The sequence below is a fragment of the Hyperolius riggenbachi genome, chromosome 10 (assembly GCF_040937935.1).
Source record: "Hyperolius riggenbachi isolate aHypRig1 chromosome 10, aHypRig1.pri, whole genome shotgun sequence".
Taxonomy (NCBI): Eukaryota; Metazoa; Chordata; class Amphibia; order Anura; family Hyperoliidae; genus Hyperolius; species Hyperolius riggenbachi.
Window position 1 is genome coordinate 30573052 of NC_090655.1, and position 72089 is coordinate 30645140.

General features: G+C 45.4%; 1 protein-coding gene across 1 annotated transcript; it reads left to right on the plus strand.

Moving 5' to 3' along the window:
* The first annotated feature begins 1292 nt into the window (after positions 1-1292).
* PRLHR (prolactin releasing hormone receptor) lies at positions 1293-4992 on the plus strand. The gene is made up of 2 exons (XM_068256862.1): positions 1293-1538; positions 3917-4992. Exon 2 carries the CDS (start codon positions 3931-3933, stop codon positions 4990-4992), a length of 1062 nt encoding a protein of 353 aa, XP_068112963.1. The 5' UTR covers positions 1293-1538; positions 3917-3930.
* Positions 4993-72089: the final 67097 nt, after the last annotated feature.

Here is a 72089-nt window from a genome sequence, read left to right on the forward strand (position 1 = left end):
TCACAGGATAACAAATATAATGAGCATAGGTGTTAAGAATTCTTTTCACAGATCTGAATAAGTCTCACAACTACGCTCCTTTGCTTGCGCCTCCTTTTTTCCTGTTCACTTTGCTATACCTACTGTCTCCTTTTCTCTCATCTCCCTATTCTTTATCCTCCCCCCCCCCCCCCTTCCCCAATTTAATTTCCTATATTCTCGCCTTTTCTATTTTCTCTGATGTTTCTCCTATTCTTCCTCACCCCTCTTTTCCCTTCTTCTGCTCCTTCCCTTTTCTCTTCTCTTATCTCCTCTCTTTACACTCTGTCTCTCTTTTCTATGCTTTTTACTACTTTTTCTGATCAGATCTCTCCTCTTTTCTTGCTTTTATTCATCTCTCTTTCTCTCTCCTTCCCCACTTCCTTTTTCTCTCCCCCCCCCCCCCCCCCCTCTTCTTTCCCCTATCCAGCCCTTCACTTCTCTATCCATTCTTCACGCTTTAACCTCTCTCTTTTTTACCACCACCTCTTCTTCTACTTGCTGTTTTGGTTTTGTCTATATGTTCTGTCATTTCCCCTCTCCTTTTTTTCCATCTCCCGCATCTCCTCTCTTCTCAAGCCTAACCCCCCCCCCCTTTCATTCGCTCTTCTTTTACTATTTATATCTCTACTCTACTCTAACCCTCCCCTTCTTTTTTTTTATCACTTGTTCTTCTGCTTTCTGTTTTGTCTGTTTGCTCTGTCATCTCTTCCCACCTTACCTTCACTCTTTTGTCTCCTCTCTTTCCTCTCTCCCTCCACTCTCTATTTTCTCGCTTTCTTTCTCCTTTTTTTACACTACTGCATTCAGTTTCATCTCCGTAGTTGCTTTGACTCATCTCCCACCACTACAGCTTTTTTCATTCTCTCTTCTTTTTCCTTTTTACCTTCTGCATATTCTTGCTCTCCAAGCTTTCCCTCATCTCTCTGTTCTCTTTTTACCCACTTTTCTTTTTTCCCTTTATTTCTCCTCTGGCTTCTGTTTTCTCCACTTGCTCAGTCTTCTCTCTTCACCCCCCCCCCTCCTTTTTTCTTGCTTCAAGTGTTTAGCTTGTTGATGGAAGTAGCACTCACTGACTGTCTGTGTGATATCCTGGTCTACAGGAGCAGTCTCCCTGAACTGTCTGACATCCACCATCTCATCCTCTCACTATACATGACTCTGACAGCTCATCCAACACCTACAGTGTACTCTACAACCAGAGGCTGTACACTGCTGCAGACACAGACTTGCTCATGACTGCCTGCACATGTACACAAACTCCTACACGCGTCATTTACCCAATGTATGCATACATAAAGCACGCATTGTACAGCTGTTCATCCACCTGTACACCCCTCATCACCATGTGCCCTTATATATATATCCAGAGGTCCTTGTGACTCCCACACATTACATATTATAGGCAGCCAGCACTAACAGTTCCTGCCTCCTCTAAAGATCAATATAATCCATACGTCAAATGTACCGACAGATCAATGGAAACTATTATCCAAGCAGCACCGCGAAGACTCTGCACCGTAAGTAAATACTTTGGATTTTTCATAAAAATCTGGGGATATCTCACTGGAGAGTGAAGTCCATGGGGATTAGGAGGTCTCTTTTTGTAGAGAGCAGACACTAGGGGTGATGAGGATGAGGATGATGATTTAGTATCTGTAGAAGCAGTCAGTGGGGATAATGATTATGTCTATAGAGAGCAGTCACTGCAAATAATGATTATGTCTCTGTAGAGTGTAGTCAGAGGGGGTGACGATAAGGTCTCTCTCTGTAGAGTGCAGTCACTGCGAATGAGGATAATGTCTCTCTGTAGAGTGCAGTCACTGGGGATGATAATGTCTCTCTGTAGAGTGCAGTCACTGGGGATGATAATGTCTCTCTGTAGAGTGCAGTCACTGGGGATGATAATGTCTCTCCGTAGATTGCAGTCACTGGGGATGATGATAATGATGATCTCTCTCTAGCTCTCTATCTGTAGAGTGCAGTCACTATGGATGATGATCATGTCCCTGTAGAGTGCAGTCACTGGGGATAATGATTATGTCTATAGAGTGCAGTTGCTGGAGATGATGATAATGTCTCTCTGTAGAGTGCAGTCACTGGGGATGATAATGTCTCTCTGTAGAGTGCAGTCACTGGGGATGATAATGTCTCTCTGTAGAGTGCAGTCACTGGGGATGATAATGTCTCTCTGTAGAGTGCAGTCACTGGGGATGATAATGTCTCTCTGTAGAGTGCAGCCACTATGGAAGATGATCATGTCTCTGTAGAGTGCAGTCACTGGGGATGATAATGTCTCTCTGTAGAGTGCAGTCACTGGGGATGATAATGTCTCTCTGTAGAGTGCAGTCACTATGGAAGATGATCATGTCTCTGTAGAGTGCAGTCACTGGGGATGATAATGTCTCTCTGTAGAGTGCAGTCACTGGGGATGATAATGTCTCTCTGTAGAGTGCAGTCACTATGGAAGATGATCATGTCTCTGTAGAGTGCAGTCACTGGGGATGATAATGTCTCTCTGTAGAGTGCAGTCACTATGGAAGATGATCATGTCTCTGTAGAGTGCAGTCACTGGGGATGATAATGTCTCTCTGTAGAGTGCAGTCACTGGGATAACGATGATGTCTCTCTCTGTAGAGTGCAGTCATTGTGGTGATGATAATGATGTCTCTCTCTATAGAGTACAGTCACTGAGGGGGTGATGATCATATATCTGTAGAGTGTATTCATTGGGGTGATGATGATATATCTCTCTGTAGAGTGCAGTCACTATAGATGATGATCATGTCTCTGTAGAGTGCAGTCACTGGGGATAATGATTATGTCTGTAGAGTGCAGTCACTGAAAATAATGATTATGTCTCTGTAGAGTGCAGTCAGAGGGGAAAATGATGATGCCTCGCTCTGTAGCGTGCAGTCACTGCGAATGATGATAACATCTCTCTGTAGAGTGCAGTCTCTGTGGTGATGATGATGTCTGTTTGGAGAGTGCAGTCATTAGGGTAATAATGATGTCTCTCTCTCTATGGAGTGCAGTCACTGGGGATAACAATGATGTCTCTCTCTATAGAGTGCAGTCTCTGGGGATGATGATGATGTCTTTATAGAGTGAGGTCACTTGGGGTGATGCTGCCTGCTGATGTCTCTGTCTATAGAGTGTAGTCACTGGGATGATGAGGATGTCTCTCTCTCTATAGAGTGCAGTCACTGGGATGATGAGAATGTCTCTCTCTCTATAGAGTGCAGTCACTGGGCATGATGATTACGTCTGTGTAAAAAGCAATCTCTGGGAATGATGACGATATCTCTCTGTAGAGTGCAGTCCTGGGTTGGATAATCATGTCTCTGTAGACTGTAGTCACTGGGTCTCTCTCTCTCTGTAGAGTGCAGTTATGGGTAATGATGTCTCTCTTTATAGAGTGTAGCCACTGGGATGATGAGGATGTCTCTCTCTGTAGAGAGCAGTCACTGAGCATGATAATCATGTCTCTGTAGATAATCCCCATAGTCACTATGGATGATGATGTCTCTCTCTATAGCGTGCAGTCACTGGGGATGAGGATGTCTCTCTCTCTATAGAGTCCAGTTGCTGGGCATAATGATTATGTCTCTGTAGAGAGAAGTCTCTGGGATTTATGATAGTGTCTCTCTGTAGAGCGCAGTCCTGGGCTGGACAATCATGTCTCTAGTGTGCAGTCACTGGCAGTGAATGCCTCTTTGTGGTTTGCAGTTCTTGAGAATGATGATGACGCTGCGCCTCTGTAGCATTATTGAAGTGAGAATATATACGGTAGATGTCTTTCATCAGTTAGGTTCTTCTAAGTCACTGTAAATGGTGAGGATGCTATCTCTTAAAAAAAAACGGCCAACATACAGTAATGACTTTGTTCTACTTGTAGAAACCTTGATTTAGATGGTGGCTGGAGCTCTGCTGTCTGGAGAAAAGATGGCCCAAAGGAACCGGAGCAGCACAAGCCTATTTTCAGGAATGGCCAGTAACAGCAGCATCCAGTTTAAGGGCCTCCAGCTTCTTCAATCGTACAAGCCATTAATCATCCCCTGCTACTCACTGGTGGTCTTCATCGGCATAATCGGAAATTATCTCCTAATCTACGTCATCTGCAAAACCAGAAAAATGCACAACGTCACCAACTTCCTGGTGGGCAACCTGGCATTTTCGGACATGCTGATGTGTGCCACTTGTGTGCCCCTCACACTGGCGTATGCATTTGAGCCCCAGGGGTGGGTCTTTGGACACTTCTTGTGCTATTTTGTCTACTTGATGCAGCCAGTGACTGTGTATGTGTCGGTTTTCACTTTGACAGTAATAGCAGTGGACCGGTACCATGCCACCGTCTATCCACTAAAGAGAAGGCTCACCATCCCAACTTGTGCCTATATTCTGGCTGCTATTTGGCTGGCAAGTAGTCTGATGGCCACGCCGGCTTTGGTTCACACGTACCACGTTGAGTTCCCTGACTTGGATTTCTCAATCTGTGAAGAGTTTTGGTTTGGTATGGAGAAGAAGCGTCTTGCCTATGCATACAGCACATTGATCCTCACCTATGCCCTTCCTTTGCTCATCATCTCCATCTCGTACCTTAGGATCTCCGTCAAGCTGAAGAACAGGGTGGTCCCCGGAAACATCACCTGCGTGCAGGCAGAGTGGGATCGGGCTCGGAGGAGAAAGACTTTTCGTCTCTTAGTTCTGGTGGTTGGAGCCTTTGGGGTTTGCTGGCTTCCTTTGCACATATTCAACATCATGAAAGATATTGACATTGACCTGATTGACAAACAGTACTTTAACTTGGTGCAGCTTCTGTGCCACTGGTTCGCAATGATGTCTGCATGCACCAACTCCTTCCTGTACGCATGGTTACATGACAGCTTCAGAGGAGCACTAAAAAAGATGTTCCTCTGGAGAAAGAGAAGAATCAGGCCCTCCGCCCCATGTGTCCTGAGCGTAGTTCTGTAACCGCGTCTGTTGGAGTGATTGGTGGCTGTTCGGTCTACATCCTCATGTGTAAGATCTGACTTTCTGTTGAGAACACATTCAATTATTAGGTCGCATTGTCTGCTAACCATGGACGGTTGGTGATATTCATGTACACTTACAACCAAATCATATACATGCCAGAACGTGCCTTTTCCTCAGAATGCTGCATTTGCCAAACTAAAAAAAGTATGAACAATCTACCCAGACTCATCCTGCATCCATACCATGAGCACTTATTAGCAATCACTCATCTGCTCCAGGAATAACTCCCACTAGCCAATAGCAGCATGAAAGCAGAGCAATGACTTCCTAGAAGAAGGATGGGATGCAGACTATACTATTATATCTAAATAAATGCTGCACTCTATGCAGGGCAGTTTCTAGGCTAAATTGCACACAGGGCGAGGGTGTAAAAATTGTGCACCTTCCCCCACCCCAGGGGGCTCACGAACCCTTACTCTTTAGGGACAGTCACACAGGCAGAGGTCACAAGTAGATCTGCCTACTTACTAGTGACCACCCGCTCATCCAGGAGTAAGCAGGGACCAGGAAAACACACAGGTGAAGAGAGCCCGGAAAGCCGACTCCTCCATGGGTGCCGCGCACTGACAGCCTGCAGTACCGCTACAGGACATCAGGTGTCATCATGTTGAGGCGACGTGATGATGATTTGACGTCAGACGCAGGCAGCCCTGGAGGAGTCAAGGAAGGTGATCTCGTTAGTAATCTACTTTCTTCTTCCATTTGGCTGCACCGCGTCACCAGCCCCATAGCGGTTATGTCCTTCTGCCTGCGCCCCCCTTCTACTAATTGCCGGTCTGCACCCAGGGCGGCCGCCCTGACCGCACTGCCCAAGAAACGGCCCTGACTCTATACTATCCACCAAAGATTATGCTTAGTAATGTCCATTGACTATCGGTGTGTAAAGTAAATTAGCCAGTAGAAAGTGTGGACCATTATGTAGCCTAGCGTAAGGTACACTGGTTGTCAGTCCTGTATGACCGTTATTATGTAATAGCCAATAGGAAGTGTGAGCTTTAGGGCCCTTTCACTCCGGGGTGGTGCGGTGCAGTATTTTTACCGCACCATGGCTGCGTGGGTTTCCTCCTGCATCCAAAAACATACAGATAGGTTAATTGGTCTCCCCCTAAACTAGCCCTAGACTACAATACAAACACTACACAATATAGACATATGACTATGGTAGGGATTAGATTGTGAGCCCCTCAGAGGAACAGTCAAGTGACAAGACAATGTATTATGTACAGTGCTGCAGAAGATGTTGGTGCTCTATAAATCCAAATAATAATTATACATCAGGACCCAAAGCCTACGGCCTGCATTGTATGATAGTCAAGATTGGAAGGGAATGTTTTATCATCTCTATGACCTCATGCTATAAAAAGTGTAAAATAAGCAGTCTGCAGTAAATGTGTGTTATTCTAGCTTTTCCATTTGTTTTCCCTCTTGTCTTGTGTGATGTACAGATGAAGAGTAAACAACCTAAAGTCTTCACTGAGGCAGTAGAAAAGGCAGAGTATAAAAACTCACCGTAATCCATGCCAAGTTTTTCACTAGACCACATGTGTCAAACTCCATGCCTGGAGGGCCAGATCCATGCCAGTGTTTAGGATGGACTGAGAAAGAGAGGAATGTCTTCTACCTGATGGCCACACCTTTCCTGATTCAGTCCCATCAATTAATTTGAGCTGTGTCAAAAATGTGTGAGGACCTTGTAGGATCGGTTTGACATCCCTGCACTAACTGCAGCCAATCTGATTACTCTGGGTAAGAGGCAGCAGTCCTTGCACTGCCTTCTTAAATAATTCTGGTGACATCATCACCTTCTCCATCCAATGAAGGCCCTCTCTAGAATGACATCAGTTGAACAATGTGAGGTTTAGACAGAGATCTGATACAAATCCTGCAATGCAAATTTTGCTGCTGTCTGATACAAATTCTGCAATAAGTCTGCCGTGTGTCTACTTCCTGTTTTCAGGGAAAGGGTTAACAACCAGAGTTTACATATTAGCTGTGTCTGCCGAGACTGCCAAATTTCTGTGCTGACACAGCTTATAAATGAGGGGTAATTAGACAGGCTCTTCTCTCTTAAAACACACAGAGTGCATTTCTTGATGTTTTCCTTCTGTCTAGTACCCGATTAAAAATAAAAAAAGCCAGATATTTACCTGAGGAGAGGGAAGGCTCTGTGTCCTAATGAGCCTTCCCTTCCCTCTCCCGGTGCCCTCCTCGCAGCGGCAGCTCTCCTGTTCAAATCCTCCGCTGCTGGGGACTTCGGAAGTCTTCGGGAGCCGAGTCCTCCTGGAGACAGGTGGCTCCATACTGCACACGCGCGATTACGCAATAGAGGGCGCTCACGCATGCGCGGTCTGGAGCAGCCTGTCTTCGGGAGCTTGTGGAGTAAAATCTGGAGTAGGTGCACCACTTCTTCCCTCTGATTTAGAGGCAGCTCTGGGTGTGACCGATAATCTTATAGCCAGGGGTGTAGCTACAATCTACAGGGCCCACAACAAACCTTTCCCACCCACATCCACAAAGCCTTCTCACCCACATCCCCTTCTACCTTCCATGACCCCATGGCCAAAGGGCCAATCTGCGAGGAGTCATATGACACTGTGGACACCGTAACTCCTCAACCCACAAGTGTGGCCCTTCCAACACCGGATCTGAAGGGTTTGCCCCAGTATTGAGGAAGGGAGAGTAAGTAGCTGAGATCCCCCAAAGCCACTCCCTGTGCCGACAGGGGCTACACCCCCAGTACTTTCCACTTCATAACATGAATTGCTTAACTCAGTGGTTCTCAACCTTTTTAGCATGTGTACCCCTTTGTGAGTGATCTCTAGGCAAATGTACCCCCTAGCGGAAAAAAGAAGCCCGCCGTGGTGAAAAAGTGGGCGTGGCAATTACATGATGTGGGTGGAGCCAAATACTAGCGATACTAGCCCCAGTATAGATAGCCAGGTAGTGCCCCAGTATAGATAGCCAGGCAGTGCCCCAGTGTAGATAGCCAGGCAGTGCCCCAGTGTAGATAGCCAGGTAGTGCCCCAGTGTAGATAGCTTGGTAGTGCCCCAGTGTAGATAGCCAGGTGGTGCCCCAGTATGGATAGCCAGGTAGTGCCCCAGTATAGATAGCCAGGTGGTGCCCCAGTATAGATAGCCAGGTAGTGCCCCAGTGTAGATAGCCAGGTGGTGCCCCAGTATAGATAGCCAGGTAGTGCCCCAGTGTAGATAGCCAGGTGGTGCCCCAGTATAGATAGCCAGGTGGTGCCCCAGTATGGATAGCCAGGTGGTGCCCCAGTATGGATAGCCAGGTAGTGCCCCAGTATAGATAGCCAGGTAGCGCCCCAGTACAGATAGCCAGGTAGTGTCCCAGTACAGATAGCCAGGTAGTGCCCCAGTGTAGACAGCCAGGTAGTGCCCCAGTACAGATAGCCAGGTAGTGCCCCAGTATAATCTTACGGAGTCCTGTTCCCGCACAGACTCCTCTCGCCGGACTCTCCTCCTTTCGCTGCGTCTTCCCACTATGGTTACTTCCGGCAGCAACTCTGACGTCATGAGCGGCTGCCGGGTAACCATGGCGACAGGACGCTAGGCGGCGATAGGAAGAGAGCCCGGACAGGAGGAGAGCCCGGCGACAGGAGTCCACGCAGGAATGGGGATAAATAAGTTGCTGCGCCTCACCGACATTGCCTGCCATGCCCGACAGTTCTCTCCCGGGGGTGAGATCCACCATTTTTTCTGCAGCCCCTGGGGGACCCCCTGACAGCTGCCGATGTACCCCCAGGGGTCCACGGACCCCAGGTTGAGAACCACTGGCTTAACTGATTATTCAGAGCGACAGACAAAATCTTTAAATCCAGCCTCATACCCCACTTTCCCTGTCACACCTTATAACTGTGTGTGACAGCTTCTCGGGCTGAAGGAGGGCGGAATCCAGTGCTGGCATAAAACTCGGAAAACTTGTATCATGGCACTTGTGAGTTATTTTACTCAATAACCTCATAACATACATAAAATTGTATGAGGACTGGTGATAATACAGTGCGACAGCCATGATGGTTTCTCCGAGGAGGATGAAACTGTGTGTTTGAGGCCGCTTTCAAACGGAGGACTGAACTGCACACTTGCCGAGCAGCTCAGCATCCGGACTCTGGGCCCTCTTTCCTGCTGCTACCCCGCAATTACAACAGTACATGGATACTATTCTATGGGATGAATGGCAATGTGTCCTCTGTCTAAAAATATCATGCAAGTCAGGTTTGTGCATTGCTGAAATGCTTTGGACAATCCCAGACAAAAAGGGAGAAATTGGCAGCGCTCCTAATTAGGCTGCACCTGAAATGACTACCAACAGAGGTGTGCAGAGCCCCCTAGAAGCTAAATACACCCCTTGTATTCAAAACAGATGCAAACTATGCACTAAACCCTAAACTCAGATTAAAACGGAATGAAAACTGAAATAGCACATGGATGCAGCTAGCCCAGACAGACGTGTGTGAACAGGCTCATACTTTCTTATAGGATAGCACGCTTGCGTTTTGCAGGTCTGTGGGTTTGCCGTCATCTTCTCTGGGAAGCAGTCCAGCAGCAGACCTAGTGACGGTGGTCAGGAAACATAGAACAGCCTTATTTATGGAATTTTTGGTGCTCTCATGGGGCTTGATTCACAAAGCGGTGCTAACCCAGTTAGAGACTTTAGGCGTGATAACCATTGCACCACGCTGGTGAAAGGCCAGTTTAGGCATGATAAGTTTAGGCGTGATAAGTTTAGGCGTGATAAGTTTAGGCATGATAAGTTTAGATAAGTTTAGATCGCACGGAAAGTCCCGTACGCAAAGCAGCGCCATTAAACTCTATGTGAAGTGCACCAGACTTTGCTAGCGCAAAACTTTTAATCAGCTGTGCACTGCGGTGCTAACCCAGGTGGTAAACTTATCACGCCTAAACTTATCACACCTAAACTTATCATGCCTAAACTGAGTTTAGGCGTGATAAAGGGCTTTTCACCAGCGTGCTAACTGTTAGCACCGCTTTGTGAATCAGGCCCATGGTCTTTTGTACTCACTCTATGTGCTGAGCTGTCAGTCAAGACGCAATGCAGTATCACAGAAGTCTGCACTCCTTGCATTGATGTAAAAATGAACTCTTTATTGCATTTGCATTAAAAGCATAGCAAAGTTACAAGTGCTGGGTCCGAAACGCGTCAGTGCGTTGTGGTGTAATGCATGTTTTTTCCTGTTGGGTTCTACTGCGTTGTAGCTGCCGTCTGCGCATTAACGCAATGTGACACGCATGCCTTGCGTCAGGAACGCATGCATGAAATAACGTTTGTTTGCTTTGTGAATGAGCCCTAATGCAGATGCAGCAGGCACAGCGTTTGTGTTTGGGGAGAACTGATTGAAATAGAACTATTGAAGTAGAGGAAACTGCGTAATGCTTTGAAAATGGATCAAAGAGCATGAAGCAGTAAAGATTACTAAATACCTCTGAACATGCATGCTATATGCACAAGAAAACATGCAAAGAACAAGTGCAGGGCCGGATTTACTATAAGGCAGTGTAGGCACTTGCCTACAGGTAACTGATGATGGAAAGGCGACTCACTCCACTCCCCTAGTGCCTTCCTCCCTCCCTCCTCCCCTATGCAGAGTCCCGAGCAGCGATTACTCACCCGGGTGTCAGCATTCCAGTGATGAGAACTACCTCCAGTCGGGGAGTAGACACCTGTAGCTACTTAATACTGAGGGTAATTCTGGCTACCTAATACTAAGGGACACCTGTAGCTACCTATGACGGGTAAGGGAAGTGAGGAAGAAGTGACAGCTGGTACAGCCAGCACACTTGTGGTGAGGTTCAGTAGGTGTATGTAGGTTCATGGAGGGTGAAGTCTGGGGTGCCAGGATATCTGTGCCTATAGGCTCCTGTGAGGTAAATCCAGGCCTGCACAGGCGTCTGACCTTTGTGAAAAACCCACTAAAAAATGATCTCAGCATTATAGAAGACAAAGTGTTACGTGTGTCCGTGGGTCTCAAAACCTGTGTTGTGTGAACAAACAATCCACCTATACATGCATCAATAAAGCATAAATAAGTACAATCTGCCCTGCAGGTGGGTGCAGTGTGGAATAACAAACTAAATTTATAAATTAAATAAATGTATTTAACATTTCATATCCTTGAGGCAGGTGTGAATGATAGCCAGAAAAAGGCAAATCTGTGGTATATCCAACCTAAAATTACACACAGTGGCCTCAATTCACGGAGCATTATCAAACGTTTATCAAACACTTTATGAAACGTTTGATAATTTACCTCATGGGTAAAATCTCATTTTAAATTCACTAAGGTGTTATATATTTATCGAATGTTTTACCGATAAAACGTTCAACAAATATATAACAACTTAGTGAGATTTTACCCATGAGGTAAATTATCAAACGTTTGATAAAGTGTTTGATAAACGTTTGATAATGCTCCGTGAATTGAGGCCAGTGGCAGTCAGTTTTGTAGAGCTGAGAATCACTAATTCAGCAACTGAAGGGAAATCTATACATTGCCACCACTATAATATCAACATACACGTCATTATAGATGAGATGTCACTCATCCAAAAAATGTCTTGGGTGCAATCAGCAACAACAAATCAGCAAAAAATACTTGGAAGGGCCCATTCACACTTGCATTTTCAGTTTTGCAGCAGTGATTTTTCCGCAATTTCACGAGGAAAAATCACTGAACACTGCGGCGATTTTACCGCGATCGCGTTTTTGGGCGATTTGTGGCGATTAGCGCAAATCACCCAAGTAAGAACGGGCCCATAGGGTTTCATTACACTAGCAGTTTTAAAAAGCGCTAGCGTTTGAGCATTTTGCTGAAATCACTGCAAAACGCTCTAGTGTGAATGGGGCTGAGTTGTCAAATTGCTTCAAGGAAAGAAAAATAAATGTCTCCACAATCTCTGATGTATGTAAGGCCTCTTTTCCATGGACAGTTGAACTGTGTGCTCAGCAAGCAGTTACCAAGCAGCAGTGAGCAGTTACCAGGCAGCAGTGAGCAGTTACCAGACAGCAGTCAGCAGTTACCAGGCAGCAGCGAGCAGTTACCAGGCAGCGGTGAGCAGTTGTGAGAGTTTGAGAGGCATTTCACTGCCTATCAACTGTCCGTGGAAAAGAGGCCTAAGATTCAGTAGCTAATTACAGCAGAGTCTCTGTTATCCAGAATTCAGGCAACTGGATTTTTGCCGCTAATGGCAGTCTATGAGCCGCATGAAAAAAATGCATATAAAAAACGCATATGCGTTTTGTATGCATTTTTAAAAATGCTGGTTTTGTTGCATGATATTCAAAAAGCCTCAAAAGTGCACATAATGAAAGTCAATGGGAACGCAATGTATTGCATTTTTATATGCTTTTTTAATTTGTTTTGTGATGTATTTTCGCTTCCTGATGTCTTCCTAGTGATTTGCATAAAACACAATGTAAAAACACATTGAAAATGCATACAAAACGCATATGCGATTTATATATGCAAATCGCAAATGCATAAAAACGCAAGCAAACTGCTTGAAAAACGCACATGCGGGAAAAAACGCTAATGCAAACGCACTACAAAAAAAACTGCACAAGATCTAAAACTCAACCTTTTAATCACAGCCATATGTGCACCCAGCCTCAACTAACCGGCATGCCTGATAGATAACAGAGACCTCTGCTTTGGGGTGTTCTGGGGGGGGGGGGGGTTGCGAGGCTACAAAATACTCACCGAGCCTCCACCGATCCTCCAGTGATGTCCTGCATCACCTTCCGGGGCTCCAAGAGGCTTCCGGCGTCTGTGCACGGAAGTCGGTGTCACATGACCACCAGATGCGGGTCAGCTGACAACCTGCGGGTCAGCTGAAAAGCTGTTAGGAGCATGCGAGGTGATGCAGGACTTCGCTGGAGGATTGGTGGTTGCTTGGTGAGTATTCTGCCTGCACCAGGGGGGAGATTAGTGCTTTTTTGTCCGGTTGGTCAAGCAACCGGCAAGCACATGTATCAGGCATCAGGTAATCCCCGCTGGTGGTGGATACCAGGGACAATGCTGTATTGTAAATGACATAACGCATGCAGTGTGCAATTGTACGCACACAGATTTTATGCAAATTCACATGCAGGGAAAGCAAACACAAAGTGCTGAAGTGTGATCCCTGCCTAAAGGAATCCAAGACTCTCCTGCTTTGTTGTAAGGTGGCCACTAACGATTCGTTACCGAACGATCGTTTACAACGATTATTTGTATGAAGGATCGGAAATGATTGTTTGGGACCACTAACGGAAAAAAATCCCCTAACCAATCCAATCAGATTAATGAAATTAGATAGGTTAGGAGATTTTTGCCCATTAGGGTGGCCACTAACAATCCAATCTTTTTCATCCAATCTTACCAAATCTATGTAGTAGACCAGTGCTGTCCAACTTCATGGGCATGGAGGGCCATTTTTTTTCCAGACCCCATGGTGGAGGGCCGAAGGTTCTTGCTAGAGCCGCAGACCCCCCCCCCCCCGACACACACACCCCCCCCCCCCCCCCCCCGGAAAAAAATGCGATTAAAGGACAGTTAGATTGGCAGCACTTTTCACAAAATGCAATTTAAAATAACGGTGAAGTTGTGTGGCGCCAGAAATCACGAGGGTTCCGTTGAGCGGCGCGCTACGCGCGCCTCGCCGAAAAGTGGGTGTGGCCATGGACCAGAATGCGGGTGTGGCCACAGGTGGAGGCAAATTTACATGAACTTAGCAATAGATTAGGACAGTGGTGGTAAACCTTTTGGTGGCCGAGTGTCCAAACTGCAACCCAAAAGTCACTTATCTATCGCAAAGTGGCAACAGCAATTTAAACTACATACAAACGTTTTAACTCATACATGAACATTATGGAAAATCCAAGTTGAAAATAAACTCTGAAGATAAACAATTTCATCCATCCTACTCCTGAAAAATGTATTTTTTTTTTAGAACCTCCCAGTTTTATTTTCCGTTTTAAAAAGCTAAAAAAGGTTTAATGCTATTGTCTCATGATGATGATTCAGCTTTTCCATAGTCTCGCAGTTCGCAATCATGTGACCCCCAACAAGACAAATTCAGCAATCATGAGGCCCCCAACAAGACAAATTCAGCAATCATGAGGCCCCCAACAAGGCACATTCAGCAATCATGAGGCCCCCAACAAGACAAATTCAGCAATCATGAGGCCCCCAACAAATCATGAGGCTCCCAACAAGACAAAATCAGCAATCTTGAGGCCCCCAACAAGGCAAATTCAGCAATCGTGATGCCCCCAACAAATGAGGCCCCCAACAAGACAAATTCAGCAGTCATGAGGCACATAAATAGAGAGCATTTCACATAAATAGGCAGAATTCCCCTTTAATATGGTAGACACCTCTTACCTGGCTTCTGTATTCTCCTCTACTGGCTGCTGTGCCTGGCTGGCCTGGCAATAGTGTTTTCGGCCAGATTGGTGATGATGTGTGGGCTGAAAGGCCTTGCGGTGCTGCTGTGGCCGGGCTGGCGGTGATGCTGTGGTGTGGCCGGATGAGGTAGTAACAGGTGTCCCCCCAGTTAGATAGTGACAGGTGTCCCCCCAGCTAGATAGTGACAGGTGTCCCCCCAGTTAGATAGTGACAGGTGTCCCCCCAGTTAGTGACAGGTGTCCCCCCAGTTAGATAGTGACAGGTGCCCCCCCCAGTTAGTGACAGGTGCCCCCCCAGTTAGATAGTGACAGGTGCCCCCCCAGTTAGTGACAGGTGCCCCCCCAGATAGTGACAGGTGCCCCCCCAGTCACATAGTGTCAGGTGTCCCCCCCAGTTAGATAGTGACAGGTGCCCCCCCCCCCAGTTATAGTGACAGGTTCCCCCCAGTTAGAGTGACAGATGCCCCCCCCCCCCCAGTTATAGTGACAGGTTCCCCCCAGTTAGAGTGACAGGTGCCCCCCACCCCCAGTTAGATAGTGACAGGTGCCCCCCAGTAAGTGACGGTTGCCCCCCCAGTCAGCGTCCATTACCTCGCTCCTGTGCCCCGCTGCCTCACAGCTCAGACCTCACAGATCGCGGCGACTGAAACAAGCAGAGCGCACGCATAACACGCGCGGCAGAACGTCACATGGGGAAGTGATTGATTTCACTTCCGCATGTGACGTACTCCGTGCGGGTGTTATGCACGCGCAGCGCGCTCTGTCTGCCTCCTGTCGCCGCGATCTGTGAGGTCTGAGCTGAGCTGTGAGGCAGCGGGGACACAGGAGAGGCCACACAAGAGAGAGCAGGCATGGCGCCCATAGCGCACGCCATGCCTGCATCTCGGGGAGAGGAGCGGGCCGCAACAGGAGGCCTAGCGGGCCGGATGCGGCCCGCGGGCCGCCAGTTGGACAGCACTGTAGTAGACGATTAAAACTGAGTGAATATATTGAATGGATACTATAGGCAGTTCTCTTATATTACATAGAAATGGTAAGATTGGATGAAAAAGATTGGATCATTAGTGACCACCCTTAGTGGTACCAAACGATCATCGAAAAAAAAAATTTCATGTACAAATAAAATGCAGCTACAATGGTTATGTCATTCCTCCACATGACGTACAATAATTCTCCAGTAGCCAAAAAGTAGGTGTGACTTGTGACAAGAAACTAGGTGTGGTGCTATGCAGAGTGTTAGTGAGATCTGGTGCACTGCAGAGTCACTGAGACTTGGTGCTCTGCATTGAGTCACTGAGACTTGGTGCTCTGCAGAGAGTCACTGAGATTTGGTGCTCTGGAGAGTCACTGAGATTTGGTGCTCTGCAGAGAGTCACTGAGATTTGGTGCTCTGCAGAGAGTCACTGAGATTTGGTGCTCTGCAGAGAGTCACTGAGATATGGTGCTCTGCAGAGAGTCACTGAGATTTGGTGCTCTGCAGAGAGTCACTGAGAGTTGGTGCTCTGGAGAGTCACTGAGATTTGGTGCACTGCAGAGAGACACTGAGATGTGGTGCTCTGCAGAGAGTCACTGAGATTTGGTGCTCTGCAGAGAGTCACTGAGATTTGGTGCTCTGCAGAGAGTCACTGAGATTTGGTGCTCTGCAGAGAGTCACTGAGATTTGGTGCTCTGCAGAGAGTCACTGAGAGTTGGTGCTCTGGAGAGTCACTGAGACTTGGTGCTCTGCAGAGAGTAACTGAGATTTTATGCTCTGCAGAGTCACTGAGATTTGGTGCTCTGCAGAGTCACTGAAATTTGGTGTATTGCAGAGAGTCACTGAGATTTGGTGCACTGCAGAGAGTCGCTGATATTTGGTGCACTGCAGAGAGTCACTGAGATTTGGTGCTCTGCAAAGAGTCACTGAGATCTGGTGCACTGCAGAGAGTCACTGCAGTGTTCTTTCCAGGCTGTTTTAGCCGGGTGCTCCACCCGGCTAGTTTTGGTGAGCACCCGGCTGTTATTAGCTCACCTCCTCCTATGCTGTAAGCAGAGTTGTGCGCAGAAGCACATGCCCTGCATTCTCTCATCTTGCCCCACCCCGCTACTTTTTCATGCCACCCGGCTACATTTTCATACCACCCGGCTAGAAAAAAATTCTGGGGAGAACACTGCACTGAGATTTTGTGCTCTGCAGAGTCACTGAGATTTTGTGCTCTGCAGAGTCACTGAGATTTGGTTCTCTACAGAAATCAATAAAATATGTTGAGAAGTAGATATTCCCTAAGAATGGATACTTTCCTCAAAGATCTACCTAAATACACTACAGATGTTTTATAAGATTTGCCACTCTACTAAGGTTCACTGAGGCTGTACAGCAGGGATGGTCAATGAATTGCTCATGATTCAGAGGTTTTGCAAATTTCATGCAGATTTTGTACATATTTATAAAGCTTGGAAGTGGATCAATCAAATAAAGGGGTTGGCCTTTCACAAGGCTAAACCTGCTTCCTCAGGCGGAGTATCTAGGAGGCATAAAATCGGTATGCTACAAAAGAGTCTCCATACCCACGGCGCTGAGCGCATGGACACTCTGCAGCGTACTGATTTTATGCCTCCCTGTGAAAAACGTAGCAAGGGGAGTTCATCCTTATAAAGCCAGGTTTTTTTTTTTGCCTGAAATTGACCTCTGTCCTCTGTGCGGGAAGTGAGTTCACTGCTACCTCCTTTTGAAGCTTCTGATTTGCGATTTTTACTGGATGCTACCAGCAGCAACACAAGAAGAAAAATGCAGAAAAAAAAAATCAGCATGCAGGACTTTTTTAAATTGCATCAAAAATCAGAGTTGCATGTGAAATCGCATCATCAATTGTAGTGTAAAAGAACTCTTAAACTTTTTTTTTCTTTCAAATCAGCCTTTATTAAACAAGCTGAAGTATTACAAACAACATAATAAATTTTCTTAGCCAGTACAGCACTATGATGTAACTTAAAGCGGTATAAAACCCTGACATAATGTTCAATAAAAACAGGTTATAGTAGTTATGACCTTTGCAAACCTATTTGCCAAGACCTTCGACAGTATCTTAACATCAGCAGTCAAGAGTGAAATGGGCCTATACGAATCTGCCTTGAGTGGATCTTTCCCTGGTTTTGGGATCAATATGATAACCGCTTCGGTCATAGATTTAGGTAATATACCAGTTTTGAGTGTTTCATTAAAAACTTCCAACATTTCTAACTCATCCAGAGTAATTGGTGCGTCCAACATGACTGCGTTCTCCTCACTAATCTCAAGTAGTGGTATAGAACTCAAATAGCCTATTAGTTCTTCTGCAGAGTAACTTATTTTAGATGTGTATAAGTCTGCATAGAAACTTTGCAATTCCCCAGCAATACCCTTATTATCAGTTACAATTCCCCCCCCCAGGAGTAGACAGGGCACTAATATGATTCAGAGGAGTTTGTGCTTTTGTGATAACAGAGAGCAAATGGCCTGTCTGGTCTCCTTGTTCAAAGAAGGCCTGCTTAAAGAGAATCTGAAGCGAGAATAAATCTCGCTTCAGAGCTCATACTTAGCAGGGGCATGTGTGCCCCTGCTAAAACCCCGCTATCCCGCGGCTTAACGGGGGTCCCTTCACCCCCAAACCCACCCCCGCAATAGTTGGTCGCAAGTTGGTTGTGAAATTTCTTCTTCCTGGAGGCAGAGCTAACGGCTGCAGCCCTGCCTCCAGTCGCGTCTATCAGACGCGCATCGCCGCCTCTCCCCCGCCCCTCTCAGTGAAGGAAGACTGAGAGGGGCGGGGGAGAGGCGGAGATACACGTCTGACAGACGCGCATGGGGCAGGGCTGCGGCGGTTAGCCCTGCCCCAACCAGGAAGCGCTCCGCCGCTGCACTGAGGGGATTTGGGGGATCAGGGACCCCCGTTAAGCCGCGGGATAGCGGCGTTTTAGCAGGGGCACACATGCCCCTGCTAACTATGAGGTCTGAAGCGAGATTTATTCTCGCTTCAGACTCTCTTTAAGAAAAAATCTTTTATGATTGGCTTTAGCAATTAAATATTCGTTTACTAAATCCTGTGCTTGTATCCAGGCAGCTTTATTAGCATCTGTAGGATCAGTAACAAAGGTGACCTCCGTGTCCATCAACCTCTTGGTTAGATGTTCATGTCTCTCTCTGGTCTTAGACCTAATTTTATTAATTTCCCTCATAAAGATACCTCTAAGGCTTTAAAGGCCTCCCAAGAGATACCATGTTTAGATGTATCATTATTATATGCAAAATACAAAGTAATTTCTCGAATAATTTCTGAATGTGTCTCTATTAGGGTGAGCCAAAATGGGTTTAATTTCCACGGCATTCTAGGCTTAACCATTCTTGAAGGATTAGAAAAGGTAACCTTAAGAGGAGAGTGGTCAGAAAGTGACCTTGATAGGTAGCTTACTTTATCAAAGGTAGCAGGGCCTGATTGCCAATTGCCAGGTCTATCCTGAAGAGAGACATGTGGGCCCTGCTGAAACAGGAATATGTAAGTTCTTTAGGATGCATATTACGCCAAACATCAAACAAGGCTAATTCCTCTAGAAGTCTAGCCAGAGAGGAGTATTGGCTACTCTGCATTCTGGATCTGAATCTGTCTAATTTCTGATCTAGATACATATTATAATCCCCAATCCAAAGTAGAGGAATGTGCATCTTATCTTGCATAAGCTCAATAATTGGTTGCAAGCTGGAAGGTGAGAAAGGAGGAGGGATATATATGGCCACAATAATACATTCGACTGCATTAAAATGGCCGTGTACTATTACAAATCGACCTTCAGTGTCAACATGGGATTTTACCAACTGAAATTGCAACTTGGCATGAATGAGGATAGAAACTCCTCTGGAATAGGAGGCGTGGGTAGAGTGAAATACAGAGGAAATCCATTTCTTTGAGAGCCATCCAAGATTATTCTTCAAGTGCGTCTCTTGTAAACAATAAATAGCTGGGCGTTGTTTCTGTAAGAAAGATAGTATAGCTTGAGGCTTGGTCTGATCAACTAGCCCTCTCACATTCCAGCTAACCACAGAGAAATGTGTCATGTGCTAACTAATGTACTGTAAATGGAAACTTAAAATAATCACACTGTGTTTTGTCATTGTATTGTCTGCTGTACTGTACCCATAAAAACATAAAAAGTAACGTAAAACAAAACCAGAAATTCAGAATAAAACCCCCCTCGTCATCAAGACGCATGGTAAACAAATATTTAAGTTTAATACTCTGGTAATAATAAACTTTGTAGTCCTCAGGGGAGAGGTTTAACTAAATCCTCTAGTTATATCTATGCACAGATGAAGAAATTGAGCTCTTTCACAGTATTCTACTGCTCAGTGAAAGAAAATACCACACGGGAACCGAAGCACTATATTGCTTCTGCTCCCTCCTTTGGTATATAACCGGTAACTATTACTAACAATATGGAGTAATCCCATGTAGACGCCTAACTCCAATTGTAAAGTGATGAGTGAACAAGGTATAATAAGAACTGTTGACTAAGAATATCCATATAACCACTTAGTGTTCCTTGTGGCTTGAGATAACAGAGGTCTAGGTCCAGAAGGTTGCACACAATAGCATTAAAACTAACTAGAACTTGAAGGTAGTAAGACCTATAGAAGGTATATAAGATCAGTAATGCAGCAAATCAGCGTATGCCTTTGGAAGCTGGTCATTTTCGGCTGGAGACTTCTGTCGAAGATGTTGCTCATTTTCATCCAGCCACTGCGTAGCGTCCTCAGAAGATAGAAAGAAGTGAGTCTCATTTTGTGCGATAATTTTCAGCTTGGAAGGATAGAGCATGGCATATTGAAGATTTAACTTCTGCAAGCGTTTTTTAACATTATAGAACTTTGCGTTTGCACTTCTGTTGAAAAATCGTGATAAACCAATATTTTATGCTCTCCATACATAATATTGCCTTTCAGCCTTGCTTGTTTCAGGATAGCTTCACGATCTTGATAGTGGAGTAGCTTGGCTAGTATTGGCCTGGGGTCAGCTCACAGTTTAGGGAGACGCGCAGGAACGCGGTGTGCCCGCTCAATGGCGTAAAGCTTGGAAAAAGCATTTGAACCAAACACCTCTAGCAGCCAACTTTCAATAAAAGCTGTAGGGTCCAATTTCTCTGTCTTCTCTGGGAGTCCTATTATGTGGACATTGCGGAGTCTGTTTTCGATGTCGTCAGACTTATCTGTATTAGCGATGGAATGCTTGATCACCCTTTTTAAATCCCTGACCACTGGGGCAACAGTATCCTCAATATCACTGACTCTTTTCTAAATCAGTAGTTCTCTCTCTGATTTTAGACATATCTTGTCTCAGTAGCATTAACTCCTTCTTTATCCTTCCAGTCTGCTGAGACACAGAAACTATTGCAGCATTGCATGTTTGTATAGCAGCCAGTATTTCGCCTAATGAGGGTTATTTCTGCTCGTCATTAGTACAAGGTACATCTGCCTGCATGTCCTCATCCACCGCAGCAGGTACTTCTGCTCCAACCACAGTTTCCCACTCACCATCTGCAGTGTCCGTATTCGGGCCTTCCCGCTCTGACTGTCCTTCCTTCACCACTCCCCAGTCTGCCTTTTGCTGCTCAGATTCAGCCTGATCTTTCCTCTTCACCTGTTTGCCATCCTCGAGGGCATAATTCTCCAGCCGGGCAGCAACATCATCCGGGTGAGGTCCCAGTTTGCGCGATTGTGTCAGGCGGTAGTCAGCTCCATCTTGCTTCCTTGCCGCCTCCATTAGGCCTCTCTCTTCTTTGCTCTCCCATTTCGCCATCACTGCTTCCAAGGTCTCCAGACTTCGTCCACAGGAGCACAAAGACTTCTACTCCACAGCGGTGGTTGTTAGGCGGAACACAGGTACGGATAGCCGGTACACAGGATTATTTATGCAGGATCACAGCGGAAGCTTTGTGAGACGCGTGTGCTCACATCGCCGGCTGGCCACGCCCCCCGCCCTAAACTGTTTTTAATATATTTTACTCTTTTTGGCGACCCTGTTTTACCAATTGCTACATTACATAATGTCCACAGCGACTTCCTATCCAAAGTGAGGTCAGTTTTGTTCCTCCCACCAGCCTATAAAGTGGTTGCTTTTGAGGCGATCTATGTTTATGTACATAATGTCCACAGCGACTTCCTATCCAAAGTGAGGTCAGTTTTGTTCCTCCCACCAGCCTATAAAGTGGTTGCTTTTGAGGCAATCTATGTTTATGTACCAAGCGAAGGTGGTCTTACAATGCATGCTATTGGGCTAGCATTTTATCTTCTTTGTGTTTTCTTTGGGTTTCTGGAATGCATTCCCTAAGTAAATTTACATATGTCACAGGGATACCTGAGCAAATGTTATTTACACCAAGGGGTACTTGGTAAACCTGAGCCCTTATTAAAAGGAACCAAGCGCTACTTTTTTTGCTGCAATTTGTCCTGGTTTCTAATAGCTGTATGAGCCATCATGTCCCCCCCCCCCCCCCCCCCTTCTAGCTGCCCATTATTTATCCAGGGGCAGGTGTGAAGATAGAATCTGTGACTTCTCTAAACTCTTTGAAGCATAGTGTCCTACCTCTCCACCACCCTTCTCCCACTGATGAAAGCTTTTGTTTGCTCTCTGCTAATGTGTGCAATAAAATAATTACATCAGTCGTTATCTGCCTGAATTTTCTGAGGTCGGACAGGCCTCAGAAGTAAGATAATAAAGGCCTCTGCTAAACTTTTAAAAATGTTTACCTCTTCTATTTACAATTAAGTTTTTTTAAATAATGATCCACATGGTTGCCATGCATTTTTAATGTGCTACTGATATGCCCTAGGTGCTAAAAATGTTTGGTTCACTTTAAAGTGGATCCAAGATGAAAAACTAACTATAAGTAACTTGTCTATATATCTTATCTAGTTTAGATAGTTTACACAGCAAATCTAGCTGCAAACAGCTTCAACAGTCTATGATTATTTCTTACTGTGATACAATGAGAGCAGCCATATTCTGCTTGTCATCACACAGGTAAGCTGCTTTCTATCTCCAACCCTCAGCCTGTGAAAACTCTACTCCTCTCTCCTCCCCTCTCCGCCCCCTTGCCTCTTAAATCTCTGGCAACGCCTCCTCCTTCGGGAAAAGCCTCCTCCTCCCCAAACTGAGCTCCCATGAGCACTTTCTACATGGGACTTCGAATGCCTAGGCACTGGAGAAGCTGTGGGCGAGGCTTGTTTAGTTTAAAGGGAATTAGGGTATAAAAAAAAGGCGTGAGGAATGCCCTATAAACTGTATATAAGGGTTACAATTATGCAATGAGTAAAAGTTTATCTCGGATCCACTTTAAAGGCACACCATTCCATAAGGCTGAACCCCGGCTACGGCAACGTTGTGCTCTGACATTTCTTGGAGTCACTGCGGCACTGTACATGAGCAGAAATGAATCAGGCTGCGGTGAATTGGTCAGTGTCCGGCTGTCGCATCTTTGTCCAGTGTCAGGGGAAATACTGACACCTCGTAATTCTGTTTTATCGCCGCCGACTATTTTGTGTCATTTCTGCATTAATAACGGAAAACAATATGATCTCCCCGCATTGTAATCATTAAATCATCGTAAAGAATGACATTGACACGCCGGAGATGCCGTGTGCAAATTATACTAATGGATCAGCTCATTAAGCTCTGAATTAATGGTGATGATTCCTCCCGGAAAATGCGGACGAGATCCTCGAGACACCTTTGCACGGCAAGTTCTGATATATAGTCTCATCTGGAAAATGTAATGAGAGGTCCTGCCCTGATACATCTATACTTTCTATTGTAGATATGATTTACAGTCAGCTGTGGGCGGAACAATAGCCCTCATAACCTGGGAAAGAGGGGCCCTGGGGGGCTGTCACCCTACTTTATGCAGAGCAGTAATCCAGTATGCACATACGTCTACGCAGCTCCTTTTCACTCTGCAGCGTGCACCAGCGTTCCTCCATAAGGCCCCAATGCATGTCACATGACATCGGGCCCTTAACCTCCTTAGCAGTAATCACGAGTACAGCTCAGCGTGGAAAAAACAAGCTAAGAGCGATTATCCCAAGCTGAACTGGTGGTAGCCGCCGGGAGGTCTATGCAGAGCAATGTGCGCAGCAGGCAGTCTAACTCACCTCCAGGAGGGTCCCGACGTCGGCTGCCATTCTTCTTCCTCTCCTCCAAGGCTCTGCTTACCCCTGGTGAGATTGCTGTCTGTCGTAATCTCACTACAGAGTTACAGCGCCACTGGGAGGACGGAGGGAAAACTGCAGCGCTGGATCCCAGGGAAGTGAGTGAGTGCTGGGCTGCTGCAGATCTCCCTAGCAGCATGATCAGGGGCGGCGCCAGGGGGGTGCTCGAGCACCCCCTACAATTGTCCAAGCGCCCCCAAAGCACCCCCTGGAGTGAACTGACTTCAGGCGTCTAAAAGACGCCAAGTCAGTTCACACAGCGGCAGCCCGGAGCAGCAGGCAGGGCTACGGTAAGATGGCCGCCCGAAGCCCTGTTCTGCAGACTCGAAAAGTCTGCAGTGCATGGCTTCGGGCGGCCATTTTCCCGTAGCCCTGCTCTCAGCATGCAGGCAGGAAGTCTCGTGACGTCGGGAAGGAAGAGGATCGTGGGCGCACGGGCGCTGCGCGCCACAAGGAGGTCGGGAAAGAAGGTCTTCTGGCTGTAGGTGAGTGAATGGGTTTTTCTTTTCTTTTTCAGGTGGTGCTGATTGTGCATATTGGGGTCATTTCTGCTACCGATTGTGCATATTGGGGTCATTTCTGCTACGGATTGTGCATATTGGGGTCATATCTGCTACGGATTGTGCATATTGGGGTCATATCTGCTCTGAATTGTGCATATTGGGGTCATATCTGCTCTGGATTGTGCATATTGGGGTCATATCTGCTCTGGATTGTGCATATTGGGGTCATATCTGCTCTGGATTGTGCATATTGGGGTCATATCTGCTACGGATTGTGCATATTGGGGTCATATCTGCTACGGATTGTGCATATTGGGGTCATATCTGCTACGGATTGTGCATATTGGGGTCATTTCTGCTACGGATTGTGCATATTGGGGTAATATCTGCTACGGATTGTGCATATTGGGGTCATTTCTGCTACGGATTGTGCATATTGGGGTCATTTCTGCTACGGATTGTGCATATTGGGGTCATATCTGCTACGGATTGTGCATATTGGGGTCATTTCTGCTACGGATTGTGCATATTGGGGTCATTTCTGCTACGGATTGTGCATATTGGGGTCATATCTGCTACCGATTGTGCATATTGGGGTCATATCTGCTACCGATTGTGCATATTGGGGTCAAATCTGCTAACGATTGTGCATATTGGGGTCATATCTGCTAACGATTGTGCATATTGGGGTCATATCTGCTAACGATTGTGCATATTGGGGTCATATCTGCTACCGATTGTGCATATTGGGGTCATATCTGCTACCGATTGTGCATATTGGGGTCATATCTGCTACCGATTGTGCATATTGGGGCCATATCTGCTACCGATTGTGCATATTGGGGCCATATCTGCTACCGATTGTGCATATTGGGGCCATATCTGCTACCGATTGTGCATATTGGGGCCATATCTGCTACCGATTGTGCATATTGGGGCCATATCTGCTACCGATTGTGCATATTGGGGCCATATCTGCTACCGATTGTGCATATTGGGGCCATATCTGCTACCGATTGTGCATATTGGGGCCATATCTGCTACCGATTGTGCATATTGGGGCCATATCTGCTACCGATTGTGCATATTGGGGTTATTGAACATGTTTTTTGTTCAAATCTGCTCACATTACGTGTACTTTCTTGAGAAAACCTGCACAATTATGTGAATTTTCTGGGGAAAGGGTCACCAAAACTTGGGCCCTCTGTCTTTGCGTTGCACTTTTAAAGGGAACCCGAGGTGAGAATAATATTGAGGCTGCCATATTTATCTCCTTTTAAGTAATACCAGCTGCCTGGCTGCCGTGTTGGTCCTCTGCCTCTAATTCTTTCAACCATAGACCCTGAACAAGCATGCAGCAGGTCAGGGGTTTCTGACAATATTGTCAGAACTGACAAGATTAGCTGCATGCTTGTTTCTGGTGTAATTCAGTTCACTACTACAGCCAAATAGATCAGCAGGGCTGCCAGGCAACTAGAATTGTTTAAAAGGAAATAAATATGGCAGCCACCATATCACTCTCACCCTGGGTTCACGTTAAATTACAGTTAGCCCTGCCCTCATCCGGTCATGACCACGCCCATTTTTCCGCCGCGGCGCGCTTCGCGCGCCGCAGGTGGTAGCCACACCCATTCACGCGCCGCAGGTGGTCAGCTCCCCCAGAAATTAGTCCAGCACCTGCATAGCACCCCCTAAAAAAATTTCCTGGAGCCGCCACTGAGCATGATACTTACCTTGAGAGGGGGAAGCCTCTGGATCCTAATGAGGCTTCCTGTGTCCTCTTCACCCTCCAGGATCAAGTGCTGGAAGCTCCTGAAAAGTCAGCCGACAAGGATGTTGCCTGTGGCGCAGGTACAGTAGGAAGTCGTCTACATAGTAAAGTGAACCTGATCGGTCTCGACTATTTCTGCCGAAGTCCATCAAATAGCCGCTGACGCACCTGCACAGGAAGGTGAATATTTACATCGCTGTTGTTGGGGGGCTACCAGCGCTGGATCCCGGAGGGTGAAGAGAAAGGGGGAAGCCTCATTAGGATTCAGAGGCTTCCCCCTCCCGAGGTAAGTGCCCTCCAGGAGCTGTTTTTTTTTTTTTTTTTTACAGATTTACTAATGTGAAATGTAAGTGAAGATAAACTGATGAGATAAACAATTGTATCTATCCTCCTACTTCTAAAAATTACTTTTAGATATCCCACAGTTTTATGTTATGTTTAAAAACTTAAAAAAGAAGATTTCTTTTTTTTGTCTCAGAGCTCTCACAAGCCCAGTTCTCAGCCAGGAAAGTATTGGCTGTAGTTCTGTAGACTATAGTCCAACTGGATCCCGACTGGAGAAAAACTGTCAATTGCATAGTTCAATATTAACTCTTTCAGGAAGAAAAACAGCACAGCATATTTATTTGTGTGCTAGGTATTGTACATACACACGCTTATCTCATCATGTCACATGTCCCTTAAGGGATACTTAAAGCGGTATTGTCACCATAAAAATCAAATTTCAACAGCAACTGGTCTGAGTGTATTAAGTGATAAAGATGCTAATCCTGAATTCAAAACTTGCAAAACTTTTTTCTGCTGTTATGGTTTGTAGTTATCACATACTTTAGGAGCACTTGCCGTAGTGCCAAAGAGTTGAATGCTGGGAGTTCTTTTTATCTATAATATATTCCTCCTCTTCCATTTATTTCCCTATCTAGCTGTTTATCAGAAACACCCTTTGATTACTTGTGTTTACAAGCAAGGCTGAGGTGACTCAGTGATTAGATGTGTAAATAAACAAAATAGACAGTGCAGTTGTTATTATACACCTCAGTGGGAGTGTCTGAAGGCTCTGGGAGGAAGGTAGCTAATGAATACAAAATGAGCAAAAGAAGGGAGGGGGGAAAACAAGAGTCAGGGAGGATATGATGTCAGCATTAGCTTGACAAGATGGCCACTGCCTAGAATAGGATTTTCTCTTTTTCCTTTATAAAATTCACAGGAATCATTACGTGGATAGCACAATACATCTGTTATATAAGTAGAAGTAGTATTTATCTACTTATATATGTGTTTTTTATTTCTAGGTTAGCATGGGTGTCGCTTGTTCTTTAAGCCTTACATAAAAAAATCAGTTTCTCACCTGGGTCTTCTACTAGTCCCCCTGCAGCCGTCCCATGCCCTCGCAGTCACTTGCGGATCCTTGCGGCTGCTCGCATTATGGGAGGCTCTGGGTACACATCCAAAGGGGCAGGGGGGTTCAGGCAGGGTTTGTTTTTAGCATGCTCCCATAAAGTTTTGTCAGGGAAGCCCTGCGCAACCTAGCTGCAGTGGAGGAAGACAGAAAGGACCTGGAGCTGTAGGATGTAAGATTCTAAACCACTGCTTTTATCTGCAAATGTTGAGTAGAGGATGGGAGGCCCTGGAGGAAGGAGGCCTGGATCCTCTCCCTGCCAGAGATCACATAGTGGGGGGTTAGCTCTACATTAGAGAAGCTGCGGGGATAGAGGGGTCAGAGAAGGTGGCTGGTAGGTCCATTGACACCCGCTAGGCCCCAGGCAATTGCCTAGGTTGCCTTGTGCATGATCTTGCTCTGCTTCAAGTCACTTTTTTTGTTTCTGTGAATGGTGTTCTGGATAGAGGGGTTAGAAACTGTGTCCACACAAAGATTCACCTGTACAGGTGACTGGTGTGACCTGAACAGGAAGTGAGAGTAAATCCTTCCAATGGAGACGCAGACAGCAGTAAGAACACACTGCCAATTCAGAGGTGTGAAGAATGACAGAAGAAGTACACAGCAGCTGACATAACAGAGCCTGGCTGGCGTGTCATTTATTGTGTGCATACAGCTTTAAAAAAAAAAATGGCCAGAAAATGTTTACACAGCACATTCGTTGGCTGCTGGTGATTCCAGTGGCAGATAACTACAGAACTTAGGAGCACAAGGAATGAATTACAAGTCTCAGACATCTCAGTAAAGTTACACCTCTCCAATTCACCGAACCTTAAAGTGATTATTTACAGCATAAAATCTACTACCACAAAGTGGACAGCTTCTGGCTGCATCCAAAGAGATGATAACATTATATTTTGTTTACATTCCTTTGTCAGATACATTTAGTAAACATCAGGAAACTGCCGAAACTGAACTGCACTGAGCTGAGTAGCCGAAAGAGCTGAGAAATGATCACTGGATAGATTTTAATATATAAACACATCGGCTATGCACGAAAATGCAATGACAGCTTTCAGAGCAGATGAACTGTACTTTGGGAATTTGTAATTTGCAGAAAGACAATATTACTGATGCACAAAAGCAAATTTGGCAACTGTATGGGTAATAAAAAGGAGGAAAACACATTTTTATTGAATGTCATGTCAGAGTTTTTTCCCACTTTAACTACAAGTCCCTGTATGATTACAGTTTGCAGCAGCATAGTTGCAGAAGTCCTAGTAGGGTTATCTGGACATGTTTGTGAAAACCTTGTCTGGACAATGTTGTACCTCTACTGAAGTTCCCTCAGCAAGGTGCCTCTTGATCATCCTCCCTGCTCCCCTTTCTCTGTAGCAGAACAGGCTGCTCAACAGAGAGCAAAGCAGCACATTTGTAAGATGTATGGGAGCATGTCATCTGAAAGTATCAGGAACGATCTTTTTGGGTGCCACCATCTAAAAAAATATGTACCTGGCCTTAGATCTACCATGGGCTGTGGACTCCCCAAGACAGAAAGCCTAATCATCCATATTAGCGGCACTGCCTCTGCCTTCCAGGAGTCCAGGTCTCCCATGTATAGTGTACCTCCTTGTAATGTAATGTACCCCCCCCCCCCCAGGGTCTATCGCTGAAAAGGGCACCTGTCCCCCATGACCAGGTGCACGTGCGTGATCTTGTACATGCCATCAGGTCACGTGGTACAGGAGCCTGGGACACACATTATCTTACCAGGGGTGCACACATTACACATGGGGGAGGGAGACCCGCCGGGGATACGTCGGTCATTGGGAAATGGAACACCGCTACTGACGTTCACCCAACCGGGATGACTGTTTGGATTGATTTCACCCAGAAAGCCATTGAAATTATTGAAAACATGTATCCAGGAGCACCCACTTGATGCTCAGCAGTAGATGAGTGTGTGCCCAGATCCTCACCCTTGTACCACAGGGTCAAAGCAATCCACAGTCCACAAAGGATCGGCACCACACAGTATTTGTATCAAATAGCTCTTAAACTTTTATTGCATATTGAAAGTTGACAGGCAGCGACAGCCCGCTGTTTCGGCCTGGGAGGCCTTTATCAAGTTGCCAAGAAATGTCAAATACATACAAATGTCACAAATCACCACTTATATATCAATAACTCCGCCCCTAAGGCGGATCACCCTAGTGCGTGCAGATGGGGTAACAGAACAAACTGCGGACCTGATGGGAGACTAAATGAGCATAGACATAACCACCCACTGGGAGTATACAAGATATAAATTTAAAATTTCAAACTCACCAATCAGGAGTCGGATCCACGGCAGAAACCGCCAGCTCCATCCACCCAGGACGGCTTGTATGTGCGCATCACGGACAGCGCGCCGCCGCTATGCAATCAGCGGCGGCGCCTGCTGTAAGCATTGCCGGTCATGTGACTAAACACATGGCCGGCTGCAACCAATCACCTGCGCCCAAGTCTTAGCCAATGGGGGACAGCCGGCCTCGGACCAATAGAGGCAGGGGGCGTGTCAGTGAGACGGAGACCCGGCCAGCACAGCTCAGTGACAGCCGGAGTGTCTCCTAGCAACTGAGAAACATAAACACATCACTCACCCAGCCAGCCTCACCGAGTTAAAGGTATTCTGCAGAGGATTACGAACTTTTAATGCAGGTCTCCCCAAATGCACCTAAAAAGTATATAAAATATAAAAACACATATCAATAAAAGATAGATGTATCAATACATATATAGAGCAATATTGGCAAGCGGTTACCTAACAAAATATAATATAATAGCCTAGATAAATGTTAAATACAAAAGCTTAAAGCACACTCCCTATTGAGTCCTGCTGGACCCATGGCCCCCAATCTCTTAATCCAGCCAGCCTCCTTCCTTAATAATTCCTTCTGGCGGTTGCCCCCTCGCCAATCATGGGGGACCCCGTCAATGGCCATAACCCTTAATTGTGAGACATTATGTTTACATACTGTAAAGTGTTCTGCAACCGACTGCTCAGTACTCTTACCCCTAATTGCTGTTTTGTGAGATGAAATGCGGTCCTTAAAGGGAAGGTTCAGGGACGCTGTGAAAAAAACAAAAATCCAAATCCACTTACCTGGGGCTTCCTCCAGCCCGTGGCAGGCAGGAGGTGCCCTCGTCGCGGCTCCGCAGGCTCCCGGTCTCCTCCGGTGGCGCGCCCGACCTGGCCAGGCTGGCTGCCAGGTCGGGCTCTTCTGCGCTCCAATGTGCGGCTCACTGGTGCGCGCTGACGTCATCGGACGTCCTCCGGGCTGTTCTGCGCAGGCTCAGTAGTTCTGAGCCTGCGCAGTACAGCCCGGAGGACGTCCAATGACGTCAGCGCGCACCAGTGAGCCGCACATTGGAGCGCAGAAGAGCCCGACCTGGCAGCCGGCCTGGCCAGGTCGGGCGCGCCACCGGAGGAGACCGGGAGCCTGCGGAGCCGCGACGAGGGCACCTCCTGCCTGCCACGGGCTGGAGGAAGCCCCAGGTAAGTGCATTTGGATTTTTGTTTTTTTCACAGCGTCCCTGAACCTTCCCTTTAAGGCGCTGAGTTGTCATCCCTACATAAATGTATCCACAGGGACACTTTAAGAGATAAATAACATATCGAGAGTCGCATGTATAGCGTCTCCTGATCTCATATTTGTTTCCTGTGGTGGGATGACAAAAATCTTTGCCACGGATCACGCTGTTACACATGTGGCATGTAAGACACGGATACATGCCCCTATTAGCCGGAAGGTCACCAGACACATCTTTCTTTTTCACTCGCAATTTGTCCCGCAGGGTTGGTGCCCTGCGGAACGACATAAGGGGTGGGTATCTAAATTCTGGTACCCTGGGGAAACCATCCCTCAGAATGTACCAGTGACGACGTATGATGCGACTCACGCTGTCACTACATGTATTGTAAGTAGAAATAAATGGCAATCTAGGTACAATGTTTCTCCTTTGAGTGCGTCGCTGTCTATACTCCTGAAAATCAGTGTATCCCCGTGCTTTAAATTTATCGCTCAGCTCACGTTTACGTAAAGTAGATGTGTCTGGATCACTCACGATTCTATCAACCCTTGAGAATTGACTCTGCGGTATACTCTTTTTCGTGTTTAGGGGGTGAAAGCTCTGAAAATGTAATACAGAATTACGATCCGTGGGTTTAACATATAAATCAGTAACAAACCTTTCCCCTTCACGGATCACCTTAACATCAAGGAACGGAACACTACATGAATCTACATGAGCTGTCAGACGTATAAAGGGGCATTGCTCATGGACACCAGAAATAAAAGCATCTAGGCTCTCACGCGGCCCCCTCCACACGCAAAACACATCGTCTATAAAACGCCACCAGCATAAGGAATGCTGGCGAAATATGGGATTTAAATATACAAAAGTTTCCTCAAATAGACCCATATATAGATTTGCGTAGGAGGGGGCCACGTTCGAGCCCATAGCTGTGCCCTGTTGCTGTCCATAGAATCTGTTCTCAAAGGAGAAATAATTAAATTTCAAAACGATTTCCAGAAGTCTCACTATAAACCGTCGTTGATCAACCGAGCAGTCAGTTTGCATCATCAAGTACCAGTCCACGGCCTCTATACCTCCATCATGAGGGATGGAGGTATAGAGGCTCTCAACGTCCAAAGTAACTAGGAGAACATCATCACCCACAGATGGCATAGACCTAAGTTTACACAAAAAGGCATCAGTATCTTTAATATACGAATCCAAAGACTGCACTATAGGTTGTAGAATTTTATCAAGAAAGATTGCAATTGGAACGAAGACAGAGCCCACTCCTGCCACAATTGGACGCCCAGGCGGGCGTACAAGAGTTTTGTGGATTTTCGGCAATATATACAAATGTGGAGTCGTGGGGCTGTCCTGTTGCAAAAATTTGAACAAACCTTCATCAATCAAACCTTTTACTAAAGCCTTCTGTAATACATTCAAGATTAATCGCTGTATCTCAGGTAGAGGATCACTATCTAAAGGGACTGCAGTTCGTAATCCTCTGCAGAATACCTTTAACTCGGTGAGGCTGGCTGGGTGAGTGATGTGTTTATGTTTCTCAGTTGCTAGGAGACACTCCGGCTGTCACTGAGCTGTGCTGGCCGGGTCTCCGTCTCACTGACACGCCCCCTGCCTCTATTGGTCCGAGGCCGGCTGTCCCCCATTGGCTAAGACTTGGGCGCAGGTGATTGGTTGCAGCCGGCCATGTGTTTAGTCACATGACCGGCAATGCTTACAGCAGGCGCCGCCGCTGATTGCATAGCGGCGGCGCGCTGTCCGTGATGCGCACATATAAGCCGTCTGTAAGGCTTGGTGGTGTATTCTCCACAGTCAGCATGCAACGCATGAGCTGGCGTGGAGGAGGTACACACACTAGCACCAGGAAACAGGCTATCCCTAGTATAGTGGAGGGGAGGACTGACTCCAATAGGAGATTGTGGCGCACAGAGCCGGTGCAGATCTGACAGCCACAAACAATGCTTTCGTTATAACGTCTCAGCGCAAAGTAGCGCTGAGCGCATAAACCAGAACTGAGGAGATCAGGACAGGTAGACAGAATGAACGCTTGCTAGCTAGCGGCTACTTAGCGACAGCAAGCGTCCAAAACCAGACAGACTGGAATGAGGCAGCCAATGCGATGCGGCGATGGCGTGCCTCACAAAGACAGGACAGGATAGTCAGAAAATAGCAGGATTAAGATAGATGAACGTAACACAGATAAATATACAATAAGTATGTTTTCCTAGCGCATTACAATTACAGCTATCAATGAAACTATTTGTAACGTCTGACTAACATATGTATATATCGGCAATGAACCGATATATGACATAAGCTGGAACACTGACTTAGACTGGAGCAATACAGGGAACAGGACTCAGAAGGATTCGCTATCTCTTCGCAGAGATGAACGCAATCCACAAACGGTAACAGAACAGGATTCAGAAGGATTCGTTATCTCTTCGCAGAGATGAACGCAATCCACAAGCAGAACCAGGAGCAGGGTAACTACCTCAGCACGGGTGGTCACGGTACGCGCAACCTACCAAAACGTGCTGGAAAGCTGACTAACTGCACACAGGATATAAACAGTTCGTGTACGTATACATCAGCGACACTGATGTATTAACGTAACACAAATACAAGGAAAATAATAAACGTGCTGGTATGCATATATATTGGCAATGAACCAATATATGATGCAAAGACCAGCAAAGTATCTTTATAACAAGAAACACGATCGGGGGCTAAAGCGACAGCAAGGCAGGCTTAAGCTGAAGCTATGAAAACCCAAGGAAACCCTGCAGGAAGCAGATCTTTATACTGAGGTCATCCAATGGGAGCAGACATGCAGATTCCCACACAGGTGAATGATAATCAGTCACAAGCTGACAGCAGGGAAAGACAGACAAAGCCATGCAACCTGCATGGAAATAGATCAGAACTGCCTGAGCTGCAGCACTACTACTTCCAGTAATAGCTGCTGCAGCAGCGATCATTACAGTACCCCCGCCTTTAAAAGCGGATTCCAGACGCTTTTCAAAACCGAAATTCCCAACGAAACAGTCTGACTGATAATTCACGATGACCGGGACAGCCCGGCAAGACCGAATTCCAGAATCAGTCCCCACAAGACTGGACCCATCAGAACCAGAACCTACAGAACCACGCCCATCAGTACCACAAGCCCCAGTGTGACACCCATCAGAACCATGATTTCCAGAAGAAAGCCCTCCGAAATTCCCTGAGCGATACCCACCGCCTTCCAGGAACCGTTCAGAAACGCCAAAACCTTTGCAATGCCCACCGGTACTGTCTTTACCAACACAAAACCCACTGTTGAACCAGTCCAAGGTACCAGGACAGGTTTTCTCAGAGACCTCCCAGAACACCTTGAAGCTCCAAAGAGATCCCCATAGGTCAGAACGCCCCTTAGGCTCACATGGAGAACTATCAAGAACCCCTATGGAACCTAGGGCAATTCCCGAGTCAGGGCCACAAGGACAAACATCAATATCAGGGCTTTCAGGGACCAGAACCATCTCTGGGCATGCAGGCAGACTGGCAACATCAGAACGTGTTCCCACTAAGGAAGCATCAGAGCACGCTAACACCTTAGACACACTTGGGCATTCTGGCACACAAAGAACATCTGGGCACACCGGCACAAGAGAAACCTCTGGGCATGTCAAGGAACTGTGAGCCTCAGGGTCAGCCAAGACAGGACCAAAACCAGGACTGGCCAAAAAAAAATCATCATGGCTAAACTTCACAACCACTGGACTTTTACACGAGAATGCTGGATCAGACTTAGATGTCGCTGATTCCAGCAAAGTCAGTAACAAATCAGATTCAGGGGCACCAACAAAACAGGACAAATCTTCTGATGTATGCACTGAACCAGATAGGGACTCCACAACTACCTCTGGACTGGACAGAGACTCATTTAATACACTGGATTGGAGCTCATGAGGCGCTGCAGAACAAGTCAGTATTGCAGCAGCCCCCACTGGACTAGGCAAAACTGAGGAATTCCCTGGACAGGAAGGGGACTCTGGAACCTCTGCCACAGCGGCCAGAGAACTAGAATCTTTCAGGATACAGGGCTGGGTTTCAGGAACACTCATCAGACCGGACTGAAATTCTGAGATTTCTATTATTTTGACCAGAGAATCAGAATTATCCATGTTACAGGGCAAGACTTCTGAAACATTCAGAGGACAGGGCTGGAGTTCCTCGGCTGTTACAACACTGGAGAGGGACTCAACAACATTGGTTAAATCAGACTGTGTACAGGGCAAGGTATCTGACACACTTGCTGACGAGGACAATATTTCAATGGCTTCTGCTTTGCTGGGCAGAAATTCATCAAGTTTTATTAGAGCAGACTGTAATTCCAAAACAGCTGCTAGACAAGTGAATATTACTGCAACACCAACTGAGGTAAGCAGTGCCTCAGCCTCCTCTGCTAGAGGGTTTAAAGTATCCAAAATACTGGGTGAAGCATAAGACTCTGCGACCACAGCTTCACTGGACAGGATCACTGAACAGTCCATATTGCAGGGCAAAACCATGGAAGCACCTGCTGGACAGCATAATGATTCTGTGACCTGAGTTTCATTGGAGAGATCTACTGCACAATTCATGGTACAGGGCAAATTTATTGGAAAATTTTCTGAACAAGGTAATAATTCTGCGATTTCAGGTTCACATAGCAGATGCTCTGAGCTATTCACGAAACTAGAGCGAGGTGTAGAAACAGGAAGATCAAGACACAATGTTTGCGCATCTGCTGGATCAGACAGGAGTTGAACTTTATTAACACAGGTAATTTCTGCAGAAGTGTTTGCAGAGACAGGCAAAATTTTTCTGGTGTCTGTTTCACTAAACAAAGAGTCATGAGTACTGGCTAGGCTGGACTCGGAAGTCAGCAGGACCTCTGGATTCTCTGCTGAGAAATTTGCGCAGGGCAAGGTTAAGAATGTATCAGTGGCTTCTGTTTTACTGGGAAGTAACACTGAGTTATCCATGGTACAGGGTGGAATTGCAGGAACTTCAATTTCACACAAAAAGAGCTCCGAATCACCTGCTGAATCAGCCAAAGGTGCTGAAGCAGGCGGGTCAGAACGCCAAATTTGCGAATTCGGAGTCACAAAAAAATCATCCAAAATCAGTTCCCACACATCAATCAATGGAGCCACAAAGTCATACTCACACACACCAGTTTTTATTAGGTTATAGGCAGACTTAATGCATGCATTCAATACCAATTCACTTTTTGCACTGTAAAATTGACAAAATGAACTTGAATCATTCTTCCATTCATTGACCAGAGCTTCCATCTCTCCTTTCTCAAATGGAGGATTCCAAGCATACTTAACAGGCAGATCATGGTTTGCAGATATGATTGTGGCAGGCACATGTATAGGGTTAATTAGCAGGTGATTGGCAGATTCCTTATTCTTAAGAATCTCCAATACCTGTAGCAAGTGTTGAACTGTAGTGTATGCAAACTTCCCTTGGTTCACAAATAAGTTGATTTGTTCAATACTCTGTAATATCTCATCATAATCATACTCAGATAATTATTTTAAACAAAAATCTTTATTTTCCCTAGCCAGGGAGGAAAGTTCATTAGTAGTTTCATAAGTCCATTTAACTCCCCTGAAAGACAATTGCATTTCATTATCTGTTAATGGCAGAATCTCATTATAGGTCTCAGTCGCTAAGGATAACGATTCTGCAGATTGGACACGTTTCTTAGAACGTTTGCGTTTTGCCTTTGACCTTGCGGTTTTTGGTGATTTATTCAAAGCTGCAGGAAAATTATCAGTAACACTTTCTGCTTGCTGCTCATTCTTGCAAGCAATTGAAGGAGCAGCTGATTGGCCTGCTGCCAGGAGTTCATTAAGAGGAAAAGGCAATGGATCTATGCGCAACCAGTTATGGATCACAAACGCTAGAAATTCCAGTGGTCTCTCTTTCAAATCGGAATGATTGAGAACATCAAATGCCCACTGGAATAATTCCCCTTTAAACAAAATATAACTTAGTTGGAGTGCCCAGGTTGAAACAGGAGTCGCTTGGAGATCAGGATTGGTCAGGAACCTGGCACATTCAGAGAAAAACTCATTTTCTGTTTCAGAGCTAAGTTCTTCAAATTTCTTAAAGGAACAGGAACCATAATTAACAGTGTCATACTTTCTGGGAATCCCCCCCACAATGGGGATTGGTAATGGGGTTTTCATAATGTAAGGCTTGGTGGTGTATTCTCCACAGTCAGCATGCAACGCATGAGCTGGCGTGGAGGAGGTACACACACTAGCACCAGGAAACAGGCTATCCCTAGTATAGTGGAGGGGAGGACTGACTCCAATAGGAGATTGTGGCGCACAGAGCCGGTGCAGATCTGACAGCCACAAACAATGCTTTCGTTATAACGTCTCAGCGCAAAGTAGCGCTGAGCGCATAAACCAGAACTGAGGAGATCAGGACAGGTAGACAGAATGAACGCTTGCTAGCTAGCGGCTACTTAGCGACAGCAAGCGTCCAAAACCAGACAGACTGGAATGAGGCAGCCAATGCGATGCGGCGATGGCGTGCCTCACAAAGACAGGACAGGATAGTCAGAAAATAGCAGGATTAAGATAGATGAACGTAACACAGATAAATATACAATAAGTATGTTTTCCTAGCGCATTACAATTACAGCTATCAATGAAACTATTTGTAACGTCTGACTAACATATGTATATATCGGCAATGAACCGATATATGACATAAGCTGGAACACTGACTTAGACTGGAGCAATACAGGGAACAGGACTCAGAAGGATTCGCTATCTCTTCGCAGAGATGAACGCAATCCACAAACGGTAACAGAACAGGATTCAGAAGGATTCGTTATCTCTTCGCAGAGATGAACGCAATCCACAAGCAGAACCAGGAGCAGGGTAACTACCTCAGCACGGGTGGTCACGGTACGCGCAACCTACCAAAACGTGCTGGAAAGCTGACTAACTGCACACAGGATATAAACAGTTCGTGTACGTATACATCAGCGACACTGATGTATTAACGTAACACAAATACAAGGAAAATAATAAACGTGCTGGTATGCATATATATTGGCAATGAACCAATATATGATGCAAAGACCAGCAAAGTATCTTTATAACAAGAAACACGATCGGGGGCTAAAGCGACAGCAAGGCAGGCTTAAGCTGAAGCTATGAAAACCCAAGGAAACCCTGCAGGAAGCAGATCTTTATACTGAGGTCATCCAATGGGAGCAGACATGCAGATTCCCACACAGGTGAATGATAATCAGTCACAAGCTGACAGCAGGGAAAGACAGACAAAGCCATGCAACCTGCATGGAAATAGATCAGAACTGCCTGAGCTGCAGCACTACTACTTCCAGTAATAGCTGCTGCAGCAGCGATCATTACACCGTCCTGGGTGGATGGAGCTGGCGGTTTCTGCCGTGGATCCGACTCCTGATTGGTGAGTTTGAAACTTTAAATTTAAATCTTGTATACTCCCAGTGGGTGGTTATGTCTATGCTCATTTAGTCTCCCATCAGGTCCGCAGTTTGTTCTGTTACCCCATCTGCACGCACTAGGGTGATCCGCCTTAGGGGCGGAGTTATTGATATATAAGTGGTGATTTGTGACATTTGTATGTATTTGACATTTCTTGGCAACTTGATAAAGGCCTCCCAGGCCGAAACAGCGGGCTGTCGCTGCCTGTCAGCTTTCAATATGCAATAAAAGTTTAAGAGCTATTTGATACATATACTGTGTGGTGCCGATCCTTTGTGGACTGTGGATAGCCATTGAAATTATGACCGGCTGGCCACGTTATGGCATCAATCTTTAGAAGATTAGATCATTATGATCAAATCTACAGGATATCGATGCAGAAAATGTCAGCAATGTATGGACACCTTTACACTGTTAAATATTTGGGCTTTGATTTTTTTCTTCACTGTGTTTAATGTTTTAGAGCAAAAGTGTAATTTTGAGTTTCATCGCACTTTTAACCTTGCCATTATTAAATCACATCAGTTTGAATTCATCTAAGGTTTCCTGTAGCAGAGTCCCATTGCGTTTCCCACTTCCGTTTTTTTTGGCAGCCAGCAACCACCACTTTCGGAAAATCCTCAAGATTGTAGTTGCTAATTTCACTTTCACCACTAGAGGTCACTAAAACACCACGGAAACTGTCATTTATTGTTTGTCCACTCACTACCCATAAAATAATCAACACCTTCATTACTATAAAGCTATTTTTTCCCCATCAATTACGACACAGTATGCTTGTTTTATTACAGCTTAGAAGAGTTTCATCATCTCTCTTGAATGAGTCTCTAATTACTATACCAAGAATGCTTATTTAGCAATACAAGTAGCACAGAGCAGCTTGAAGGGCGAATCTCTGACCTAAGCTTAGCCTGTGTACAGCAGAGCCGTAAAGGAGGTCAATAAGATGCAAGGTGTTCTGGCTTTCATGCATATTTAATGCAAAAGTGTTTTAGAGGAATTTGGACAATCAAGATGATCAGGAAATGGATGTATTTAAGCTGTAATTGTATTTCCAATTCTTTGAACTGCAGGGCAGAGAGGTCAATACAGGCGGATCTCTGCTTACAAACAGGTTTGGTCCTGGGAGATTGTAAGTTGAATTTGCAAGTTGAATCCTTTGTTACACATGGGGGAACGTGGATACATATTTACATTCCGACAACTCTAGATTTGAACATACAGTATAAACTGTTTTTTTTTTTTGTTTTTTTTTATGTGTTTTTATAGTCTTTTAACCACTTTCCAACCACATGTTTTTTTCCACTTAAAAACCAAAGCAATTTTTACATCACGCACCTCCCATTTATTCACCAATAACTTTATCATTACTAATAACACCAAAATTATTGATGTATATGTTTTTCGCCACAAATTAGGCTTTCTTTCAGTGGTTCATTTCTCTAAGAATTATTTCTTTTTTATACATTTTAACAAGAAAATACAAACAAAAATGAAAAAAAATATTATTTCTTAGTTTCCAGCCATTATTGTTTTAAAATAAAATGTGCTATAGTAGATAAAACCCACACATTTTATTTATCCATTTGTCCTGGCTATTACAACATTTTTTAATTAAGTCCCTAGCACAATGTATGGCGATAATATTTTATTTGGAAATAAAGGTGTTATTTTCAGTTTAGTGTTTTGTTATACAGGATCTTCTCAAAAAATTAGCATATTGTGATGAAGTTCATTATTTTCTGTAATGTACTGATAAACATTAGACTTTAATATATTTTAGATTCATTACACACAACTGAAGTAGTTCAAGCCTTTTATTGTTTTAATATTGATGATTTTGGCACACAGCTCATGAAAACCCAAAATTCCTATCTCAAAAAATTAGCATATTTCATCCGACCAATAAAAGAAAAATGTTTTTAAAATAAAAAAAGTCAACCTTCAAATTATTATGTTCAGTTATGCACTCAATACTTGGTCGGGAATCTTTTTGCAAAAATGACTGCTTCAATGCGGCGTGGCATGGAGGCAATCAGCCTGTGGCACTGCTCAGGTGTTATGGAGGCCCAGGATGCTTCGATAGCGGCCTTAAGCTCATCCAGAGTGTTGGGTCTTGCGTCTCTCAACTTTCTCTTCACAATATCCCACAGATTCTCTATGGGGTTCAGGACAGGAGAGTTGGCAGGCCAATTGAGCACAGTAATACCATGGTCAGTAAACCAATGGTTTTGGCACTGTGAGCAGGGGCCAGGTTGTGCTGAAAAATGAAATCTTCATCTCCATAAAGCTTCTCAGCAGATGGAAGCATGAAATGCTCCAAAATCTCCTGATAGCTAGCTGCATTGACCCTGCCCTTGATAAAACACAGTGGACTAACACCAGCAACTGACATGGCACCCCAGACCATCACTGACTGTGGGTACTTGACACTGGACTTCAGGCATTTTGGCATTTCCCTCTCCCCAGTCTTCCTCCAAACTCTGGCACCTTGATTTCTGAATGACATGCAAAAGTTGCTTTCATCCGAAAAAAGTACTTTGGATCACTGAGCAACAGTCCAGTGCTGCTTCTCTGTAGCCCAGGTCAGGCGCTTCTGCCGCTGTTTCTGGTTCAAAAGTGGCTTGACCTGGGGAAAATCGGCACCTGTAGCCCATTTCCTGCACATGCCTGTACATGGTGGCTCTGGATGTTTCTACTCCAGACTCAGTCCACTGCTTCCGCAGGTCCCCCAAGGTCTGGAATCGGTCCTTCTCCATAATCTTCATCAGGGTGCGGTCACCTCTTCTCGTTGTGCAGCGTTTTCTGCCACACTTTTTCCTTCCCACAGACTTCCTACTGAGGTGCCTTGATACAGCACTCTGGGAACAGCCTATTCGTTCAGAAATTTCTTTCTGTGTCTTACCCTCTTGCTTGAGGGTGTCAATGATGGCCTTCTGTACAGCAGTCAGGTCGGCAGTCTTACCCATGATTGCGGTTTTGAGTAATGAACCAGGCTGGGAGTTTTTAAAAGCCTCAGGAATCTTTTGCAGGTGTTTAGAGTTAATTCGTTGATTCAGATGATTAGGTTAATATCTCGTTTAGAGAACCTTTTCATGATATGCTAATTTTTTGAGATAGGAATTTTGGGTTTTCATGAGCTGTATGCCAAAATCATCAATATTAAAACAATAAAAGGCTTGAACTACTTCAGTTGTGTGTAATGAATCTAAAATATATGAAAGTCTAATGTTTATCAGTACATTACAGAAAATAATGAACTTTATCACAATATGCTAATTTTTTTTAGAAGGACCTGTAGTATATCAATAATTACAAGCATTTATATAAAAGAATAACAGTAATATACCCGAATAATATACATATTAACAAAAAGTACCTTAGGAAACTATTTATGCATTTTTTAAGTGATGTCCTTTATTTTGGTAACTATGGGGTAGGGGTGAAAGGGGTTAAAAACAAATAAAATGTATTTTTATATAATAATTGTGTATGTGGGTGTATTTTTTACTTTTTGGCCACAAGATGTCACCACACAGTTCAGTTTCTAGGCTAAAATGCACAAAGGGCGAGTGTGTAAAAATTGCGCCCCCCCCAAGCAAGGTATGGGTGCCCGCAGTATAGGTTAGCCAGGTCTAGTTGCACTTAGTATAGGTCCCCCCAGTATAGGTAGCAAAGAATAGGTACCCCAGTATAGGTAGCCAGGCATAGGTGAGCCAGTATAGTTGCCCCCGCTATAGGTTAGCCAGGTAGGTGCCTCCAGTATAGGTAGCCAGTATAGTTGCCCCCAGTATAGGTTAGATAGGCAGGCGCCCCCGGTATAAGTTAGATAGGTAGGTGCCCTAGTACAGGTTAGCTAGGTGGGTGCCTCTAATATAGGTAGCCAGACTAGTTACCCCCAGCATATGTTAGATAAGTAGGTGCCCCCCAGTATAGGTTAGATGGGTAGCTGCCCCCCAGTATAGGTTAGATTAGGTAGGTGCCCCCCAGTATAGGTTAGATTAGATAGCTGCCCCCCAGTATAGGTTAGATAAGGTAGCTGCCCCCCAGTATAGGTTAGATTAGGTAGCTGCCCCCCAGCGTAGGTTAGATTAAAACAGTAGGTGCCCCCCAGTATAGGTTAGATAGGTAGCTGCCCCCCAGCGTAGGTTAGATTAGGTAGGTGCCCCCCAGCGTAGATTAGATTAGGTAGCTGCCCCCCAGTATAGGTTAGATTAGGTAGCTGCCCCCCAGTTTAGGTTAGATTAGGTAGGTGCCCCCCAGTGTAGGTTAGATTTGGTAGGTGCCCCCCAGCGTAGGTTAGATTAGGTAGGTGCCCCCCAGCGTAGGTTAGATTAGGTAGCTGCTCCCCAGTATAGGTTAGATTAGGTAGCTGCCCCCCAGGGTAGGTTAGATTAGGTAGGTGCCCCCCAGGGTAGGTTAGATTAGGTAGGTGCCCCCCAGTATAGGTTAGATAGGTAGCTGCCCCTCAGCGTAGGTTAGATTAGGTAGCTGCCCCCCAGTGTAGGTTAGATTAGGTAGGTGCCCCGCAGGGTAGGTTAGATAGGTAGCTGTCCCCCACAATGGAGGGGGGAGCCGGAGCCGCCGGGAGGGCAGCCCGACCTCTCCCTCCCTCTCCTGGGCCGCCCTCCGTGCTCCCCCCTCAGATGCAGAGCGCAGCAGCAGCCAGGGAGGGAGCGCTGTATACAACATACCTCCCTGCGTTCCAAGCACTGCTCTCTAGCCGCCGGTCTCTTCCTCTGTGCCTATACGATGATACACACGCTGGTTCCTGTTTAGCCGGAACCAGCGTGTGTATCATCGTATAGGCAGAGAGGAAGAGACCGGCGGCGAGAGAGCAGCGCTTGGAACGCAGGGAGGTATGTTGTTTACAGCGCTTCCTCCCTGGCTGCTGCTGCTGCGCTCTGCATCTGAGGGGGGAGCACGGAGGGCGGCCCAGGAGAGGGAGGGAGAGGTCGGGCTGCCCTCCCCGCGGCTCCGGCCAGAGGCGTAGCTAGGGCGTTCAGCGCCCGGGGACAAAGACTATTAATGCACCCTCTAAGGAGAAACGCCACGCCACAAAAGGGGGGTGTGGGTACTCTGTTAAGTGCTGCAGAAGAGTTTGGTGCTATATGGGAGGACATTAGAATAGGACTATGGCAGGATTAGACTGTGTGCTCCTTTGAGGACAGTCCTTGACATGACTATATACTCTGTAATGTGCTGCAGAAGATGTGTCAGTGCTATGTAAATACATAATAATAATAGTAATAAAAGGTTATGCATTAGACTATGGCAGGATTAGACTGTGTGCTCCTTTGAGGACAGTCAGTGACATGACTATGTATTCTGTAAAGTGCTGCAAAACCTGTCAGTGCTATATAAATACATAATAATACGGTAGGAAATTAGACTAGGAGTATGGTACAATAATGGTGGGAATACACGGGTCGATCCGGTGGTCGATTAGCCGCCGGATCGACTCCCGCCGCACCCCCGCGCGGATCGATTACCGCTCGTCCCCACCGGCGCTCCTTATCAGCTGCTCGATTCCCTGCCATTGTACGCCGGCGGGGATCGAGCAGCGTGATCGGACCAGCTGAATATTATCAGTTTTCCGGATCAGCTGCTCGATACACGGTACAGAAAACGTACCGTGTATCCCCAGCATAAGATTGTGAGCTCCTTTGGACAGTCAGCAACATGACTACAGTATATACTCAAATACAAGTAGACTTTGTGTATAAGTTGACTCAACTTTTTGACCCTCTTAAGATGAAATTCCTCCACACTGCTGCTTTTAATGTTGCATAAGGCAAGATATCTGGAGATATTAACCCCTGATGATCTCTAAGTATCTTCCATACACAGTGATCAATCATGTTAAAAAGTGTTAATACACAACATTAACAACAGTACAGTGAGAGGAAGATGCTTGGAGAATGAAGGGTTTCTTGCTCCAGGTATCTTTCCTCATATAACATTAAAACAGCGGAAATGCCTGGAGCCCATAAAGTGTTAATTGATCCACTAGTTTCCTATGGTGTCAGCAGAGGCAGACCATTTGTTCTTACTGACTTTACCCAATGTCACTGGGCTCTCTCCCCCTGCACTCCATAGTCACGCTGTCAGATCAAAGAACAGCAGCACTGAGTGCGACAGCATTATGGCCCGTACTCACGGGCTGCAAAAATCGCCTGTCGCCAGCACACGTGAGCGTGCTAGCGACAGGCCGGCGACAGCTTCTCTCCAGGTCCCTCCGCGTACACACGCGGAAGAGGGACCAGCGGCGAGACGAAAGCTGTCGCCGACGTTCCTCCTCCCCCCGCCGGAAGCTTTATTCACCTCTATGGAGGTTGCTGTCGCTAGTCCGCGTACTCACGCGGACTAGCGACAGTTGCGGCGGAGGTGCGGCGGCGACTGTTGCCATGCGATTGAAACTTTCAATCGCATGGCGACAAGAGCGGCGGGCGACAGTTCGGGGTGCGCGCGTGTGCGACCACCCATACTCACGGGCGACCTGTCGCCGCAACACGCGCGCGCCGCGTGTTGAGGCGACAAAAGTCCCTCGTGAGTATGGGCCATTAGGCAGTGACCATGTGCAGGGAAGTTAGTTGCAGATATGTGACAATGATGGAGGAGCAGCAGCTATCGAGGCAGAAGTGTGGGGGAGGCTAAAACCTAGCAGAGGGGCTTAGAAAAACGGAGAACTTTGTTCCAGTGACAGGACATTGGTATCACACCAGCTACAGAAAGTTCACCTTAGCAGAAGGCTATTTGATCTGCAGAGCATCGGAGCAGACATACATGAATGCAGGACAGGAAGCTGACAGAGGAGCTTACTTTTTTTCCTACCCAACACAAGGCTGCCTCTCCCCGATGTCTGTCTCTGCATCTGCTTGGTTGGCTTCTGGCTCGCTGGCTCCATTCTACTCTGTCCGTCTCCGCCCCTCTCCACAGTCGCACTTCCCTTCCTAGCTTCTTGGCTCCTCCTCACCATCCAGCAAATGGCTCTCTGCCTGTGACATCATCACACAGGAAGGCAGAGCCAGTCCCGAACAAGGCAGCCGCAGCAGAGAGAGGACATTTAAAAAAACAAAACAAAGTGCGGCTGGGCGCCCTTAGGACGTCAGCGCCCGGGGGCACATGTCCTACCCCGCCCACCCCAAGCTCCGCCCCTGGCTCCGGCTCCCCCCTCCATTTCAGCGCCCAGCTCCCAACAGCGCCCCGGGCGGCGGCACGTGCCGCACGGCCCTAGAAACGGGCGTGTCACCACACTTAATTCCTGTGTACTGTGAACAGTAAACAGGATGTGTTATGTGTCTGTGTTTTACTTTCACTCTGTCAATTAATATCGGCATCAGCGCGGTTTTCATTCATTACAGGCATTGTGATCTGTTTTGGGAATAGCCAATCACAGACCATTTATGCACCTCCCTTAGGGCCCGCACCCACTAACGGCGCTTTCAGTGCACTTGCTGATTGCCGGCCATTGCAAAGTGCTAGGACAGTGGAACCCTGTGAGGGCGAGTCCACTATAGTGCTCTTTATTAAATCGCAACTATGCTGCCTGAGCCTGACGCTTACAGCTGCTCACTTTACTATAAGAACAAACAAAGCCCTCCAGTTATGTTATATAATTTCACTATATCAGAGCAGGACTGACTGTCAGTATACATTTATGACAAACTTATTTCAACACCTGCTTCCATCATGATGTTATTAAGGCGTGCATTTGTAAATGACATGACATCATGTTGATGCGAGCAGGTGTTGAAATATTTTAGGTATACTTACCGACTGTTCTCCTTTCTGTAAACTAATAAAGTTTTATTTTTATTGACTCCTTTTTGGTTATGCACTGGGTACTCTCTCAGGAGGAGCCATCACTTTAATTAACACTGATAGCTCATTGATTATGTTAATGTAACAATATCATTGCTGCATAATCCCAGCTAATTTTACAGTTGTTTTTTCATTAATTATCTACTCTATTAAATGTACAGTGATGTACATCCAAGTATCGTTGGATTGAAGCATAACATTTTGGCTGTTGGTATTTGTCATGAAGACCGTAGTGGTGATTGTAATCTGCACAATTACAGTCATACGGAATTACAATTTGCACATTTAACTTATTTTGGTGTAATCCATTCATAATTTTGCGTAATTTTGTGCCAAATTTAGTGGTTATTTGCAAAGCCACCATCAAATTCAATTCAAGCACTTTATTGTCATTGTGTAACACAACAAAATTACTTTTCATGACAACCTCACGGTGCATATAGGGAACATAGTGATAGTAACAAAGGTAGGAAGAGAAGAAATTATACAAGTATGACAGGTATTACAGATATTTAAACAATTTGTACACAGTGTTAATTATTTCAGAGAGGATTCAGAGTTCATCAAGTTTATGGCGGATGGGAAAAAGCTGTCTTTCAGTCTGTCTGTTTGTGTGTGTGCGGATTGATCTAAAACGTTTGATGGAAGGAGCTCAAACAAGGCATTTCCAGGGTGAGTGTTGTCCTTGATAATGTTTTTGGCCCTTCTCACGCTGCGAGTATTATACAAAAGTTCCAGTGATGGTAGTTCAGTGCCGATAATGGCTTCTGCTGTTTTAACAACTCGCTGCAGGGCTTCTCGAGTAGCCTTGGTGCAGCTATTGTTACCAAAATTGCTATGTATGTTAAGGAGAGAGGTGGGAAAAAGAGAAAGAAAACTAATTTTTCAAAAAAAAATTAGTTTTTGTAAAAAAAAAAAAAAAAAAAAAACTATTTTAAAAATGCAAAGGTAAAATGTTTGCTAAACTCAGAAAAATGACGGTTTAATAAAAAAAAATTTCCTTTGCATTTTTTAAATTTATTTTCTCAAAACCTACAAGGTCTTTTTGAAAAAATATTTTTCCCACTTTTCCCCTCAAAGGGAACCTTAACTGAGAGGGATATGGATGTTTCCTTTTAAACAATACCAGTTGCCTGGCAGTCCTGCTGATCTCTTTGGCTGCTGTAGTGGCTGAATCACTGAAACAAGCATGCAGCTAATCCAGTCTCAGGGCTGGTGCACACCAGAGCGGTTCTGGAGCGTTTTTTAAAACGCTTGCATAGGGAAAACCACTTGGCTAATGAAAGTGAATGGGATGGTGTACACCAGAGCGGCTCGTTTTTTCCACTAACACAAATTCGGGGGCTGCAGCATTTTTTAGATTTCTGAGGCGTTTCTGCCTCAATGTTGAAGTATAGGAAAGTGGAAAACCGCTCTGAAAAACGCTAGATCAGAGCGGTTGTTACAGAAGCTGTTCAGTAACAGCTTTACTGTAACAATATTTGTAATCTGCTACACAAAAACACTCCAAAAAACACTAGGCATGTTTAGAGAACCTCTGTAAACATGCCTAGAATCACTCTGAAATCTGCTTCAAAAACCTCCAGCGTTTTGCAGATCTGCTAGAGGTTTATTGTGTGCACTGGGCCTAACTTCAGTCAAAGCACCTGATCTGCATGCTTGTTGAGGGGCTGTGGCTAAACTTATTAGAGACACAGGATCAGCAGTAGAGATGTCGCGAACGGTTCGCCGGCGAACGGTTCCAGGCGAACTTCGGTGGTTCGCGTTCGCCTACCAAAGGCGAACTTTCCCAGAAGTTCGATTCGCCCCATAATGCTCTATTGAGCAAAACTTTGACCCTCTACATCACAGTCAGCAGACACATTGTTGCCAAACACTCTGCTCTCAATGCTGGAGGCCCGCCCCCCCCTCCCTCCTCCAAGCAAGGTCCTTACACCATTTGACTCACTTGTCTGCCTACACTAATTAGTTAAGGGACAGCTGCTACACACTCTGCTAGGGTGATTTTAATTAGCCTCTTGTGGGCCACTCCTCCACCCTCCACTCTCCAACCCTTCTACCTATTCCCTCCGCCCGGAGGGAGGAGGGTCTCATCTGCCAGGGAATTCCAGTATTTCAAAAACCAGCTTACATACCGTGACAGGGATTTGAACCCAGGTCGCAGTGTATGGTAGTTAACTAACATATCCATTATACCACCAACACTACTAGCTGAAAGTAGCTGAAAGTAGCTGAAAGTAGCTGAAAGTAGCCTAGCATGTACCATTTATGCTCAATGCAAGAGAAAAATTAGACAAGACAAATAACATTTATATCACACTTTTCTCCTGGCAGACTCAAAGCACCAGAGCTGCAGCCACTAGGGCACACTCTATAGGCAGTAGCAGTGTTAGGAAGACTTGCCTAAGGTCTCCTACTGCATTGAGCATAAATGGTACATGCTAGGCTAGTTTCAGCTACTTTCAGCTACTTTCAGCTACTTTCAGCTAGTAGTGTTGGTGGTATAATGGATATGTTAGTTACCTACCATACACTGAGACCTGGGTTCAAATCCCAGTCACAGGCAACTTATTTTAACAGGAAAAATCCATGTCCTTCTCATGTTAGATTCCCTTTAACATACAATTTGGTGATGATAGCATGTATGAGGGCTTTGCTAGTAAGCGTTAAATTTGGCACAAAATTACGCAAAAATTATGCAAAATTGCGCTTTCTGATTACGTTTACAAACAAAATTGATTAAGATTTGACCTGAAATTGTGCATTACGATTATGCATCGTCATTGTGAATTACGATGCAAAATTACGATTACGCAAAATTTGTGCTCATCACTAGAAGACTGTAACAGGTTTTCTTTAGGTGCCGGTCAATTTCACAATCATGAAGCATTTAAATATTTAAAGCATACCTGGAGTGACAGAAAAAGTTAGATACTTACCCCATCCTGCTGGTCCGAGCTGAAATGGTGCTGGGTGCGTGTGTTTGGATTCCAGACCTTAGTTCCATTAACCTCACTACCTATACATCTAACACGAACCTCAGTACCCCTACACCTAACACTAACCTCACTGCCGCTACACCTAATATAAGCCTCACTACTGCTACACCTACACTAACCTCACTGCCGCTACACCTAATATAAACCTTACTACTGCTACACCTACACTAACCTCACTGCCGCTACACCTAACTCTAACCTAACTGCCGCTATACCTAACACTAACCTCACTGCCGCTACACCTAACACTAACCTCACGCCACTACACCTAACACGAACCTCACTACCACTACACCTAAATGAACCTCACTGCTACTGCAACTACACTAACATCACTGCTGCTACACCTACACTAACCTCATTGCCGATACACATAACACTTACCTCACTGTTGCTACACCTACACTAACCTCACTACTGCTACACCTAACACTAACCTCACTGCTGCTACACCTACACTAACCTCACTACCCGTACACCTAACACTAACCTCACTACCTATACATCTAACACTAACCTCATTACCCCTACACCTAACACTAACTTCACTGCCATTACACCTAATATAAACCTCATTACTGCTACACCTACACCAACCTCACTGCCGCTACACCTAACACTAACCTCATGTCACTACACCTAACACGAACCTCACTACCACTACACCTAAATGAACCTCACTGCTACTGCAACTACACTAACATCACTGCGGCTACACCTACACTAACCTCATTGCCGATACACATAACACTTACCTCATTGCCGCTACACCTAATATAAACCTCACTACTGCTACACCTACACTAACCTCACTGCCGCTACACCTAACACTAACCTCACTGCCGCTACACCTAACACTAACCTCACTGCCGCTACACCTAACACTAACCTCACTGCCGCTACACCTAACACTAACCTCATTACCCCTACACCTAACACTAACCTCACTGCCATTACACCTAATATAAACCTCACTACTGCTACACCTACATCAACCTCACTGCCGCTACACCTTACACTAACCTCACGCCACTACACCTAACACGAACCTCACTACCACTACACCTAAACGAACCTCACTGCTACTGCAACTACACTAACTTAACTGCTGCTACACCTACACTAACCTCATTGCCGATACACCTAACACTAGCCTCACTGCTACTACACCTACACTAACCTTACTACCCATACACATAACACTTACCTCACTGTTGCTACACCTACACTAACCTCACTGCTGCTATACCTAACACTAACCTCACTACCCGTACACCTAACACTAACCTCACTGCTGCTACACCTAAAATAACGTCACTGCCCATACACATAACACTAACCTCACTATACCTACACTAACCTCACTGCTGCTACACCTAACACTAACCTCACTGCCCATACACATAACACTAACCTCACTACTCCTACACTAACCTCACTGCCGCTACACCTAACACTAACCTCACTGCCGCTACACCTAACACAAACCTCACTGTTGCTACACCTACACTAACCTCACTGCTGCTACACCTAACACTAACCTCACTACCCGTACACCTAACACTAACCTCACTATTCCTACACCTACACTAACCTCACTTCTGCTACACCTAACACTAACCTCACTGCCGCTACACCTAACTCTAACCTAACTGCCGCTATACCTAACACTAACCTCACTGCCGCTACACCTAACACTAACCTCACGCCACTACACCTAACACGAAGCTCACTACCACTACACCTAAATGAACCTCACTGCTACTGCAACTACACTAACATCACTGCTGATACACCTACACTAACCTCATTGCCGATACACATAACACTTACCTCACTGTTGCTACACCTACACTAACCTCACTACTGCTACACCTAACACTAACCTCACTGCTGCTACACCTACACTAACCTCACTACCTGTACACCTAACACTAACCTCACTACCTATACATCTAACACTAACCTCATTACCCCTACACCTAACACTAACTTCACTGCCATTACACCTAATATAAACCTCATTACTGCTACACCTACACCAACCTCACTGCCGCTACACCTAACACTAACCTCATGCCACTACACCTAACACTAACCTCACTGCTGCTACACCTACACTAACCTCACTACCTGTACACCTAACACTAACCTCACTACCTATACATCTAACACTAACCTCATTACCCCTACACCTAACACTAACTTCACTGCCATTACACCTAATATAAACCTCATTACTGCTACACCTACACCAACCTCACTGCCGCTACACCTAACACTAACCTCATGCCACTACACCTAACACTAACCTCACTGCTGCTACACCTAATATAAACCTTACTACTGCTACACCTACACTAACCTCACTGCCGCTACACCTAACACTAACCTCACGCCACTACACCTAACACGAACCTCACTACCTCTACACCTAAATGAACCTCACTTCTACTGCAACTACACTAACATCACTGCGGCTACACCTACACTAACCTCATTGCCGATACACATAACACTTACCTCATTGCCGCTACACCTAATATAAACCACACTACTGCTACACCTACACTAACCTCACTGCTGCTACACCTAACACTAACCTCACGCCACTACACCTAACACTAACCTCACTGCCGCTACACCTAACACTAACCTCATTACCCCTACACCTAACACTAACCTCACTGCCACTACACCTAATATAAACCTCACTACTGCTACACCTACACTAACCTCACTGCCGCTATACCTAACACTAACCTCACTGCCGCTACACCTAACACTAACCTCACTGCCGCTACACCTAACACTAATCTCATTACCCCTACACCTAACACTAACCTCACTGCCATTAAGCCTAATATAAACCTCACTACTGCTACACCTACACTAACCTCACTGCCGCTATGCCGCTACACCTAACACTAACCTCACTGCCGCTACACCTAACACTAACCTCACTGCCGCTACACCTAATACTAACCTCATTACCCCTACACCTAACACTAACCTCACTGCCATTACACCTAATATAAACCTCACTACTGCTACACCTACACTAACCTCACTGCTGCTACACCTAACACTAACCTCACTGCCGCTACACCTAACACTAACCTCACTGCCGCTACACCTAACACTAACCTCATTACCCCTACACCTAACACTAACCTCATTACCCCTACACCTAACACTAACCTCACTGCCATTACACCTAATATAAACCTCACTACTGCTACACCTACACTAACCTCACTGCCGCTATGCCGCTACACCTAACACTAACCTCACTGCCACTACACCTAACACTAACCTCACTGCCGCTACACCTAATACTAACCTCATTACCCCTACACCTAACACTAACCTCACTGCCATTACACCTAATATAAACCTCACTACTGCTACACCTACACTAACCTCACTGCTGCTACACCTAACACTAACCTCACTGCCGCTACACCTAACACTAACCTCACTGCCGCTACACCTAACACTAACCTCATTACCCCTACACCTAACACTAACCTCATTACCCCTACACCTAACACTAACCTCACTGCCATTACACCTAATATAAACCTCACTACTGCTACACCTACATCAACCTCACTGCCGCTACACCTTACACTAACCTCACGCCACTACACCTAACACGAAACTCACTACCACTACACCTAAACGAACCTCACTGCTACTGCAACTACACTAACTTCACTGCTGCTACACCTACACTAGCCTCATTGCCGATACACCTAACACTAGCCTCACTGCTACTACACCTACACTCACACTAACCTCACTACCCATACACATAACACTTACCTCACTGTTGCTACACCTACACTAACCTCACTGCTGCTATACCTAACACTAACCTCACTACCCGTACACCTAACACTAACCTCACTGCTGCTACACCTACAATAGCGTCACTGCCCATACAAATAACACTAACCTCACTATTCCTACACCTACACTAACCTCACTGCTGCAACACCTAAAATAACATTTCTGCCCATACACATAACACTAACCTCACTATACCTACACTAACCTCACTGCTGCTACACCTAACACTAACCTCACTGCCCATACACATAACACTAACCTCACTACTCCTACACCTACACTTACCTCACTGCTGCTACACCTAACACTAACCTCACTGCCCATACACATAACACTAACCTCACTACTCCTACACTAACCTCACTGCCGCTACACCTAACACTAACCTCACTGCCGCTACACCTAACACAAACCTCACTGTTGCTACACCTACACTAACCTCACTGCTGCTACACCTAACACTAACCTCACTACCCGTACACCTAACACTAACCTCACTATTCCTACACCTACACTAACCTCACTGCTGCAACACCTAAAATAACATCACTGCCCATACACATAACACTAACCTCACTATACCTACACTAACCTCACTGCTGCTACACCTAACACTAACCTCACTGCCCATACACATAACACTAACCTCACTACTCCTACACCTACACTTACCTCACTGCTGCTACACCTAACACTAACCTCACTGCCCATACACATAACACTAACCTCACTACTCCTACACTAACCTCACTGCCGCTACACCTAACACTAACCTCACTGCCGCTACACCTAACACAAACCTCACTGTTGCTACACCTACACTAACCTCACTGCTGCTACACCTAACACTAACCTCACTACCCGTACACCTAACACTAACCTCACTATTCCTACACCTACACTAACCTCACTTCTGCTACACCTAACACTAACCTCACTACCCATACACATAACACTAACCTCACTATACCTACACTAACCTCACTGCTGCTACACCTAACACGAACCTCACAGCCCATACACATAGCACTAACCTCACTATTGCTACACCTACACTAACCTCACTGCTGCTACACCTAACACTAACCTCACTGCCCATACACATAACACTAACCTCACTACTCCTACACCTACACTAACCTTACTGCCGCTACACCTAACACTAACCTCATAACCCCTACACTTAACACTAACACTACTGTTGATCCACATAACACTAACCTCACTAGCTCTTTACTTAACACTAATGTTACTTACCAATAGGGATGGCCAATGAGATGCAAATAATTTCGAGTTGAGGCAAATTTTATATGCACATGTATGCAGCTTGAAAACGAACCAATCAAATCCTGCTGAGGTGAAATTTGATTGGTCCATTTTTCTATGAAGTCTGCTTGCCGATCCTTATACCATTCACCGCCGCTTGCTAAGTCATGCCGAATCTAGTGCAAACTGCGCCAAATTTAAGAACCCCGGTGAACCACAACCACGATTCGTTTGCAGGTTATGGTACAGCCGAGGTCGTTGTTTTCAGCCTGCGTTGAAAGTGAGCTTTTCGATGACCAGGAAAAAAATACTAGCAATTCCACTTTAAACAGATTGCAGTTAAATGGAAGGTGTGGTAACTCATAGCAATGAAACAGCAATTACTGAAGATGTGGTAACTCAAAGCAACTGAGCAGCAATCACTGAAGATGTGGTAACTCATAGCAATGGAGCAGCAATCACAGACGATGTGGTAACTCATAGCAACAGAGCAGCAATCACGGACGATGTGGTAACTCATAGCAACAGAGCAGCAATCACGGAAGATGTGGTAACTCATAGCAACGGAGCAAGCAATCACTGTACACTGTTCTGAAGTAAAAGGTGGAAACTGGTTGCTATGGGCATCTGCCCTTTGCAGCTTGTTATGATATATGCCGGCTTGTACTGGAAAGAAAGGGTCTTCCCCCAAAGCTACAGGAGGGACCCTGTGATCCTGGCATTCCTGGCCAGGACTCGCATCTCTCCTCCGGCACTGAAATGATGTATAAATTAGGAGCAGACGAGTCTGAAGCTTGGCAGAGGCTCTGCGGCACGACACTTGCATGGCCTGTAATTTGGGCCTGGCTGGTGGCAGAGACATCTGCTCCCAATCAGCCTTAATGCCAGTAAATGCCGTTATTCTGTGTAATCTCTTTATGGGGAGGCAGAATAAGACGGCTGATGATGATATTTAGGAAAAGCTTCTCGCAAAGCTGACAAATCCTCCCCATATCTGCTACTGCAGAATGACAAACACTAACCATGAGCAAGGGCTGCCTGCAGCATCCACTCCCTGCGCCTATCCCGTCTCCTGCACCCCTCTCCTGTCCTCAGCTCCTCGTTTCCTGGTGCAGAGATAGTTTGAGCACAGCACGTTTTACACAAAAATGTTACTAATTTCTTACCTCTAAACTATGCCTAACCCTAACATTTCCCTGGACACGACCTACACTTACCCACACCCTCCTATAAGCCTTACCCTAACTTTTCCCCAGGACATGCTTTACTCTTACTAACACCCTCCTATAAGCCTTACCTTAACTCTCCCTAGGACACGCCCTACACTTACCCTTACCCCTCCAATAAGCCTTACCCTAACTTTCCCCTGGACACACCCCCTACACTTACCCACACCCCTCGTCTAAGCCTTACCCTTACTTTCCGCAGGACTCACCCTACACTTACCCACACCCCTCCTATAAGCCTTACCCTAACTTTCCCCAGGACACGCCCCACACCCCTCTTATAAGCTTTACCCTAATTTTCTCCAGGACACGCCCTACACTTATAGGTGTGGACCCCTCCTATAATCCTTACCCTAACTTTTCCCTAGACAAGCCATACATTTACCTACACCCCTCTTATAAGCCTTACCCTAACTTTCTCCAGGACACGCCCTACACTTACCCACCCCCCTTCTATAAGCCTTACCCTAACTTTATTCTGGATGAACCTAACAGTAACCCATAACCCATGTAAATACCTTATTCTAACATTGCCCTGAGTATGTCTTCCACTAACCCATGCCCCTCTTACATGCCTTACCCTGGAGTTACCTATAATCCTTATATTTATTGTACCCTAACCTTAACTTTTGCATGCCTACCAATCAGCATGTACACCTTCCATGCCAAACCCTAACTTTTCCCTGGACATGCCTACCATTAACCTGTAAACCGTCTATGCCTAACCCTAACTAACTTTCCCGTGGATATGCCCTACACTTACCCACAACCCTCCTATAAGCCTTACTCTAACTTTCCTCAGGATGCACCCTACACTTACTCACACCCACCGTATTAACCCCATAAGCCTTACCTTAACCTTCCCCAGGACATGCCCTACACTTACCCACGCCCTCCTATAAGCCCTACTCTTAACTTTCCCTGGATTAACCATTTTAAATGTCTTATCCTAACATTGCCCTGGTTATGTCTTCCACTAACCTATGCCCCTCTTATATGCCTTACCCTATCATTCCCCTAGTTACCTACCAGTCACTTATAGTCCTTATATTTGTATTACCCTAACCTTCTCCTGCATGTCTACCAATAGCCTGTATACCTTCTATGCCTAACCATAACCTAAAGGAGAAAAGGCCTAACCCTAATTTATCTGCCAGTAACCCATAACCCTTATATACTATATCCCGTATTCTGTCAATAACACATATCCTTCCTACATGCCTTACTCTATCCTCCCCCTGAACATCACTTACCTATACCTCTCCTATAAGCCTTACCCTAACCTGTCCCTAGAGTTACCCACCAGTCACCTACAATACAGACATTTGCCTTTCTCTAACATTCCCTTTTACATGCCTACCTATAGCCAGTACACATTCTATGTCTAACTCTAACTATTCCCTGCACATACCTATCATTAGTCTGTATACCTGCTACCCCTATCTTTAATTTTTCCCTGTACATACCTGCCACTAGCCTGTACACCTACTATATCAAAACCTAACCTTCACCTGGACCTGCCAGCCCCTTAACTACATTCTTCCTATAAGCCTCACCCTAATTTTCCCTAAATTTATTTACCCTATCATACAATTTAAGGTGTAAAAGTAATCCCTGAAGTTTCAACGGCAGCCATTTCACTGTGACAACCAATCTGGAACACTGAGCTGCCAACAAAAGAAATAATGAACATTTAAACTTTCAGGCTCTTTTTCTCTTAACTCTCTGAATGCAGAAAAATAAATTGGTCACAGGCAGGTTTTAAAGAGACACTGAAGCGAAAAAAAAATTATGATATTATGATTTGTACAGCTAAGAAATTAAACATTAAGATCAGATACATCAGTCTAATTGTTTCCAGTACAGGAAGAGTTGAGAAACTCCAGTTGTTATCTCTATGCAAAAAAGCTATTAAGCTCTCCGACCAAGTTAGTCGTGGAGAGGGCTGTTATCTGACTTTTATTATCTCAACTGTAAGTAAACTGTTTACTTTTTCTCTGCTAGAGGAGAGGTCATTACTTCACAGACTGCTCTGAAAGACTCATTTTGAATGCTGAGTGTTGTGTAATCTGCACATATTATAGAATAATGCAATGTTAGAAAAAACACTATATACCTGAAAATAAAAGTATGAGAATATTTTCTTTGCTGCTAATCTTCTAGTAATTATTCATAGTACACAACCAATTCATTATATCATATATTTTTTTTCGCTTCAGTGTCTCTTTAAAGGGGGTTGTAACATCCCACCACACACACAAAAATATAGTTATTGCCCCCAAAATATATGTAAACCTTTTTTCTAAAATAGTTCCCTATAGGTTTCCCCATTTTAAAATAGGTCCCTCTATGTCCCCCATTTTTTTCTTTTTTACCTGGTCTCATGCCTTTGCCAAACTGCAGGAACTGTGCAGTGCTAGTGGGATTGTGGAAAGTTTCTGTTTTTAGCTACAGCAACAAGCTTATCTCAGCATGCAAATAACACAAAGCTTAATATCATGGATAATATAAGGACACTTTGACCAGAAGGTAAGCTCTCATATGACCCTGCACCACTGTGCGGCGACAGGGTCATATGCATAGGCCCACCCCCTGCTAGTGATGTACTTACTTACTGAGATTCCCATCGGTCCGCACATGCATGCCACGTTGCACTGCGCTCCCATTGTGCACACTGCCTGCGTTGCCCATTGGCTTGCATTACCGCATAATTTGTGCGATAGGCACGGATCATGCGGTAACGCACTGTAGCCTTTGCGTCTGCATTGCGGTGATTTGGAGACTTCCAGCACACCGGATCACATGAACTGTGCAAGTCTCAATAGACCTGCGTGCAGCAGGGAAGTGGGGGGGGGGAACAGTACCGTAATGTGGTGCAGTGTGCCGGTGTACAAGTGGCCTGAATGAAGTTGACTTCAAATCATCATAGCATTACTTTGAAAATAAATAAAAAAAAAAAAAATCTGAATTATTTTATACAAAATATATTTTGCATGAGAGACATAAACATTTGTCCCATCGCAGAGTACCTGTGGCTGCACAAATGTCACCCTACCGTCATATTCATGAGATGTCAGTCAGATGGGGCCAAATTATAGGACTGGTCAGATATCTCTTTTCCCCCGCAGACACATTCACCTGTATAATGGTAGCCTACATGCCTTTCCTGACCCGAAAAAACCCGTCTCACCCCATGAGATTATAGGCTGTCAGTGAAAAAATTCCGACCAGCTTAAAGTGAAATTCCACTTTTGATATGAAAAATGCTATAAATGTATTTCAGTGCCACAAGTACGTATTTCTGTAATTCAGTGATATTAAAAATGATATTTCCATTTCAATTTGCATCTGGCTGAAAATATCCAAAACTGACTGTCAGCTCAAATTGCACTTCTATGTAAGCCTGGAATCTATGTGCTTTCAGGATCACAGACTGCATAGAAATACCCCTCTGAGTAATTAGCTGCACAGATCACCAATATATCAAGAGCCGTATAAATTCGTACCTGCAGAAAATATAATTGCACAGAGTTAGCCCTTGCAATGTGATTATCAAGACACTTTGGGGGCTGATTCACAAAGCTTTTCTATTGAATTATCTCACCTTACTTATTTATGTGTACGGCCACAATATTTTATTTGGACATAAAGGTATATTTTTTCAGTTTTGTGTTCGTTAAAACTATATCACTAATTACACAACCTTCTTTGCAAAAATAACAGTAATATACCCTTATGACAAACATATTAAAAAAGTTGTGTCCCATTTTTCAATTCGCCTCCTGCTCCCAATCTTTTTGCTACAATTTTATAGTCTAGAATTAAACTCTGGGTTATTATGATCATAGTTGAAGTTTGATTTTCAGCTGAAGACCTGAAGAATGTTATCACCTTTTGTATGTATTTGTTATATGCTTTTTGCTGAATTATTTCAAAAGTTTTTATTTTTCTGACACTTCTTTTGGTTAATAAAAAATTTAATTGAGAAAAAAAAAAAGTTGCGTCCCTAAGGTAACTATTTATGTCACTTTTTCTTTTGGTAACTATGTGTTTTATTTTGGTAACTGTGGGGAAGGGAAGGGATTAATTCATGGTGGATTTATTTATTTGTATTTAATTGAATGTATGTAGGTGTATTTTTACTATTTGGGCACTAGATGTCACCCCGCTGTATTCCTGTGTACTGTGAACAGTTCACAGGAAGTAATGTGTATATGCTTTTACTTTCACTTTGGTTATGACCACTGGCATTTCACTGATGCCGGTGATCATTGATCTTTGATCAGCTCTGGGAACACCTGTTCCCATTCTCCGATCAGAGTACTAACGGGTGGCGATGAGAATGCATGTGGGAGAGCTCGAATGCAGCGGACGATCACAGCAGAGTACGTATATTTATGCCCCTGAGGCTAAGACGAAGTCTCAAAGGGGGGGAAAATATACTGTACTGAAACCAATAACAGGTTAAAGGACACCTGAACTGGAAAAAAAAAAAGAACACACTCAACAAGAATAGTTTCTGACTGTCCACAAAAGGGAAAACAAAACCAAAAGTATATTCCATAAGGACTGCACCACTCAAGCAATATATTCAAAAGATCATCTTTAATAAGTACAAAAGCACCTTAAAATCAATTAAAAACACAATATATAGGAGTGAATGCAGTAATCATAGGCAGTATGTCAATTGTCAATAAATAGCCAATAATCATTAGTGCTAATATATATACCACAAAGCCCTGTATGCCACAGTATAACAAATTAGCAGTCCAAAGTACTGAAAAAAGGTGATAATATGAAAATAGGTAGGCATGTAAACAGCGTGCAAAAGGTGTAAACAATTATAAAGTGCACATAGTACTGGTAATTATAGATAGTGAAAAAGAGGCCACAGGACCAATAAAAAGAATCCACTAAGGATGGAAAGAAGACAAGTGTGGGAAACAAGGAATAAGTAAAAAACATGATCAAAGAGATGGTGATTGTCGGGCTTACGTAGAAAATGTAAGGAAAAGGAATATGGGCCACAGCGCACTCCTAAGAGCCGTCACGATTCGCCGCAAGACGCGATTCGCACAAGATCATAAAGATGATCTTTTGAATTTAATGCTTGAGTGGTGCGGTCCTTATGGAACATACTTTTGGTTTTGTTTTTGCATACATGGTAAATGTTCTTTCTGAACACTCTATAGGATATTATATCATTACAGTGATGTAATTGATGGTGCTTGCCCAACCTGTCTTGTTCAAGTGTCCACAAAAGGAGACTGCACGAAGCACAGGAAGTGGCATAAGACGCATGGCAGGTGTGATAGGAGGTGTGGCTAGCTGACATGGCACAGATATACAGTACACAGCCTGGCCTCCACTTTGCTATCATATGACCCTCTACTAAACAACCGTAATGTTTTATGGCTGGAATTCCTTATTAGTGAGGGACTCTTTAGTACAGCTTGGTCCCAAATGGAGATAAACTGTCAGTTGAATAACTGAATATTAACCCTTTCAGGCTGAGAAAGTAGAAAAGAAACATAGCATAGGTATTTTAAAGCTTGCCACTGTACATACACATCTCCATCTCATCTTGTCATATGTCACTTACGGTTCCCTTTAAGTGAACTGCAAACTTCGAAAAATAACTGAAGCTGAAATTGCTCTTCTTTGCAAGACCAGAATCCATTGTCTCTTTGTCACATACGCGCCACCTAGACACTTCCTATCTTGTTACCTACACAGAGTAGAAATCTGTTAGGCCCGGTTCACACTTGCGTTTTGATCAAATACTTACCGGTGGCACGGGTCCGTTCCGGTCCGTTCTGAGAAAATCCGTTCGCCATCAGGAGGCCATCAGGATCCGGTCAGGTCACGTTCAGTTTTCATCCGGATTTTCTTCCGTTCTTCATGCGTCCTGGATCCGTTTCCGTTTTCAAATAGTAGCCTGGAAAAGCGCTGGAGTCCTTCTTGGGGAGAGCCTGCTGTGCGGACATCATCTTCCTTGTCCCGCGGGGCCCTGCATCTGGATGGTCGGGTCCTTCCCTGTCCTCTGCTGTGTTCTGGGGTGGCTGTGTAGAGGCTGGTGGCTGTCTGGCGCTGGGTACATTCACATGGACGCCTGTACCATAGAGAACCCCACAGGAAGTGGGGTAGGACGTCCGGCTTACATCCGGAAGTGTGTTGTGCACTTCCGTTTCTCCTCAGTTCCTCTAGTGCTGGATTTCTTGTTCGGATCCGGTCAGGCGGCGGTGGACGGAGGACCGGTCCGGAAAATTGGAGCATGTTGGAAAATTCCGGACCGCAGGCCGGACCGCAGACCGCATCCGGATCTGGAGGAACGGACGAGTGCGCACGGGTCCATTGATTAACAATGGACCCTTAATTGTCCGTTCCGTGTGCGGACTTTGCGGTCCGTATGCGGTCCGCAAAATAACGCAAGTGTGAACCGGGCCTTACTCTTTTTTCGACAACTGGACTAATCCAGTACATGGCAACCAACCTTGGATGCTCCCAAATCCTAGTCTTTGTAAAGAGTCTTGTGGTGTTACATGCACATGTCTTACAAGTCTGTCATGTTTACAACCGAAGGCATCGTATTGTTCTAAGCAATTGGCCTTTTTCATTTTAAAATGGGATTACAATCAAAATTAAATGTTTCCTCTACTGCATTAAACACAGTAAAAAAATTAATATGAAACATCATAAGACTGCTCTGATGTCACTTGAATGCATATTTCCAGCTCACTGAAGCTAACTAATATCAGTGTAGGCTGCAGGATAAATTGTTAGATTGACTCCTAGTTAAATGATTAGTGAGCAAATAAGGGAGAGAAAGTTATCTGCTCCCCCCCCCCCCTCCCGGATACAGCAGGAACTTTTCTACCTTTTTTACACAGTTTATTACATTTCCAAAACAATCTTATAATGCTGTCAAAGGCAAACTTAGCAATTAGCAGCTAAATGAGCTAAAAAGCTTGAATTTAGTACCTAGAAAAACAGTCAGATGGTTTTTAGCTGTTCATTTTATGCTGTGTTTAATGCTTTAGACCCTAGATGAAATTTGAGTATTATACCACTATAATAATAGATTGAGATTTCTAGTATCAGATCACCCTCCTTCCTGAGGACATAGGTGGACCCTCACAGTGCCGCCTTCTTAATCCACCCCCCCTCCCCCTGGCATTGTTGCCCAAGACCCAGAAGAATAGCCATGCCCCAGATTTACCCAGACAATCACCCAGGAAGGCGCCAAATATCCTGGAGATAAAAAATATCTCTGCATTACTCACCGCGGATTTACAACATGAGCAGTATAAACTGCTTTTTATTGTTGCAGAAAAGCAGTAATAATAATTACAGAAAAGTAAGCAGATTGACACTACGCCTTGCTAATCCCTCCTATTAATCTATATAATTGCTCCCAGCACCACGGGCGTTGGTGCAATCGTCAGCCGTAAAACGCACACATAATGGCTGATAATGGAAGTTTAGCGGACGGATAAGTTTGTTTTATAGACCATAATCAACCTGTTTGTCACAAGAGGTATTCGCACTGACTATAAGTGCAGAGGTCAGGCAGCGGTCTCTTGGCTAGTGGAGAAATGTTCAGTATATAATGTAATGAAGACATAATGTCCCGGTAGGACTGGTCTACCAACCTCACCTGACACCACAGATAATAACTGGAGAATTACAATTGCGAGGTGCATTAGAGAGAACCACTCAGCTAGCGCATACCCAGCTGCTACAGTGCTACTTACATATGAAATGATTTGGAATGCTTTCCTCTGCAACAACAACAGGAACGGTTTAAAGGGGAACTTCAGCCTAAGCAAACATACTGTCATTAAGTTACATTAGTTATGTTAATTAGAATAGATGGGTAATATAATTTTTTACCCACCCTGTTTTAAAAGAACAAGCAAATGTTTGTGATTCATGGGGGCAGCCATCTTTTTGGTTGAAAGGAGGTGACAAGGAGCAGGAGACACAGTTCCATCTGTCCTATGTCCTGATAACCCCTCCCAGCTGCACACGCTAGGCTTCAAATGTCAAATTCAAAATGTAAAAAAAAAAAATTTGCACCAAAACAGCAGAACGAGAGCAACAACATCTGAAATCCCATCATGCTTTGCACACCATCAGGGGAAAAAGCCCGGGCAGTTTTCTTCTGTGCAGCTAAAAATGAGGCTTGGATAAGAGAAACAAAGATCTGATGCTGTGAAACTGTTAAAGAAACACCAGGCCTTTTCAGTGCTGCTGAGTCGATTTTTAGTCCGGAGGTTCACTTTAAGCCACACGTAGGGCCCTGGGAAAAAGTAACTTGGGGGGCTCCCTACCCAACCAACGAAAAATCCACCAGATGTCTTCTTATGCCAAAGTATAAATCTTTATTGCCATTAACACCCCTAACCCCTCTAAAAGTAGGTGACCTCTGTTATTTGTGTCAAGCCTGACTATACACACAGCCTGTTGCATAATACATACCAGCATGCTCACACCAACCATACACACATTGATGTCCATTATACTCCCAGGAGTTTTTATTCCGGTGTTGTAACATATGCTTATGGGCGCCAAACGTGTGTACAAGTTCCCAGAGTTCTCTGTTGCCGCTATATCAGATCATGAGCCAGTCACAATAACATTGTAATCAGCGCAGGATTATGCTCCATCAAATAATTGTGCACAAGTGTTCAGATCTGCCCATGTGGGCTCTCACCACCACCTGGGACACTCTTTGGTCTCTCTGACGCTTATTTGGCTTTCCCAAGTACTCCACGCTGATAGGCAACGGCTCCTCCGATATCCGCGGTCAGTTTCCGGGTTGACGCCGGTGCTGACATCACCACGACACCTACAGCATCACTAGCATTGCCTGCACACTTCTGTGCCAGAGGTGCCTGGCTCTTCTACTGACCACATATGCTATTGCTCCGTTGTTATTGCCTGATGAAGCGGGATCAAACCTGGGAAACGCGTTGCATATTTGGAGTTCATAAATAAAATATATTGACTGTCTTTACTACAGTCGTTGTGTGTCTACTTGGAGGAGGTAAGTCCACCACTACCTCCTCTATTTACCAAGAATTTGGTTTTTAAGCTTCCTTTTATCCTTTTGGCACCTCTGTTCTCCTGCATAATATTGAGTCCACCCTGGGTGGAGGGTTGAACCCCCTTTTTCTCATCTACAGAGAGCGACTTCTTATTCCTGAGTGGGGTCAGGAAAACCGCCCCACCTGCCTTTACAGTGGTTGCCTAAGGGTAACCCTGGTTTGTGAGTATTAATATTTACTCTATCTAGTAACCATTTACCAGTACATATTACACTATTGGGGCTCTTGGTGTTCCTTGTTTTTACAACTGCACATCTGTACATCACAACCATTCCACAGTGTTGCTAACAGAAACTGGAAGATAGGGGTGTCAAAGTTTGCTGACAATGAATGAAACAGTGCAGGTGTTGGAAATACGTGACAATCACATTTTTTTTTACCAATTTGAGTTTCTTAACCGTTTTAGAAACCATTGAAGGCTTTCAATTGATATAAAAATCCAAATTGAATAACCTTTCAATTACAAATGAATCTGGAATTTCCCTTTAAACATTCTGCCTCTGAGACTCAATCTTTTCACAGGTTTGGCTTGCAGCCCAGAAACACTGGTTTGTCCAGGAGGCTTTATGGTATATTCAGGGCTGCTTTTTGTTGTAATATATATTAATGAGACAGACAAGGCCTACACCCAGTGGTGCCTGAGCAGGAGCTGTTATTTCACCAGTGGGAGGTGCTGGCTGCTGCTGGAAGACAAAGACATCATCGACCATCAACTGTGGTGTCAGATCATTGGCTGCCATCCTGATCCTACTATGAAACTGCGGTCCTAATAGGCCAAAATAAAACGTTAGTCTCATGGGGACTCCCAGTGCTCTCTTTATTTTCAAAGCGCTTGGTGAATGGCAGTTGCTAAGTCCAACTGCTAAAAAAAGTGTAATGAAGGCGGCCTGCATCTTTGTATAGATTCTTTCCAGAGAGTACTTTTGTAAGGAAAAAATAAAATACTGAGAATCCCCCATGAAGAGATGGACTAGTCAAAAACCTGCCAGTTCCGTCAGATTTCTACTAACTACTGTAAGTGACAGCAACATAGGTGAAAAGTAATTTATGGCTTATTGTACTCTGGAAGAAACCTACTTCTTATTTGTAATTGTTTACATGTGTGAGAAAACGCGGAAAAGCCGCCTCCAATACTCAAGGTGAGGCAGCTGATTCCGCGTTCAACATGGCAGCTGGCGCGCAGGCGGAGCGCGGAGAAACCGCCGCATGCTCTGAGATTAGGGCGGCGGATTCCGCGTCCAATGCGGCAAGTTGCACGCATAGGCCTGTGCCTCTTAGTAATGCGGGATGCGGAGAAAACGCCGCACGCACGGACAGCGGTGCGGCGGATTCCGCATCTAATACTGCAGAAACATTACAACACATGACTGGTGTGGCTGGGACTGATAGTCCACACTGGTTTAGGAGGACGCGCGTGCGCACAGAGAAGCAGGGCCTTTATGGCAGTCAGAAGGGGATCAGCTGACCAAGCCGGTCAGCTGACAATTTCAGCTACCTTCATTGGTCCAGCACTTAGGGGAGGCGCTGGAGAGCGCTTGTGTATATATACTGGGTGGTGGTCATTCCTCTGGTGTCTGGCGTTGCGATCACTACGTGGTAGCACTCAGACCTTGTCAGTATCTGTGTTATTTAGACCAGTTTCCAAGGTGTTGATGGCCAAGGATCTCACACCTTAGTCTAGGAAATCTGTTATTATTTGTATTATTCTCTAGTTCAGTTTCCAAGGTGTTGATGGCCAAGGAACTCACACCTTAGTCTAGGAATTCAGTATCATCTGTATTATCTGACACTGCCCATTGGTGTCACTCACGTTCTGTCCTTCCCTCTGTCTTAGCCTGGCTCCGTCCCTTGGGGAGCATCAGGCCTGTGGAAGGAATCTGATCCATATCAGTAGCTCTTACTGTCTAGCACCCATCTTACGGGTGCTTTCCTCAAAGTATTACTGTTGCACCAAACACTCTCATATCTCAGGTGTCCAGAGGTTAGAAGATATATCTGATTATCGGTGATACTGCAGATCATCAATAATCGGGTATATTCTGCATTCTCTGTGATACTGCAGATCACCGGTAATCAGACCCTCTCTGTGTTACACCGATCGTTACAGAACGCCAGACCCAAAATGCAAATGGACGCACACACTGACCGTCTGGGCGCACTTACCACTTCGGTGGATTCTATACACCATGTGCTGGGTAATCACAAAGCTATGATTGACGCTTTGTCCGGTTCTCTACGTACCCTTCAGACGGCAGTGGATGAGGTGCGATCCCCTCCTAGCACAGACATACGTATGCCTCTACCTGAAAAATTTTCCGGTCACAGATCTGACTTTCGAAATTTTAGGAGTAGAGTGTTGTCATACTTTGAGTTAAGACCTAGATCTTCAGGAACCATGACCCAAAGAGTCACATTTATCAAAACTTTGTTATCAGGCGATTCCCAGACCTGGGCATACAATCTGCCCACTGGAGACATAGCGTTAACCTCTGTTGATGAATTTTTTAAGGCTATGGCAATTTACGACGATCCAGACATTGCCTCGACTTCTGAGCGGAAGCTCAAGTTATTGCGTCAAGGCAAGGGTCTGGTCGAGGAGTATGCGGCAGAATTTAGGAGATGGTCAGTTTCAGCCAGGTGGGACACCTATGCCCTTTTAGACTGTTTCTTATCAGGATTATCAGATGAGGTTTCAGATCTAATGTTAAGTCTGCCTGAACCTAAAACGGTCGATGAGGCCATTTCATCGGCAATGAGGATTGATCGCAGGTTACGGTATCAGAGGCAGACCAGGGGTAGAGACAATGTTAAAATGTTGACCTACGCTACACCCCCGGTGACTCCATCTCCACCCGTTTCTCCTCCTCCCGAGCCAATGCAGATTGGTCGGTCAAAACTGTCTCAAATGGAGCGGAGACGCAGGATTTCTGAGCATTTGTGTCTTTATTGTGCAGAGGGGGGACATAGAGTACGAAACTGCCCTAAAAAGTTGGGAAACGCCATTGCCTAGGAGTAGTTGGGGGTGACACCCTAGGCGTACAGCTCTCACCCCTAGAGGATAAACGGTTGCTCCTTCCTTGTATGATTACATGGGAGGATAAATCGGAAGTCTCTGAGGCCTTCGTTGACTCAGGCTCAGCGGCTAATTTCATGGATTACGAATTTGCTAAGAAATTAGGTATTCCATTCACCCCAGTAAAATCACCTCTGCAGGTTACGGCAGTGGATGATTCCCCACTACAGCGCAACCACCCTCTGTCTCAGACACCAGAGGTGGAAGTCACTATAGGGGTGCTGCATAGAGAGAGATTGCAGTTTTTTGTGTTGCACATGACAACCTCCACAATCATCCTTGGTATGCCGTGGTTACACCTTCACTCTCCTCAGATAAACTGGGCTACCGGTCAGCTAGCCAGCTGGTCAGCCCACTGTTTTCGTCACTGTTTAGCGAAGGTGACATTAGGCCAAACCAGGATTCATGTGGAGGGTGTTCCAGAACAATATGCGGAGTTTTCGGACGTGTTTTGTCCCAAAGCTGCCGATAAATTACCTCCACATCGTCCTTTCGATTGCCCGATTGATCTCCGATCAGGTTGTATGCCTCCTAGAGGTCACCTCTACAATCTGTCGGGGCCAGAAAAGGTGGCCATGCAAGAATATATCCGTGAAAACTTAGCTAAGGGGTTCATTCGTCCTTCTTGGTCACCTGCCAGAGCGGGTTTTTTTTTTTTTTGTAAAGAAAAAGGATGGAGGCCTTCGGCCGTGCATTGACTATCGAGGACTAAATAAAATCACAGTTAAAAATCGCTATCCGTTACCCTTGATAGACGATTTGTTCACTCAAGTCACCAAGGCTAAGATTTTTTCAAAATTGGATTTACGAGGTGCATACAACCTGGTGCGGATCCGGGAGGGCGATGAATGGAAGACGGCCTTTAACACACCCGACGGGCATTACGAGTATCTGGTGATGCCCTTCGGGTTGTGCAATGCCCCGGCCGTCTTCCAGGAATTCATTAATGAAGTTTTCAGGGAGGTGTTGGGTAAATTCATCCTAATATACCTGGATGATATATTGATCTTCTCAGACAACCTTTCTGAGCACAGGGCTCATGTCAGATTTGTGTTGCACAGGCTCAGACAGAACAGGCTTTACGCTAAATTGGAGAAATGCATTTTTGAGGTGACATCTGTCGCTTTTCTGGGATACATAATTTCCACCTCAGGCCTTTCTATGGATCCCGCCAAAGTCTCTGCTGTCTTGGAGTGGCCCCAACCAGTAGGTCTCAAATCCCTTCAGAGATTTCTAGGGTTTGCAAATTACTATAGAAGGTTTATAAAGGGGTACTCCACAGTCATAGCACCCCTCACCAGTCTCACTAAAAAAGGGGTAGATACCAACCATTGGTCCCCGGAAGCTCTGGCCGCTTTCTCCACTCTGAAGGAAATGTTTTGCTCTGCACCCATATTGAGACACGTGGACACCTCCTATCCATTTATTGTAGAGGTTGACGCCTCAGAGGTTGGAGTAGGGGCTGTGCTGTCTCAACGCTCTGGGCTGCAGGTGAGATTTCACCCGTGTGCCTATTTTTCTCAGAGGTTTTCTCCAGCAGAGAAAAACTACAATATAGGTAACAGGGAGCTTCTGGCCATTAAGTTGGCCTTTGAGGAATGGCGTCATTGGTTAGAAGGAGCTGAACATACGATTACAGTCTACACTGATCGCAAAAATTTGGAATACATTGAGGGGGCTAAGAGATTGAGGCCCCGTCAGGCTCGGTGGTCATTGTTTTTCTCGAGATTTAGATTCGTAATTACGTACACTCCTGGTAGTAAAAACATTAAGGCAGATGCCTTGTCCAGATGTTTTGAGCCAGAGACAGCACAGCCCTCAGAACCTGAACCCATTGTTCCACAGAAGGTAGTATTGGGAGCTACAGAGACTTGGAAAGACTGGACGGAGACTTTAGGTCCCTTCCAGCAGGATGTCCCTGAGGGAAAGCCTGAAGGGGTTATGTTTGTGCCACTGCCTTTTCGTCTCCAGGTGTTACAGATGTTTCATTCACACAAGAATGCTGGACACCCAGGGGCCTCCAGAACACAAGACTTGATTGCTAGATGTGCTTGGTGGCCTTCTTTGGCAACAGATTGCAAGGAGTATGTCAGAGAGTGTGCAGTGTGTGCTAAAAGTAAACCCTCCCGTCTGGCACCTGTGGGAACGTTGCAGCCTTTGCCCACCCCGAGTGAACCATGGACCCATCTGTCCATGGATTTTGTAAGGGAGCTTCCCAGGTCTGAAGGCATGTCGGTCATTTGGGTGGTAGTCAACCGTTTCAGTAAGATGGCCCATTTTGTGCCCTTAAAGGGACTCCCCTCGGCCCAGGAGTTGGCCGATCTTTTCATCATTCATGTTTTCCGACTTCACGGCATTCCGGAAAACATCGTGTCGGATCGGGGAGTCCAATTTGTCTCTAGATTTTGGAGGGCATTTTGCCATCAAATGGGCATGGAATTGTCATTCTCGTCAGGCTACCACCCACAGACCAATGGTCAGACGGAGAGGGTTAATCAGTCATTGGAACAGTTTTTGAGGTGTTATGTTGCAGAAGCGCAAAGTGATTGGGTCAAGTTCTTGCCATATGCGGAATTTGCGCACAATAATCTGAAAAGCGCTTCTTCTGGGTTCTCTCCATTTCAGGTGGTGACTGGAAAGCTGCCCAAGTTTTCCCCATTACCAGTAGCATCCACTCCGTTTCCAGCCCTGGAGGCCTGGCAAAAATCGTTCAAGACCATTTGGGGGATCGTGAAAAGCAATTTGGAAAAGGCTTTTCAAAGTCAGAAAGGTCAAGCTGACAAGAAACGATCCTTAGAGTGGAAGTTCCGACCAGGAGATCTGGTCTGGGTGTCCACTCGTCATTTGACCCTGAAACAACCCTCGGCCAAGTTAGGTCCCAGGTTTGTGGGCCCTTTTTCTGTGACAAGGAAGATCAATAATGTTACTTATGCCATCGATCTTCCTGCTAGCATGCGTGGTGTAAGATCTTTTCATGTGTCTCTGCTTAAGCCAGCAGTCCACGTAGGTACCAATCCTCCCCCTCCGGTGATGATAGACGACCAACCTGAGTATGAAGTAGAGAAAATTTTAGACTCACGAGTAGTGCAGAATTTACTACAATATCTGGTTCATTGGAAGGGATATGGTATAGAGGAAAGAACATGGGTACCTGAGTGTCGCATGCATGCGGACAAATTGAGAAGGGAGTTCCACACTTGATATCCTGAGAAGCCTGGTAGGAGTTGTCCGGAGTCCACTCCTCAGGGGGAGGGGGGGTACTGTGAGAAAACGCGGAAAAGCCGCCTCCAATACTCAAGGTGAGGCGGCTGATTCCGCGTTCAACATGGCAGCTGGCGCGCAGGCGGAGCGCGGAGAAACCGCCGCATGCTCTGACATTAGGGCGGCGGATTCCGCGTCCAATGCGGCAAGTTGCACGCATAGGCCTGTGCCTCTTAGTAATGCGGGATGCGGAGAAAACGCTGCACGCACGGACAGCGGTGCGGCGGATTCCGCATCTAATACTGCAGAAACATTACAACACATGACTGGTGTGGCTGGGACTGATAGTCCACGTTGGTTTAGGACGCGCGCGCAGAGAAGCAGGGCCTTTATGGCAGTCAGAAGGGGGTCAGCTGACCAAGCCGGTCAGCTGACAATTTCAGCTACCTTCATTGGTCCAGCACTTAGGGGAGGCGCTGGAGAGCGCTTGTGTATATATACTGGGTGGTGGTCATTCCTCTGGTGTCTGGCGTTGCGATCACTACGTGGTAGCACTCAGACCTTGTCAGTATCTGTGTTATTTAGACCAGTTTCCAAGGTGTTGATGGCCAAGGATCTCACACCTTAGTCTAGGAAATCTGTTATTTGTATTATTCTCTAGTTCAGTTTCCAAGGTGTTGATGGCCAAGGAACTCACACCTTAGTCCAGGAATTCAGTATCATCTGTATTATTTGTCATATTCTAGACTAGTTCCTGGAGTGTGAGAATCTTGGAGTTCACACTCAAGCTTAGGCATTGTTGATTATTTGTTATGACTTTCGGCTCTCCTGACCATTCTCCTGATCTCTGATTTTGTACTTTGTCATTCTGTTACCGAACTCGGCTAGTCTCTGGAATCTGCATCTGTCTCCTGTCTCTGTACTGTATCTGTCCGTGTGGTTACGACCTGGCCTGTCCGACCTCGAGAACTATCTCTCCTATTAAGAGATAGTTCACAGATCTGTTAGTGACACTGCCCATTGGTGTCACTCACGTTCTGTCCTTCCCACTGTCTTAGCCTGGCTCCGCCCCTTGAGGAGCATCA

Excerpts from the sequence above, each read along its gene's own strand:
- PRLHR (XM_068256862.1), top strand. The coding sequence starts at position 3,931 with ATGGTGGCTGGAGCTCTGCTGTCTGGAGAAAAGATGGCCCAAAGGAAC.